Source organism: Gouania willdenowi, chromosome 22 (genome assembly GCF_900634775.1).
Source record: "Gouania willdenowi chromosome 22, fGouWil2.1, whole genome shotgun sequence".
Classification (NCBI taxonomy): Eukaryota; Metazoa; Chordata; class Actinopteri; order Blenniiformes; family Gobiesocidae; genus Gouania; species Gouania willdenowi.
The window spans coordinates 29,445,475-29,499,718 of record NC_041065.1 but is presented as its reverse complement, the minus strand read 5'-3'; the positions used below and the strand labels follow the sequence as shown (position 1 = coordinate 29,499,718).

The 54,244-nt window shown below is 36.3% G+C and overlaps 1 protein-coding gene across 1 annotated transcript; it reads left to right on the top strand.

The window, feature by feature from the left end:
- The first annotated feature begins 17,246 nt into the window (after window positions 1-17,246).
- On the top strand, window positions 17,247-53,754 carry impg1b (interphotoreceptor matrix proteoglycan 1b). The gene is given in 18 exon segments (XM_028437186.1): window positions 17,247-17,449; window positions 26,715-26,930; window positions 28,329-28,495; window positions 28,645-28,673; window positions 29,827-29,867; window positions 29,942-29,988; window positions 30,108-30,257; window positions 30,666-30,724; window positions 30,884-31,065; window positions 31,143-31,556; window positions 35,417-36,075; window positions 36,794-36,883; window positions 44,029-44,248; window positions 46,369-46,579; window positions 47,889-48,074; window positions 48,172-48,358; window positions 49,827-49,910; window positions 53,737-53,754. Coding segments are annotated over 18 exon segments (3,027 nt in total). The 5' UTR covers window positions 17,247-17,382.
- The last annotated feature ends 490 nt before the right edge of the window (window positions 53,755-54,244 follow it).

Here is a 54,244-nt window from a genome sequence, read left to right as displayed (position 1 = left end):
TATATCATGATAGTTCATAGTTTATATACTCGAGAAATGTAATGATGTCCTTTATTTATAATTATATTTTACAGAAATATAATTATACACTTGTATATGCAGCAGGTAATTTTTAAAATACTTTAGTATTTAGCTGATATTTTAGCAGTTAGTTAAAAACAACTTTTTTGGTTTGATTGCAATTAAAAAAAAAAAAAAAAAAAAAAATGCGTGAGAGCCCAGAACTGAGCCCTGGGGTATGCCCTTTGGCAAACAGAATAAAGTGATAAATTGATGATACATAATACATACACTATCTGTATGGTCGGAATAGGTTATACCAGTGCTTCTCAAAGTGTGTGGCACACCCTCCCTAGTGGGGAATGGAGGTATGACAGGTGGGCTGTGACAAATAGGACATTTTCAATTTCATGCCAATTTTATAAAAAATCTTTCATTTGAGATCATCGTCACTAAACAAAACACCTACACACAAAAAAAGTAATAATGAGAAGCCTGAAAATGAAAGAGCCATTAATAAGACTTGCATTAAATATGCAACCGGGAACAAAATGTAACTTGTAACTAAAAACATGTGAAGTGGAGTAGAACAATAAACAAAATGACTGACTTAAGAAATAATTTCCTTTTTTGTTTTCTTAAGCTTATTGTCAAGGATTGCAAACAATGTTCTCATTACTTCCTGTATTTTTGACTACTGCACTATTACATTAGTGACTTATGCAGGAGATTCAATGAATTTAGTTTTTGATTTTTTGTGTAATATGGTGTGTACGTGTTTCCTGTTAGATCAATATATTTCAAAATGTGTTATTTGTCAGGATTATTTGAGGGGCAATGGGCGCAGGTGAGGCTTGAAAATTGAATTTAACTTTATTTATATAGCACAAATTACAACAATAGTCATCTCGAAGCGCTATCAAAATATAAAATTCTTCAGAAAAAAGAAAAAACCAACAAATCCACATGGATATGCAGTTGATCTTCATTCAAAGTGGGAAATACCCCAAATAGTTTGAGAACCACTGGGCTGTACGTAAAATAAAGAAATGAATTAACTGAACTTCACGTGTTTTCATGTTTAACTGTATTTTTTTTTTTAGTTGAAAGCAGGACTAAGTTGGCTTGTATTGGAGGAGAAAGCACATTTTCTGGAGCTTGATGGGTTAAACCATTACCCAGTCATTGATAAGATGGTGTAAACACCGCAACAACTACAGACACCATAAGTCGTTTTGCTTCCCTTTGGGGGTTTTACGTGCACTGTACCTCAATTACATTTCCATTTTCGTGTGCTCACAAAATGTGTTTTTTCTCCCGTATCTGCTTCTCGATGAACTGATTGACTTTCTTATCTGTGCTGAATAAAAATAATCACATCAAAAAGCTTTGCAGGATAAAAAGTGAGGGATTTCCAGCGTATTTCGGCAGTGATTTACATATTCTCTATTAACCTTTTGATATTTAGCAGTAGAAGGTGAAATGAGATGAAAACTGAATGGCCGTGTTTGTAATTGACCACATTCACATGAAATATCACTATAGGCATTAGCAATAAATCTGCTTGACATGAGCTCAATCAGACGTTTTCTTGCCCTCTTCTACAAACCCTCCAGCTTCCTGTTACTTCAATAAACAACGCTGTCATCCCACGAAACCCATCCAGATCATTTCAGGCCACTTAAGACAGCTTTGGTATTTAAATAGTGAATTAGGAGTTCTAGAATTAACCTCAAATATCATCTGCCACATGTGGAGAGTTTTGTTTTGTTGTTTTGGCCCTTGTCAAAGGCCAGTCTGGGACACTAAAGCTGCTCTTCAGATGAAGCTGCACACTAATGGATTGTAGAAGAAGAGGGACATTTAATGACCTGTGAGAAGTCAATAGGAAAGGATAACAGAACAACCTTTAGTTTAGTGTTTTTCCTCCTGTTATTCTTAGAACAGACATGGGCAACGGTCCGCTAGGGGGCCACATGTGGCCCTTGGTCTAATTTTGCGTGGAGTGAGTAAGCAAAACAAAATGACTAAAAAAAAATTCAAAACAAATAACTTCACAAAGACATTCACAAAAGAACAAAAAGCTCTGAAAATATGATAAACAACAAGAAAAATATACAAAACGACAACAGGAATACACAAAATTAACCAAATAACAGATAGGATGACTACAAATACACAAAAATAGTAGACATTGACAAAATGACAAAATAAATATACAAAATGACTCAAATAAACATTTTCAATGTTAAAGTTGCGCAAGACGGCAAAATAACCCAAAACTAAAATAAGGAAGACGACTACAAAAATAACAAAATATATAAAACCGGAACACAAATGCACAAAAATGGATTTATCATTAATCTAAATGCTGATATGATGCTGATGTTAATGTGGCCCTTTGATCATCAAACTAATTTTTGTGGCCCCCATCGAGTCACATTGCTTTTATTCTCACATTTATTTTATTCTTATATATATATATATATATATATATATATAATCATTTAAAAATAGATAAATAAATGTTTAAATTACATTTATTTATTTATTTTTCTCTTCTTGGGAATAGGGCAAATGTGACTACGGGCACTGTTAGCATAATTATCACTTGCAATATCTGGGTTTGCTACCGAAACCTTTTTAAATGCATTTAAGTCCAGTTAATTTCAAATTAGGGTTTTATTTGGTTTTCTTAAGCTAGACGTAAACCTACTGAATATTTAAAACAATGATAATAATAATGCTTTTAATAGACAATAAGCATATTGATTTGTTGGCTTGAACTCTGTGAATCAATTAGGAAAAACAATACAAAGACTGAAAAAGATGGCACATTTTTTGGTTAGTTTTTCCTGCACTTTCATGCTAATTCACTTCGATGCATTGGACTATGTCATATGAATTATGTTTAACTGGATTCCTCCACCTATGCCACTAATTGACTCTTGGGGAATCATTGCACGAAGCATAAAATATGCGTGTCCTCCTACTATGGAAAGTACTGGATCTTTTGGAGCAGGTGCACACATGAAATGTTTTGGCCTGTGGCTTTGACCCGCCTCCCTCCTCTTATCGAGCCAATGGCTGAGCGCTTCTACTCCACGCTTCAGAGAAATGATGAATGCCATATTCATGTCTGTAGACACCAAGAAAAGCAAAGCATCTTCAGATTTAACAAGAGCTCTGGGTTCATAATAAAGCTCTTCAGGAATAATTGAAAATGTCTCCTCTACCTAATCTCTTTGACGACACAAACTCAAGCAGAAAAAGGCAGAATGGGAGAGGATAGAAGTTGTGTGTTCAGGAGTTGGGTGTAATCAAAGGCCACAACGCTGCCTGTGAGGAGATGTAAACTGGCCTTTGACAGCTGTGACTGGTTTGTATTCCGTAGTGGTTTCATGCTGCCTTTGCCATGTTGCAAGGATGTGGATTAATATGGGCCGACAGAAATTAATCTGTGATGGGCTGTCATTGTATCCTCCGGCACACAGTTTTCCAAGCCATCTCCAATCTTTACTCCCATCACACTTCCCCTTCATCACATCCTTTAGCTTCTCCTCTTCCTCCCATTTATCCCACATTGCTTCATCCCATCTGCCCATCTACACGTTCCATCATCTTTGTGTTGCTCCCTGCCTATTATATAGAATGAAACCTGTCCACTGGGAATATGATAAACGTTCACTGGTTTCCTTGATCCCTGCTGTCACATTTCCATACCTTTTTATTTATTTATTTTTGCACACATGGAAACACAGCGTTTGAACTTTTGTTAAAATTCAACAGCTGATGGAAAACATCCTGGCATTTTGGTCCAAAGACCTGAAAGGTTATTAATCATCAGCCAGTCAGATTTGACTCATATAGCTCCTTGCATACAGATAGCAGGGCACAAAGATGATTAAAGGTAAGAGCGGCACAAAGAGCAAAATACAATAACACAATTACAATTAAATTGTATTGCATATCGTCACACTGTTAGAATAATCACCTGTCATTTTTTTTTGGTCAAAATTAGTTTTTTTTTTACCTAAATCTTCTCCTCATGACGCCGGCCATCAATGGTAAAGTTGCCTACATCCTCAGTTGATCAGATCATGTGATTTTACCCCTTTAAGATAATGGCCTTTGTTAAGTGTGTGACTTCAGCAGATTTATTATGCCTAAGTCAAAATAAAATGTGACTTAGGCAATTTTATTAGTTTTTTCAAGATGGAGCCTACCTTTGCACAAGTAATTTCCATGCTTCAGAGCGTGCCCCCAATCGGTAAGTGATGACATTTTTAGCTATAATATATACTTACTTCTTATTAATAAAGGCTAGACTATGAATATTGCAAAGTTGTTTAGTCTTATTATTGAGTTTTTTAGTCTGCGTTTTAGTCAGTCCCTAAAGCTAGCATTAGCAAGGTATTTTTAGCTATAATACACATTTACGTCTTATTAATAAAGGCTAGGCTATGAATATTGCGAAGTTGTTTAGTCTTATTATTGAGTTTTATTGAGTTTTTTAGTCTGCGTTTTAGTCAGTCCATAAAGCTAGCATTAGCAAGGTATTTTTTAGCTATAATACACATTTACGTCTTATTAATAAAGGCTAGGCTATGAATATTGCAAAGTTGTTTAGTCTTATTATTGAGGTTATTTTAGTCAGCTAAGTCCTTAAAGCTAGCATTAACAAGATATAGAAATGCGCTACGATTTGTGGCTATTTTCTGTCTTTTCAATCATTTCTGCCACTTTGAAAATCCATGTAGCTTAATTCAACTGATCTCATTGTGACCATACACAAAGTGCTGAAAAGTTTTCTTTTTTCCTTTTTTGTAGATGATGCCAATAGCCACCCTTTGTTACATCCTGTTTGAGTGAAATGATCAATAAATGTCGTATGTTACACTTTTGAAGTTTTTTGTGTTTCCAGAAAAAAAGAATCGGGCGATTATTTTAACAGTGGATCTCTTCTCATGGCTCTGTAAATGAGCTTTATAAATACGGGAGCGTGACGCCAGACTTTAGCCAATCAGAGATCTTTCTACCAGCAGGGCGAGTCCATGAGCTGTTTTAAGCATTACTATTGGCTGATTGAGCTGCTAGTAAAAAGTTAATCCGCGTTCCCGTTCTGAGAGTAGGGACAGTTCCATGGCTCTTTATTCAAGCTGAAGTCTCTAACGTGGCTTTGGTCACAGCGGTTCCACGGCAAATCAAGAGGAAAAAGGAAGACAGAGGTGGAGAAGCAACAGAATAAAGATGTTCAGGAGGAACAGAGTCCGCCGTGGTTCCTCTGACTCGGTTATCGGCCGACTGCGCGTGATCTGCTTTCAGTCCGTGCGCTGTCTGCCCCGAGTCAGAAAGAGATAGTGATAACGACGAGATAAATAGCTTGTAAAACAAAGAACATAAGGTGGAGACAGAACAGACTTATTTAATTTGCAGTGTGGAGTGTCTGCTCTAATCAGCTGAGATCAGGCGGCGGAGGAATGGCTGTGTCAAGTGATATGTTCATGTCTCTAAATCATCAGACAACTCTCGAATAACAAGATAAAGTCCCGACATTTGTCACTAGTTTCTATGAAGAAAACAGTTGCAAAGAGTTCCACAGTTGTGCGCGTGTGTTGCACACGCAAGAGTATGGAGCGCTTCACGATTATACATATTGCAGCTTTAATGTTGGTTGAACTCTTTTCCTTTTGACTGGATTGTCTCAGATTGAAAATGGGGGAGCAGCCACTTCTCTTTGAGCTCCTCCTGAATAGCTAATAACCTCTTAATATTGGCCATGGTTGATATTAAGAAGATGGGTCTTCTCAACATAACGGAGGGTAAACCATACTGACGCACTGACCAATAATCGGGTCGATAGAGCACATTTGAGAAAAACCATGTCAGGGCCTGATACTTTCTTCTTAATGAAGCCAAAAAAATCCCAGCTTTCTGCACTTTTCCTTTCCACTCTGTTATCATCAACCGTATCCATGGAAACCCGAAAACAACTTTTCGATATCAATTTTTCAACAAGGACATTAGGTATTACAACAGGAACCATTGAGTTGTGGCTGAGTGTGTGATGGCTGTGACCAACTTTCATGTTTTCCATTCCACTCCGTTACCACAAAAAAGGTGGTAACGGAGTGGAAAGACCTTCATCATTCAACCCCATATTAAACACAAATATGGAAAAATTCCGCACTGCTGCTATGATGGTCATACAGTACAGCTAACATGGAAAATGAAGTACTGCAACCTTTATATTCCATGATTTTAAACGTCCCAAATGTGCCTCTAATGAAAATTTCACCAATATATCAATAGCTAGCGTTTTTTGCAAAATAGCAGCAATATTTCTAAAAATTTAACTTGTTTCCATTGAAGATTGTTTTGGGCAGGAGCCTCGTAACTCTCGTGAAATCTCATCCCGCAAGACTTTGCAGCAGGAAGATGGATGATCAAAACTTCCTTACATTCCTTTGTTGTTTACGGTCTAATTTGGCAATAATATTTATTTCAAGTATAATGCAAAAAACATCTGTCTCCTTGTCCACATGTAACGCGCCATGTTTTCTTGGAGAGAAGTGATCATGTGACCAGGTACGTCACGTCCTATGAGGTGTAGTTGCGGAAAAAGTGTTTCCGTTGCACTTTTTGCGATACAGTTCAATACTGAAAAACTTCATGAAAGCGAAAAATCTTGAGCGATATTTGAGTGTTTTTTTTTTTTTTTTTTGTTATTATTCAGGCGTTACCTTTACCAGTTTTTATTGAGGTGTTTAGATTTTGCACATTTCTGAGGGTAATGGACAGTGATGTGCCGTCAAGGTAGGCAAGGTAGGCAGTGCCTACCCAGGGGTGAATTGATATTTTGATTTGTTTTAATTGTAATATAATTATAAATTGTTTATTTTTCCATTTCCAATAGCCTATAAGTTTGAAAGTGTCCGCATTTTGTGTGTTTCATAGCTCAAATTACTAAACAGTGCTATTTCCTGGAATGGCTGCCGTCTCACTCTGCTGTAAGGCAGGAGGAGGCCACGCCCCCTCCCAAAAGCACACTGCTCCACTGCCTCTGTTCCCATAGCGTGTTTTTGTGTTTACACATGTACAGTCAGTTCCCCAAGATGACAACCATTTACTTCCAAAGGCAGTTCTCTACGCTGCCTTTGGACGTAACCGCACTATGCTAAATGCTATACCTAAGTTCACAGTGCATTAGTGAATTGATCACTGCTGCTACGTTCTCTAGCTAGTGGGCGGGATAACACTACAGGCAGGATGACAGTGCTAGAGACGATGGAGAAACTTTTTTTGAGGAAAAACGACAGCTTTTAAAAGATGGAGACCAACACCTGAGTTACCAGACCTTCAGCAAAGGTAAGGTCAGAAAATGTTTCATACTTTCCACAGTAAATGGAACAAAAGGAAGGATTGGCTTTGTGGATGCTCCTCACTGAGGCTGTTCCGAGTTGCTGCTGTTGTCATTTTCTCCGTGTTTCTGTGTTTCCAACACAAACAGATGTGCTGCCATGTCATGAGATATATCTTGTTGGGAGAGTATGGAGGCTATATGAAATAATTGTTTGTTTCTTTAATGGTGTTTATGATGTTGATTTTGTTAGATGGCTAAACACTTGTTCATGTGGATCTTGTTGGGTTTTTTCTTTCTTATTATGAATTTTATATTTTGATAAGCGCATTGAGATGACTTTGTTGGAAATTGCTTTATAAAAATGAAGTTGATTTGAATTGAATTTACACTTGCCAGCAGAAACGTATGAAATTGTCATTGGTGGTCTCGATTTGCAACGTGCCTACCCAACCCTAGTGGTCACGACACGTCACTGGTAATGGAAATACAGCTATTGTAAAAAACAAACAAAAAACTGTAAACGCATCTCAAGAAAACATGTGAAATACCCCCAAAATCATCTTAAATAAAAGTCATAATCTATTCCTCACTTAAATATGACAAAATTATTATTGATCGAGTCTCTTTGAATTTTGGAGAAAATGTCTTTTTCCTGTAGATTCTGTGCTGCCTTTGTATTCAAATTAGGTCAAACACGTCATCTCAAGGCACTCATCACAAAGTTCTGTTTTAATGAAGAAACCCAACATTTCCACATGAACTGCATCAGCGACGATGGAGAGGAAAAGCACAATCTTAACAGCGATAAACCTCAAGCAAAACCAGAATCTGAGGAGGCAGCCTATGCCAGACTAGTGAACAGACGGAGGAAAACAAAACTGAACCGTGAACATCGTCAGAACTCATCAGCTCCAACTCCACAACACCGAGAGAGAGAGAAGGATGAAAAGAGGAAAAGGAAGAGAGAGAATCATGTTACAGCAACAACATTTACGGTATATACCATCAGTATGAAGCCCTTTCTCATCTGTTTTTCCTCTGCCAGATAATTAAAATATGGAATCATTATTCTAAAGTGGAGAGAAAGAAGGAGAGGACCTAAGGAGTGAGAGGCTGATGAGGTGTGATGACTGCATCAGACACAACAACTCACTGGGCTAGACGTCCCACATGATCCACATTATTATTGTTTGTGAATACTATGAAATCACAAAAATAAGTCTAGAAGAAGATAATAATGTAATACTTTGACAGCCATTATCTACAATCAGCTCAGTATCCTGCACATTTAAAAAAAATCCATACCAAAAACGTTGAAGTGGAAGTACGATTTTTTTGCTTAAAAGTGAGTTTGTCTTTTTTTTTTTTTTGCTTGGGTTTGCATGTTTTTTTTTTTTTTCCACTTTAAAAGTATTTTGAATCCCTGCTGAAATATACGATTGTGTTGATCTGTCTGTGATGGTAAGGCCTGTTTTACAACTACTACTGTTAACTATACTTAAATATACAGTTTTTAGCTTACAGAAAAGACTGAACAGCATTGACAACTCTTGCTTCAGTTTACAAGGACATGCCGCAAAGACAAATTGGATTAGATGATACCCAGAAGGAAAGATTACCAAAAAAAAAGCACTGGAAATGAATTATTAGTTTACATTATAGATTTATTTCAGGGTATTTAAAAGGAACAAAGCCCTTTTTTTCACCTGAGGCAAAAAAAAGTGAATAACAGCCAACTTGGAAAGAACTTACCTTGTTGTGATGATTATTTTATGTGGAGAAGTTTGTCGTTATTGCAATGTTTAAAAGTGAGTTTAATGAGTTGTAGGATTTCGATTTGTCATTAGATTAATGGTCCTTTGCAGAAATCTTTTTTCGTTGGCACTTTTTCTGAGCCTCTTTATTACATTTTATATCAAATACACCTTGTGGGCTACACCTATTCTTTTTTATTTTTAAGTTAGAGAATAGGATAAATGATGAGATGCTTATATTTACACCTGCAGCTTCTTTATCATTGAAGTAAACCATTTATGAGCTGTTTTTATAAGCCTCACAAAATCATTTCAGTTAGAATTTCCATTATTTTCATGCAGCAAAAGATGATTTTGTCACTTCACATGAAATATGTTCTTTATCCTGAGAGATTTACGCAAAGTTATTGTGGGACGTGAGAGGTTCATGCCTGAGGGAATTTAGTGAGAATCTTAATCTTCTTAATCTTTAGATTTTTCTGTCTTTAGGACAACCTCAAATTGATGAAATTGTCGCTTTCTGCTGGGGCTGTCACACATGCTGCCCTCTATTGGTGTTTCTCTTAACTGGGACAAACTGGTTTCATGATTAAAGTCATATGGTCTGTGCAGTGAGGGTTGTAGAGAAATAATCAGTCAGTGTGGGAAAGGTGAAGTACAACGTCACAGGGATCACGATGCAAAGCCCCTCAAAGGCAGCTTCAACTCAAACAGGAAGCTAACACTTTAAGCTAATGTTTGGCTACGGTATAGTTTATAGATGTAAGATGCAGCAGGGGGAGCATTGCCCCCCCATTGGTCTAAAGTTTTAATTGGTTTTCTCAAATTAATTTGAAAAAAATAGTTAATATAATGTACACAATGTACAAATATTTTAAGTACCATAAAACACAGTGAATGTACTATATAGACACAGTATATATTCATGTTCTTTTAAAAAATACTAGTATGAGTTTTCAGTGAAACGGTCCCAAACTTTTGAAACTTTAGGTTGGTTCTTCTGTTTTGCAATTCTTCTTGAACTTGAAACAACAGTATGCTCTGGCCAATTTAAAAAGTATGTGTATTTCCATTTTTGGGTTGGTTTTGTGGAACGATCTTGATGAACGATTAAACAAAATATGAATATAATACAGTTTACATACAATTTACAAAAGACATGTCTTTAAAATTTACGGAAAGTAGTTTTTTTTTGGTTTTTTTTGTTCCGTTTAGCTAGATTGGAGTATTTGTATTTGGAAGAATTAGGGCAGGACTTGACGAGCCTTCTATCATGAGTCAAATGTGTGTTATATTGAAATTGGCTTTTTATTTTATTTTATAGAGATTTCTGATTAGATTTGTTTTATAATTTTCATCTTTTTTGTTTGTTCGTTCGCTTGAAATAAATAAAATGTTGTGAACATCCACTTTTTGAATGTGAATAATGTAATTTAAAGAAACCATTGCCAATAAATGGTAAACGTTTCTAAAAAATCTAACAACTTGGGTTGCATGTCAAAATTAGAACATAAGGCTCTATAACGTGATATTGTACACTGATTTCGTGACATCTTTCTTCACAAACCTGTATTTTTTATTTATTATTATTACTTTATTTTATTTATTTCAGAACTTTGCGTATATAATGAACCTGTTTTTTAGATCAGACCAAAGCAGCACAAAAACACAATGACACTACTGCGATGAAAAGATAATCAGTGACATGCACTTCCCCTTTAGGAGGAAAAAAGCATTAAAACTCTCAACAATGCCATTGAGTGCTTTTCATTAACTCAGTATTCACAACTCGTTTCCTCCTCAAGGATAAATAAAGTGCATAGCTTAAGCATTGTTAGATGTTCTCATGTCAAGTGGACTTAATCAAGTTTTGGTACTTGATTTTGAAGGTTACTGATTGGTTATATTGTTGAACCTGTGAACTCATTTATCTCAAGAGTTGAAGTTTGGAATCGTGATGTTTTTTCTTTCTTAATCGTTAGTTGTTGAAAGTAAAGAAGTAAAAAGAAAAACTTTTATTTTAAAACTCAAAAATGTGACAGCAGGTGATGTTTGTTCTACTTATTGATTATATCGAGGATAAAGTTGTTTGTGAGGTGTTTGCTTTCAGTCCGTGTCCATGTGTAGGTCTTTATTAACTCTTTGTGTGCTCCTCCTGTTTGGCACTCAGGTGTTCTGCATTTCCTGATCGGCGTCCCGCAGGGCAGGGGTGTACTGGGACAAAAATTCAGCCCTGGCATTTTCTGTCCAGACCAGCCCACTACATTATCAGCATTATCTCCCCAGAAAAGGTTAAAAGGGGGACACTTTTTAACCCCTTTTTACCTGTTTCCTTTGTCCATTTTGCAACTTCCTTTATCCCATTTCAGCCCCTTTTCAAAAAGTTCTGACACTTTTTTTCTGACTTTAGCTACCTTTTGCCAACAAATATCCCTTTTTTCTACTTTTTGTCCTTTTATAAAAGTTTTTTTTGACACTTTTAATCCAAATAAGCTACCTTTGGCCCAATAAATACCACTTGTTTCTTTTCTCCCCTACATTTTGCCTCTTTAGGTCCATGTTTACCCTTTTTCACTATTGTTTGCCACATTTTTCCCATTTAAGTTGCCTTTTGTCATTACCTACCACCTGGTTCCGCTTTATTTGTCCATTTTTTTGGCCCATTTTAGTCACTTTTTACTCTTTTGGACCACTTTTTGGCCAACTGTTACCTTCTTTGCCTCTACTCGCTCGTAAAGAAAAAACAGGTAGAGAACGGACCGGCCCTCTTCGGGTCGACGGCCTACCGGGACGAAATAGAGTCCGAATTGTCCGTCCTATCTCCTTTCCTATCCACTTTTCCTTAACCCCCGAAGTGTTTAAGTGGCGGTCATGATAAGGAGCGTTCCAGTTAAGGAAAGGAGGCTCAATGCTTCCTTTATAACCTCCTTTAGCCTAGGAAACACTGATGCATCCTTTACCAAAGGAGACCAGATAATGCTGTCCCACAATTCCTTGCGGCGACTACATTTAAAGAGACACGCTCATCTGAGTGTTCACGGAAACTCACAAAGAATTAAAGTGACGCATATCATGTAAGTTACCAATGCAATAATATGCTTTGAACAAGAAAAAGGTATCAGACATTTTTAGCCACATTGTTTTATTCATTATATTTAATTCACCTAGGAATGATTTGTGCAGTTGTTACATTTATGCAAGATATAGGCCTACATAACGTTGTAGGCATACAAATGTACAATTTTATAAAATCATACTTATTTTGGATTAATGTTGATTTCTGAGTGGAAGGTTAGTGTGAGGAACCATTTTCAATGTGGCTACGAGCAATGTTGAACCTACGTATGTGTCGTTTTTGAAAAAAAAAAATTCTTTTTTTGGCAAATCATTAATTTTATATTTACGTACATTCTGACCTGTGAACCCCAGCACCAGGTCACATAGTTAATGTTGGCACTTTCACCACTGCAGTTCCAGTAGATTGGATCAAAGCGATAATCAGCCCAGAGTGGATTGTCCCAAAGAGGAGCATTAAGACAAACATGACTCTAATATTAGACTGCCAGTCCTGAGACAATCATCTTCTCTGCTCACCGGTACCTCGGTGTGAAGAATACCTCCAGGTTTTGTGGGACTTTCAAATCAAATAAAAAGTTCAACCAAAGCTGAGAAACTGAGGTAGTTGGCTTCAAAAGCAATTTCCCCCTGGGATTAATAAAGGAATTCTGATTCTGATTTGATATCTTCAATTTATTTCAGCACAGACAGTTTGATAATTGCAAAATAGGAATTTACAAAGATAAATCATAACTTTTTTTGTTTTTTTTTTTTGCGTATTTTCCTCTTGTTACAATCATAGTCTCTGATTTCTCGCTATATATAATTTAAAAATCACTTTTTTGACAGTTTGAAAAATCTCAAGCTTAATTGGACCATGTTTTATATGAGATTTATTTTTTGTTGTTTTGCCCAAATACACTTTTTTTCTTTAGAAATGATTGATTTAGCAACAAGCTATGCTGAAAAAAAAAAAAACCAGAGATCTATATTTAAACTTACTTGCACAGGTGAAAGTAATGGATTACAAGTATTCACTTTACTATAATTTAGTTGCTTTAATGGGTACTTCAGTTTCTTTCTAAATCAGTCATTTTACTTGTACGTTTTAAAAGAAGTAAAGTAATTCATTACATTTCTACACCCAACCGTTACTGGGTATATTTTTGTTTTTTTGTTCTAAAATGATCAATGGAAAATTGTAAAAAAAATTAAATGACCAGACAACAAGCAAATGCATCACGTCATGGCCGACCAATCAGATTAGAAGAAATGCACAACGCCAAAACAGCATTGAATGCTGGTTATTTTCTGTTTTCTTAGAGTTTATAAATGTAACCATACTTGAAGCCTGATAGTTTTTTTTATTATTTTTGAAATAAATTAATTGGTGGTGAGTTATTTAAAGCAAAAATAATTGCACATTTTGACAAACCTTTTATTTTATACAGATGATATTGTGCAAGATTTAGTCTCTACCTTTTTAAGTTTATACATGAGATGTTTACTGTATGCAAGGGAATCGTGGAAAGATTTATTACCAAAGTAACTAGTAACTTTTATTGAGTATTTAATTGAGCTACTTTGTACTCGTACTTGAGTCTTTTATGTATGATTTACTTGTACTTGTGTACAATTTCAATAAAACTTGAGTAGGATATATTGGTACTCTACACTTTTGTTTATACTCGTAATACATTTATTTTCCTTTTTGCTCTTTATGAACTGGCAACGTGTCTTGGGTGTTGCCTGTTTTGTAAAAGTAGTAAACTGGAATGGGTGATGTATGTATTTGTTTAAATGTGACCTTTAAAAATCATCATTACAGGCATGTAGAAATGGTTGGTTATTAAAAAAAAATCCTAATCATCAGAAACAAAATAGAATTTTCAGCCTAATTAAATGTCCAGTCATCCATTCAAGCCATACTCAGTATCTCGGTTTACAAAAGAAATATAAAAATCTAAAATGCACATTATGTGTACTTAACTGAATAAGTAGTGCATAAATACGCCACCAACAATAGAAAGGATGGCTCATAAACCACCATGATGCCAACGTGATGACAGCAGCACATCATCCACATACACATGGAATGGTCAGAGCTGGTTTTTGCCGTGCCTGGTTCTGCCGACATTGACACCCTCACTCCGTCCCTAATGAAATAACCCTCTCTGGCAGATGGCAAGCACCACTTTCCCTTTGCTGCATAATTCAAACTGACCTCTCTAATTGGACAATGATTCAAGTCATCAGCCAATGCGAGAAGGTCAAAGCTTGCCTGATCAAACCCCGGTAGAGGCCAACATAGTTTTGTTTATATTGGGTAATAATGTAAAAAAAAAAATTCAATAATTATCAAGTGAGGGGAAAAAGGGAAGACATGGTCATGTACCAGCCCTGCTCACCTTGTTTGTCCAATCCCATAAATGTTATTTACCTTTGCACTTTTATCTGACTTGTTTCCTTTTATGATCTGACACACTAACATTTCTGGCAAACTTGACTCAGTTCCAATTTGTTGATCTGATTATAATTGTTCAGGAGTTGGATCAGGGAGGGGCGTCCTGGGTTGCTGTGGGCTTATCAGTGTTTGGAGTAGTTTTCTACTGTAGTCTTAAACCCTATTTGCATGGGACTAGTTTTACCCAGGAACCACATTTGATTTGTAATAATAGCGGACAATGTCTTTGATGTTAATCCCGTGCGAATCGGCCATGTCAGTAATTTGTAAAGTAAAAATTCCCCCGCAAATTACCTGCTATATCTTGCTGAACTTCGAGGTCCTGTGATAATACTAATCCAATGCGAATAGGCATTTCTGTGGTTTGGACAGAAATGCGTGTTGTTTTGTTTCCGGGATGCGTGTTTATTTACTTTTGGCAAATGAAAAACTTTCTTCTCGCATCCAGTGCCTACTTTTCTTCTTAGTGCCGCCATGCTGAAAACAATGTGAGCAAATATTACGCAATACACAGCGCGTTGACATCATATCCAGTAGATGTTCGTAGATTTCAGCATAATCTCAGGCTTTGGTTATCCTGTGCGAATACGCCACATACAAAGCAGACGTTTAGGGGTCATTTATTTAATACATGGAGTCCCCAGATAATACTTATCCCGTGCGAAAGGGGCTTAAATCAGTAGCGGCTGGCCAATACAGGGCGCTAGGGCACCGCCCCACCACTCACCGTTAAGTTTGAGTAAGACATAAGAAAAGACATTAAAAATACTACAAAACAAATGTGTATCTGTATTTAGAGAATCAGAATAAATGTTATACAGATAATGATGATGAGTAAAGTTGTTTCGTTTTCTGTGTCTGAGTGGTTACGTGTTTCCACCTTAGGGCGCACTAATCTTTAACCATCATCTCTCATTAAAAGTTGTACATGCGCAGTAACTCCTCTTCAATACAAGTCTATTTTGCTTCATGCCGCGCTTTTGGTTGATTTATGCACGGTGGGCGTGTCAGTAGCCTGGACCGGAGAATACGCACAGAAGAGAAGCACGTAACTGCAGGCTTGTAAAAAAGTGCTTGTTTTGAAATGAACCTGAAGTTTGGTCAGTAGCACAATGGCAGGTCTTCGAAACGTGAGTTTTATGGATCAAACAACCACATGTTCATATTCTACTTGGTCACTTTCTGGCTTAAAATGCTTCCAGAACTTTTAAAGGTGGAGAATGAACAGAGATATTGTGGAATTTTGAAATGCAGCTTGGGAAACTTGGAAGCATACTTCAGTGGGAACTATTGGTTGTCATCATCCTAATCATACTACATACATAGTATATAGTAGACAGTTTGTGTGCCATTTTGAACACAAAACCAAGACTTCCTGAGACCTGAATGCACCGAGACCAAGACAAGACCATGACTTTTTGAAATAAAGACCGGTACACACAGGCAGGTCTAGAGCCTCAGAATAGCTTACGTTGGGACATAATGTAGAAATGTTTGATTCCAAAAAAGAATAGCTCTGTCACTCTTGTCAGCACACATTCACTCCCTCTCTTCACAATCTAGTTTATATATATGTCACTTTGACATGGCGATTTTTGTTGTTGAATTTTTAGGGTCCACACATCTATATACATTATTGGTTATTATTGTTATTGTCCTATCCTAATTTAAAATGTCTATCCCACACACATCTGCATTATTCTAAATAAGCGGACACTGAACTTGCATTAATGCAGCCCCAAAAAGAGGTCAACCAAAAAGTTTGTCAGTACTTTTTAAAGAAATATCTAGTCATAAAATAAAATAACAATGACGCAAAAGGTGATTCATTCTTTAATTGGTGCAGGTGGAAGAATTAAGCAACAAGTCTCTGTTGGACTTTCCAAGTTCACAATGAGGATCCAAAAACTGCCAAGTTGCTGTGCTGTCACTAGCCTATATATTCAGAGCTAGAAGTCTACAGAGTTTTGTCCTAAAGGTAAATAAAGTGGTTTTAAATGCAGACGATTGGTGCGAGACAAAAGCACATTGCTTGACTAATAGCTCTGTGCACTGCAGGGAGGAAAAACCTCTCTTCACACCCGAGATTATTGACTTCAGATGCAAGGATTTAATACAACACCTAGAAGTAAGAAGCAGTGAAGTGGCTGAGTGAGAAAAGACGAAGTATTGAATAGTCTACACACACACACAGAGGCTGTGTGTCATTGACTTCACCAAAGTGACAATAAGAAGTGCAGTTATCTGGTGTGAGCTGCCCAACTTTGTTCAGCTGACAGATGAAGGTCCAGAAGGTGACTAACAGGATGAAGCCACGTGGCCGCTGGGGGATTACAAGCTGCAAGAAGAAGGTAAAGAGATTAAATTGAAAACAGAGCCTGCTTTTTTAACCTCGTCACTGTTGTTACACTGACAGTGTAGAAATGATGCTCTGCAGCCAAAATTCTCTCCCCCTCGCCTCCCTCCCATCGCTCACCCATTCATGTGGACAAATCTGATGTCGCCGCAGGATCCAAAAACAACCCGGAGCCCTGCAAAAGCCCTGCTGGGAAAAACTGGAGATCAAAAGTAGTAGAAAAGTGTGTCACCTCTCTTCTGGGAGTGTTTCTAGGAGCTGATGAAGAAGATCTGTCTGCAGTCTGCTGATGGACTTTAGATAAACATTCTGGATTTGGATTATTGTCAGCAAGAGGCTCTCTACAAATGTTCCATTTATTCTTAAAAATCACATAAAGTTAAACATCATGATTTTGAAGTTGGGACTATATTTCACTTTGTGTTTGTTTACCCTCCAAGCAAGTCAAATCAAAGGTAAGAATAATGTTCTTTGTTTTTTCAGCATTTTGTATTATTACCATTGGTCCATATTCCAGTAGAATAGTCTTTGTAAGCTGATCAACGTGCACTAATGCAATCAGCTAAACTATGTTACACAGAAACGATCAATACAAGGTTTGTTCATTTCTGAATTGTTCGTTAGTACTGATATTTTCTTTCAAAAACTACAAAATGTCAGTTTATCTTACTTTTATGCGCATCAGAAATGACCAAATCACAGTCAAGAATATTCATTGTGATTTTAGGAGCAAAGACATTTTAAAGATGTTTCCCACAAAATAAATGCTTTACTGGTGCTAGCTAACTTTTGCATCGGCACTACTTGGCTCGTTCAATGCGATATGCCTGGGTGAGCTCATTATCTTGATGGAAACAAAAGCCATTCTGTTCCCCGTGAGGCGGGACGCTAATCTTTTCTGGCTTGTAGCTGTGTTCCGAGGCCTTTCTGCTGCCGCGGCGGGCATTAGAGCCGGATGCATTGCTACCTTCCCCTCCTCTTTGCACAGTCTTGCATGTCTGTGCATGTGCAAGTCAGGCTTCAAGCTCAGGGATCTCATAAATCCCCCGCCTGTGTTTTGGTGCGACACCTGACAGTAACGTTCATGTTTTGATTGAAAATCCAGCCACCCATGGGCCAACTGGGATAGCTGAAAGGCGGTGGTTTAAATGTCTCATTTCCTGAAAGTCTGTGAAAAGGACTTGTTTGCTGGAAAATGCTGTAAAGCAACACTGTGTGAATGCCCGTGTGTGTTTTTAAGATCTGTGGGAAGTGATTGAGTCAGTATTTAATACTAATGGAGCTTCTATTGGGGCAGTGAGTGCCAACCAGGGGTTGTGGGAGAACATTAAACAAGGTAAATAATGGCATCATTGAACAGGCTTAGCTTTATAATTTACATAGATGGTAATTTCCCCCCAAAACAGCAGATTTCTGCCGATTTTATTTCAAATTGATCATTTCTAAGAATTGTCTAAATCCGTTAAGAAATTTTTCGGTGGCGCATTAAGTACTATCAAAATTATCTTATGTCAAATCAATCTTGCATCATCTTTCTTGCGAACACTAGGAAACTTAATGGGTCTGTTAACAGATCTTTTGGATCAGTGGGCGTGCATTGTAGCTGTTTCCACTCATTGTTCTTGAAGCCAAAATACGGAGCTTAGGGATGCTTCCATCTTGCAAATTTGACGTCATTTGGAGCCAGAGTCTGCGCAGTAGTGTCCGGCGGGAGGGGGGGGGAACATGCCCCGCCCATTTAGCGTACTACCCAGATGACTTACACAAGCCCAGCTACGCAGGTGTTAGTTCTACCTCAGGTGAGTAGTTTAAGTTTTCAGTGAAACGGCCCCAAATTTTTGAGACTTTACGTTGGTTCTTCTTCTGTTGAGCAATTCTTCTTCACAATATAAATGTGAAGCATGTGTGGTATTACAGCAAAAATTACTCATTAAATAACACATCAACGCAAATTTTTGTAGTCAACATTATCAAATGTGTTACTAATTATTTTTGCAGTATTGTATATGTTACACACATTGTGGTTGGCGCGAATCTTGAGATGATCTATATATTGAATTCTGTTTTTTCTTTCACCCCCCCGGCAAGAATGCATAAAAGTAAAAACCGGGTAAAGACAATTTCACAATTGGATTAGACAATTTCTAAAGAAATAAAATGTGGCTGGGAAAGCTTTTTGTGAATACTGTAGTGTGGATGAGCCGTGAAATAAGGATTGCTGAAGTCTTGTCAGAAGTCGCTTTTAATTGCTGGTTATAGAGCAGGACAATCGTACAGTGTTGTTACACACACCATCCACACTGTCAGACATGAACTAACTTCTCCTCCCGCCAACACTTATCTAAATCTCGTTCTACTCCCGCCCGCCACGAACTCACGCGAGAGTGAGGACACAACAAAAGGAAACGTCACAATCACATACTTCAACCCAGGACGGCAAACACACACGGGAAACACACACGGGAAACCCAGACATGGCAACACAGAACAACACCAAGGCTGGATTCACCGGCATCACAATATTTTAATGACTTGATTCCTGTTCTTCCTGTGGATGTTTGACAAACACAAGAAGGAATTAAAGAGGAAGGCAGAACAGAAGTTGACAGAACTTGTTGAAAAGAGGAAGATGCTTTAAACATAGTACAAACTGTAAATAGTGCAGATTATGAGAATCCGTGTATAGCATTGAATAAGAAAACAGCAGCCAAAGATAATTAAAAAAATAGCAAATTCACTTTCAATTGAATATTTTTGGCTTATTTTAAGTCAATGTCTTTTGTTTTTCTGATCCAATAATATCACTCTAAATAGGTTGTAAATCACTGAAAAGCTCTCAGCCCCCATCAACCCCATTCTTCAATACAACCACACACATTATAGCTAACAATAGATTTTCCTGTTGCCATCCCTGGAATTTTTGTTTCAATTAAAAGAGAAAATGGATCAGGGATGATGCTGACATAAATAATGTCAAAAACGATAGGAAGGCATGATTCTTATGGTACGAGGAAGGAATATGCAAGATACATAGGAAAAACTGCTGATTAGCTACACAGAAAATAAAGTTTGGTCATAAATAGTTTAATTCCCTTGATACAGATGTCCCCAAATGTGAGTTCGGATCTGCACCAGTGTTTTTTGCTGTCAAGTATTATTAATTATTTAAGTCCAAGTTGCTAAAAACAAAGACAAAACAAACTTGGCCACATCAAACTGTTGCAGCCTTTAACAAAATATGATAATTTTCACACAGCCATCAGCTACTTTCAGTCACACTGCATATAAAACGAATATGTGAAACTGTAAAAAAAATTAAATCAATTAAATTAAATCAGTTTTCAGTGACAAAACAGTGCCGCGGGAACAAAGCTGGGATTTGTAAAACAGTGAAGCAAAACCGCCAACGCTGCTCGCTTTCCTTCAAGCAATGCAACAATTCATTCATCTTTAGTACCAGCTTTTTTTTCCCACGGGGTAGCGAGGGCCTGCTGGTGCACAGGCAACCATTCACTCACCTATTTACGACTACAGACAGGGTTGGGGTCAGTTATGATTGCAATCACGTGATTAATAATTACAAATATGACATAATTGAAAAAATCTGTTGCTGTTGTAATCGTAATTGAATTGTGACTGAGTTGAGCTAATTGGCTTTGTAATTGGCATAAAAACTCCATAGAAACTGTCAATTACATTTTCATTAAACAAACCTGGAGAACCATGTTACAATTGAAATCTAGGGGTATACAGACAGAAAAAAGGCTCAGACGCCCATGTCAGAAATATTGATACCAATATTTTCATTGATTAGGAAGCCTAACAAGGTAACCAAGAGATGAGAAACAAATTGGATGATGGATAATATTTTTTAGTGTATTATCCAGTTGATTTAAGACCTGGGTCAAAACTGACCAATTATCATAAGAGATGCTAACAGAAAGCTAACACAAGAGGAAGGTGATGTGGTTATTTAAAAAAAAAAAAAAAAAAAGGCAAAGTAATTATTGATTAATTCAATTCAAACCTTAGTAATTGAGAAGGTAATTGACTTTCAGAGTGAAAATAATAATTGCATTTTTCATCGTATTTGGAAAACAATCCGGTCACCAAAATCATAATTGAGGTGTAATTGAACATTGATAATTGAAAACAGAATTGTAATTGAAAAATGTAATTGACCCCAACTCTGACTACAGGCGACTTGGAGACTGAGGAGAACATGCAAACTCTAAGAAAGGTTACAGGCTTTCCCCACCACCAGGAATTCAAAAAACTTTTAAGAACTACTTTTTGTGAGACAGATGCGTTTTTCTCTACAATGAACTATTGATCAGTAGGTACGCAGAAAGGCCTTTAATAAAACCTTGCCTCTCAATAGAAACTATTTCAATGAAAATCCAAAAAAAAAACAATCTAAATGTGATATTCAGAGTGTAACTTTGGGCGAAGCAAAAATAAAAAGATAAACTCTGAAACCTGGCTTAAAACACTATATCCACTGAAGTAGGGAGAACAACATAAACCGATAGATGATTACCCCCATTCAGCCTCAGCTGCTCGCTATTGAATTCCTTGAAATCAGTTGATTCGAATGAAGCAGGAGGTTGTTCTGAAGTAGCAGACAGAGAATCTTAAAAACCACATTTTCACCCAAGCACTCAAAACTCTGATGCGACAGACGACAGCGGAAAGAGGAAAAAGTAGAGTGCGCCACGCAAAGAATTCAAAGAACTGTCGGGGTGTAGAAGTAAGCATTAACTAAACCAAATGCACATATCTAAACAATATTATTCAGATATGTATGTACAGTATGCATGGACTTGGATAAAGAGACTCAGAAATAAAGGTGTGAAATAAATACCTTGATGGCTGATTGTAGAGAGAATTTTTAAGATGCTCCAACATTACATGTATGTTACATGCTAACGAAGTTAGCATGTAACGTCCTGACTCTGTTTTAACTTTTATTGTTGGAGTATTTGAAATTGGCCTTGAAAACATTTGGTTTTGGTTTTGTCTCAGACTCAAAAGAGTTTTTGCTCGGCCTTGTCTCAGTCTCGGTTTGTCTTGGTCTTGGTCTTGACTCGAAAAACTCTTCGTCTTGTCTTAAACTCGGCGCATTCTGGTCTCGGGCAAATTATGGGTTGTGTTTGAAATGACACACTAATGCACTATACACTTAAGACTTAAGGAGTATATACTGTCTAATATACTGTATGTATGATTAGGGTGATGACCGTTCCCACTGAAGTATACTTCCAAGTTTCTGACAAAAACTTGAAGCACAGTGAGGTTAAATATCTCTGATTCTCCATCGTTGAAAATTCTGAGAGCATTTTGGTTGAGAAAGTGACCAAGTAGAATATCAACACTCATTTGATCCATAAAACTCATAAAGGGAAGACAGGAAGATGCTTTTGTTTTGAAAAGGGGGTGTTTGATTTTTAGCTTGAATCTGGTCCCAGGACGTTTTTACATTCCACTCGCAATGCATCATGGGGCCGTTGAGTAATAATAATAATGGCTTCGATTTGTAAAGCGCTTTCTTCGACGAGACTCAGAGCGTGTTACAGAAACCATTATTCATTCACGCCAGTCACACCAGTGGTAAGCTACAATGTAGCCAGAGGCGTGGCTGCCATTTCGCCACTACGGCCCCTCTGACCACCACCAACATACATGTCACAATTCATACTCACTCATACAAGGCAATGTGGGTAAAGTGCCTTGCCCAAGGACACAATGACAATGACTCGGTTAGAGCGGGATTTGAACCCCCAACCCTTCGGTCACTGGATTAACATAATTCTTATCACTCCTTGTCCCCCTACAGTCTTGAGCACAATGCTATCGTACCAATACCTGATGCCATTGGTTCCACCACAGAAATACAAGTAAATACTGATGAAACTTACAAAACATCTCTTTAAACAATTCTCCATCAACTTGACTTCACAAATTGTATTTTTAACCTCTATTCACTTTGCATTTTAAATTTTATGTCAACCATTTTTAAACTGCACTTACAGTATCCTGCATATTTGCTATGTTAGCCTGCTCTCACACACACATGCCTGAATGACATTATCCAGCTCTGCTGAGGGACTGATAAGGAGACTCTCTATAAAAGCTGATGTATTGAAGCAGGGAGACCTTACCTTACCCCTGCAGGCAATGCTAATGCACTTGTTTACATCTGACAGCATGCCCGCGCTTCACACTCTCCAAGCTGTTTATGTATATCAGGCTGTGAAACACTTATAGCAACATTGTAGGCTGTCGCCCAATTTCCCAACAGTGAACTATCCTGTTATGTCTGCTTTATCAATAATAATAATAATGCATTGGATTTTATATAGCGCTTTATCATAGACACTCAAAGCGCTTTACAGAATTAAGGTATTATTCTTTCACTCCACACTTAGTGGTGGTAAGCTACTATTGTAGCCACAGCTGCCATGGGGGAAGACTGACGGAAGTGAGGCTGCCATAGTACGCCGTCGGTCCCTCCGACCACCACCAACACTCACTCACACACTACATTCATACTAGGCATTGTGGGCGAAGTGCCTTGCCCAAGGACACCATGACAGACACCACTGAGGTGACTGTCCCCCACTGTGCCACCTGGAATTCTCAGTGGTCTCCATCCAGCTACTAACCAGGCTCAGACCTGCTTTGCTTCTGAGATCTAACGGGATCGGGCAATGACAGACTGGTATGGCCACAATAGCTGTCCTCACATTATTTGGGCCTGTTTGTATCTGTTGTTTTGCTGTAAATTATTAATCCTGAGGAGACACAGTTTGCTACTTATGTCCAGTTTTGGGGATCATCAATCCAGGCTTATAGTCTTAAAGAATGCCCCCGAGGTTTGCCACCTGCCATCACAGATTTCTCAACATTAAAGCTTGTTCCTTGCAGGGTTGTGGTCAGTTATAATTGGAATTGGGTAATTGATAATTGATAACAATTATGGGGTAATTGTAATTGAGTTCAGATAATTTACTTTGTAATAGTAATTGCCATGAAATATCTGTACAAACTGTGGATTATAATTTAACGCAAAACTGGGGAACTTTGTTACAGTTCTACAAAAATATTAAAACCTATATTTTCATTGATTAGGAAGCCAACAAGTTAATCAATAGATTAGATGGTATATATTTGTTTTATTGTATTTTAAAGCTGTTTTAGGACCCGTTATAAGAGATGCTAACTTTTATCAGGTTATTTATTTCAGGCTCAGTAACTGTGATTAATTGCTAATGAACTTTGAGAATGTAATTGACTTTCAGAGGATAAAACACAATTATGATTGGAAAAAATGCCAGTCAACGTAATTGAATTGTAATTGAACATAGATAAATGAAGATGTAATTGTAACTGAAAAATGTAATTGACCCCAACCCTGGTTCCTTGTGGTTGTAGATGATTAGCTGATGTCATTCATACATTCCTCACCAGCGCAGCATTTCTAAACAATCCTGAATTGTTCAATCTGCACCTCTTTGATGTAATCATTGGAAATGAACAACACGGTGTTGCTGCTTGAGTGTTTTCATGTTTTAATCGCTTTAGTTTGGTGTACACGCACTTCCTAATTCAGCAGTAATCTGCATACCATGCCTTTCTGTGATGCCCAGTGCAAATTTACCAGCTCTACTTCCACTGTTGGCAATACTAAGTGGCGTCCAAAGACAAATTGGCAGCGGTCCCTGTAATCAGCTAAAGTTTTGTTGAATGATTTTGCTGGCACACAGTCCCCAAATGTGTTTCTTTTCCATTCATAAGTGTCATTAACAGTTGCAAAACAAACACCTGTTAAGCAGCAGGGCTGATGCACCTTGGCAGATTAAGGATCTGTCTAATTAAATGCTCTCTAATGGTAGTTTGCTGCGTGATTCCTAAGTAGAGTGGCTAATGGCATTACAGAGGCGGGTGCCCTGGTAATTTAGGGTTACTTCTGCAGAAATGTAAGGATGCAGCAGGAGATGCAGTGTGTGCATTGGAATTCATGGCTGGGATGTGTTGTTGGCATCTTGGAGTGACAATGATAGAAACATTGGATAATTTGTGAGATTTCAAACGGTAATCTTCCGGCAGGTGCATCAAGCGAGTTCCAAGATGTAAAAAAGACCTGCTTGAAGGCAGAAAGAAAAATTAGAATTAAATATAAAGGTTGTGTCGAAATTTGCACCAACCACAATGTGTGTAACATATACAATAATTGTTAGAAACACAGTTGATAATTGTGACTCCAAAAATTTGCATCGATGCGTCGTTTAATGTAGTAAATGAATGATAAAATCAGCTTCAGTTTTGCTGTAGTACCATAACATCAACTGCTGGGCGCAGTGTCACCACCATTTATATTGTGAAGAAGAATTGAGCAACAGAAAAAGAACCAACCTAAAGCCTTAAAAGTTTGGGACCATTTCACTGAAAACTTACTATACTATATACTATACTTATACTGAACAGGAACTTATGCTATGCTGTAGTTGATAATAAAGCCAGCACATGGATAGACAAGTTGAGGGGTCACCAACAAGAACTAAACCCCATAACTCTGCACTGGAATCACCGATATGTTTCTTAGGAGTCCAAGAGTCTTTAATCATAAAGATTCACTGCATGAGAGACATTTTATGATGACCTCGTGATAATCCTATCATAAATTATCAATGGGGGGGTCACTCTGTGGCACACTGGTGTGCATCGCTGCCTCCCAGTGCAGGGATTATGGGTTTAGGTCCCACTGGTGGGGCCCAACTTGTCTCTGTCAAGAGCTGCGATAGATCCTTTCCAGAGGGGTTTGTGGGCACATTTTTCATTTGGGGCACATTTGGGATGTTGAAAGGTTGCAGTACCTCACTTAATTTTCCATGTTAGCTGTGCTTTATGAATAGCATAGCAGCAGTGCTGAATTCCTCCTAATTTTTGTTTAACATGGGGTTGAATGATGAAGGTCTTTCCACTCCGTTACCTCTTTTGTGGTAACAATGTAATGTCCTTTATTGGCTTTTTGTCGGTTGATGATAACGGAGTGGAAAGGAAAAGGAAAAGTGCTGAAAATCGTCAGTCGAACCTGCATTGCAGAAAAACTAGCAGAACTAGAAAGCATGCAGTGTTCACCTGTGAGCTACAATCTTTGAAGCTGGAATGTTCCATGTTAACCATAGTTAGCCAAGTACTTAACGCTGGAACATTTTTTTTTTCTATCTTAACACGGATGCAAAAAGAGTTTGATCCGACTTATATTATTAGTTTTCTCTCAAAATGGACAATACGTCCTTTTTAATTTAGATAGTTGTATTTCTGCTCATTGTAAAACAAAAGCAAAACAATCAATGTTTATTTTTGCAATAACAAAACATGCATAATTGTCGCAGAAGGATTGCACTATATATATATTAACCTTTGTCGACATGCAAACATGGCAAAAATTTTTTTTTTTTTTTTTTATTGAGTACGAATGCTACAAACATACATAATGAGTGATAATTGCAATTATAACTTTTAGGTTTTTTGGACTATGTGTGTTTTTCCTTTTTCTTACGGTTCTTATAGAATAATACCTTGCGTAGATTTTTTTTTTTTCATATAGTAGTAAACATGTTTAATCTTTAGATGTTTAACCGTTCAGGGTAATTAGTTGTAATAAAGGTTCAATACTGTCTTCAAAGTTTTTTTTTTGTGTGACCCTTTTTACAGATTTTCACGACCACGGCCTGCCAGGACTCAGGGATGTAAAGTACCGACACTTTCTAGAAGCTTCTCGAATCATCAGACACGCAACTAATTACAGAGGAGAGCTGGACCGGCCACGGACGAAGAGGTCAGCGTTGCTTTCCTCCGGGGTCAAAGTGTGTCCTCAGGAGACGGTGAAGGCGGTTATCAGCAGCCATCGAGTCTATTATAAACTCAGAGGTAAAGGATAGAAGACGTTCCACTTTAGCTTCCAATGTGCATGAGTAGGACATCATTTATTTCTATGTGTTTGTTAGGAATATCCTTAGCTATTGAATAGGTAATTTACACCTCCCCCACAAAAATAGGTATAATATAATAAACGTGAAACACACCCTTTACCATCACTTCTCTTCATTAAATATTAACATAAAAAATCTGTAATTATACCTGCTGATCTTTCTGCAAATATTTATGCATATTTATTTTTATTTTTACTCTTGTTCTATTCTATATAATTCTACTCTGTTGTTTGCACATTGTGTTCTTTGTTGGTTTTCAGAATTTTGTTACTGACTAGTAAAACCAAACGGGAAAGTAGAAATTTCCTTGCACTGAAACTTTTATATTTTATTTTAACTTTTATTTGCACTGTTTTGCATTGCTTTTGGATTTTGCACCATTGTTGTTGTTTCCTCAGAACATGTGCACTATACCTGTAGGTGTTATATTGTATTATGGTGTATTATTCAAATTTTTAAAATGGTTTGTATTTTTTTTTTCAATTGTTGTCGCAGAATTGCATTGGTTTGTCTTGATATTTAAAATAAATTACACTGTGTATAGACAAAACATCGTCAACTTTGTCTTCTAAAATTATTTGTAAATTATACAAAAATTAGCTATTTTTTTTAATTTCAAACCAAGTAAAATGATTTGTAAAAAAAAAAAAAAAAAACATGAAAATGTTAAGTTCCTTTGAAGTTTTTTTTTTTGTTTTTAAAGCAAACTTTCACATTCAAAGGCTGCACGTTCACAGACCACAGAGAGATAGAACCTCATAATTGATTTGAAAACATCTTTGATTGGGGAAAAAAAAGAATGAAAATAAATGGTTTATGTGAGTTTTGGGATGCTGAGATTGCTCGCATCTGACTGCTGCCATTAGTTTGTGAAACATATTGTTTAGAAAACAGCTGCTGCAGTGCAAGATTTCCAAATGAGCCAGAATGATTTAGTGTACTCGAGGTAATCACAACACTCCAAAAATGACTTTGTCAGGCAACAAATTTCCCATCGGCTTCAAGCATTTCGACAACGTGGCATTTATTTCACTCTGAGGCAGATAAAGCACGCAGCAACCGGCCCTCTGTGATCATAATTTTATCATTGAGAAAAAAATATAACGCTCAGCTGCTTTTTCGGTTTTCTGACAGAACGCATTATAAAGTAAAGGTTATAGTCAACTATTCTTTTTCACTTTTTGATTAGTTTTTTGCTCTTTTGTCTCTTCTTTTCTGGATATTGTTTGCCAAGCTGCAACATGTTTAAGCTGTTGTTGAACTGCTTAATTTTTTCTGTTCTCGTCTCAGATTTTCACTTATTTGTATGCTGTTTTTGATGCAATTTCATCTTCAGTTTGTCAAGAAGCTATCTGGGAAGCATTTCGGATCTTCTTCGATAGAGTCCCAAATGCAGAAGAGTATGGAGCCTGGGTTTACATCTGCCAAAATCAAAACCTTTGTATGGACGATCTGGCCAAGAACTTCAGCAGCTCCCAGGAGCATCTGGACATGGTGGCCAAAGTGAGTGTAGCACAATTATTTTAATTTAATTCATCAGAGTGTGGTGGTGGTGGTGTGTGTTTTCATTCCCTCTAAAATTTCATGATTATTTTTTGGACTAGTACGGTCTGTAATTTTGAAACATTTCTCTTGTTTTTTTTTTTTTGTAGAGAGTTGCTGAGCAAGCTGAAATAGAAGGGTAGGTACAAAAAATATGACTCAAATTTGTATTCAAATGAAGATGTTTGTGTTTGGTTCTTCTAAGAAAGGATGATGATTGCAGGCTGCACAGCAAAGTGAAGTAATTTTGGTTTGAAGAGAAAACAACATGAAAAAAAAAAAGCAGGAGAATAAACCCTGAGACAGGGTAAACAAAAAGCTTGAATGCAGTAGAAAGAATAATTACAAAACAAGAGCACTCAGAGAACACAAACCTCTACCTCTTCTTTGCCAGATATTGACTGTTATCTGGATCAATGATACTGGTCATAGTACCATGATCATTCAGGCTTGGAAGAAATGTATATCCCCTTTAGTAATCATACAGTAGGTCCAAATGTATGGGCACGTTAATTTTTTCCAAAAAACACAATCCAGATCAGATCCATTATTGAGGAACCAACCCGACGAATTGCAAAAAGATCGGCCAATTACCAACAGAGATATGAAGTAGGTCCAAATGTATGGGCACCCCCGTTTAAAAACAAATCAATAAAAATTGCAATGAAATATCTAGAATATTAAGATTAAACTGCTTGGGCTAATAGAGAAACCAACCTGACATAACCGAGTCAAATTTCAGAAAGATGGGTCAATTACAAAACTGAGATATTCATTTTTGAAATTTCGTCAATGATGAGAGATGGTGATTTTTTGATTTTTCAAACTGATCCAGAATCAGTATCTTAATCCTGATTCCCTCCAAAATGTAAAGGAATCTTCCATGGCCTACAGCAGTGTTTCCCAAACAGGGGTATAGCAACACTTTGCATGGGGTACTCGAAAAGATTTAATTAATTTAATAATAAATCGGGAAATTAAAAAAAAAAAAAAAAAATCAAAATTCCACTCATTGTTTTGAATTTGTTGATTAAACCTTAGGGAACAAATGTTAGGGGTTTAGGAGAGTCCGCTGTTCCACAAATGAAAAAAGCATATGAAATTTTGGAGAGGGTACTCTCTAATATGAAGAGGGGGTACACATGATTTGACAAAAATGCAAAGGGGGTATACGGGACATAAAAGACTGGAAAGCTGGTCTATTTTTGAGTAAAACTCACCATGAATTTACTGTATAATAATACCTACATAATATCAAGGAATACCTTTTTCCATGTTGTTCCTATTTTCAGAATATCCACTGTAACCCCAGAGCCAGAGCCAGGCCTTGATTGTAAGTGTAAGTGTATTTAAAGTTTTTTTTTTTTTAGAAACAAATATTTCAATTCAGTTCCTTTTTCATCTCAGGCATTTGGACGGCGTCCGTTATTTCACTACCGACACAGGCTGATGTGGTAAGTTACCACTAACCACCACCACATGTAGTAAAACAACTGTATCATCAAAGTAATGTTTAGCTCCTGAGCTTTGAACATGATCTTATTGCCACTTCCACTAATTCTTTGTTTGTTAGATCAAAGAAGATCCCAACATGATCAAAGAGAACTACGAGGAGTACATTGTTGAATTCCGAGTCAGCATCGTGGATCCGACGTTTGGCGAACTGATCAGAGGTTCTGGGACTCAACAATATGAAGATATCACACAAGAGCTCACAGAGAAGGTTGGCCACACATACTTCAGACATATTTACCGAAACAGAAAGCCCCTATAGTAATTATTATTTGTATATTTTGGAAACAACCTTGCTGAGAACCATTTATCCCTGACTTTCTACAACTTATTCTGTTGTCATTTCTTCTCAAACTAATCCTCTTTTGACTTTTTATTGAATTACTCATTTTGGCTGTGCTCCATAATTCTTGGTATTATTGCATATTCCATTGTTGGCTATAACACTCACTCTGTTTGTTTTAACACCTTTGAAGTCACACCTAATGGAATTACCATAAGACTTGTAAATGACTCTTAGCCTGGAATAGTAAGATCCAATCACATAGATGATCTCTGGCCACGAGGACATGGTTTATATATATATTTGTATTTCCTGTCTGTGCTTTTCTTTCTTTAGATGCTTCATGTCTTCAAAAAAGTTCCAGGATTCAAAGAAATTCGCATTCTGGGATTCCGGTGGGTTGGAATATTCTGTTCAAAGTTTAACATGTTTTTTTTTTTTTTTTTTAGCTCTGTAATTGTCTTTTAAAAGCAAATCACTTGACAGTTTGGACATTTCCTCCTTGACGCCTGCATTAACAATTGTTTCTCACGTGATTTTTTAATGTTGACCAGAACCGAAGACGTGTCCGTGCGCTATGCTGTGGTCTTTAACGGACAAACGGAGCTCAATGATGACCCTGAGGGCTCGGAGGTGGCGGACACACACGCACCCAAACTGAAGCACATCATCAAAACAGCTCTAAAACAGGAGCCATCTCTACCGCTGGATATTCAGAGTCTCAGCTTTGACGCTAGTGAGAAAAACACAATTACGACCATGACACAAAAGCCCAAAAGTAATAAATTCAACTCTTTTTTTGCTTTTTCTCAGTCAATACTGTTTATCCAGTTGCCGCACTTGGCATATATCCTACCGAACCTGGGCTGTCGGGAGACGACGTCCCACTGCCAAATGCAGAATACATCCCAGCAACTGATAGCTTTAATCCCACTTTGGCAGTGGTGGAAAACTCTGCAGTGGCATCTACCCTCGAACCAGAAACACACACCTTTGTGCCTTTCATTCCTACTGTCCAGCCTGAAACGGCCATTTTAATGGAACCGGTAGAGGAACAACCCATAGACGTTGCTGCTGAGGAGCAAAGTGACTTCAAAACATCAGTGGATAAGAAACTGGATTTGATCACAGTGCACGAAGATGAAGCAGAACCAGAAGTGGAGGATATACCAGATACTGAGCCTGGTGATGGGGACGAAGCAGAATCTGGGGAACAGGTCAAACACGGTAAGGCCACGTTTTCATTACTACTGCATTAGACTATAGGACTGATTCTCAAAAAGGTGAACGTTAGGAGCATTTGGGGGTAAAAGTGGGGAACCAAGCTTCTTTGGTCCATTTGGGTATACTGATTCACGATATCAATGTTCCTAAGGTGCAACTTGCACTTTGAGATGACTATTGTTGTACTTTTGTGCTATATAAGTTGAATTGAATTAACTTGAGCCCTTAACGTCTTAAATTGAAAATTAAAATTGCTGCCAAAATTGCAGATTTTGGCCAATCTTTAGCTTTTTACAAACAGGTGATATTCAGAGTGTGATAATGTCGGTTTATTTGGGGAAATTTTAGTCAAATCAATTTGGGATGTTCTTAAAATCCGTTACATTACATTACAAAAAAAATTCTACAGAGCACGTAACCCCCCAATGCAATGTATTGTGCAAAGATAATAAGGTAGAATTGAGTGTCATTGGCGTAAGTGAAATTCGAGTCCATGGCAGCGAATGATGTTTCCAAGGGGTAGGATGTAAAGAATAAAGAGGTGACCAAGCACAGAGCCTTGAGGGACTCCATGGGTTTCTGGGAGGGTGTGGGTTGTGCATTTGTTCATGGAGATATATTGGAAATGATTGGTGAGGTAGGAAGTGAACCTGTAGTGCTGATGTCCTTAAGGTCTGTTACATTACACAACAGTCAAAACATACTCCCGTAATGCAACATATTGTACAAAGATAATGGTTGATGATAGTAGCAATACTTGTGAATGAAAGCATTCATTTGTGTTCATGCAGACAAGTTGTTCACTTGTATCACTCACCATAGTGCTGTACATTGTTGCTGAGTTTTCCGACATTTGCATTGCAAGGTTCTGCACAGATGTTGGGCACAAGCATAAAATCATCTCTAAGCTAACCATGTCCATAAGCAGTTTTAAACTGTGAATTTGAGCATGAAGGACTTGAAATTCAGTTTGGGAACATAGATATTCTGAATCAGCACATCAACATTGTCTAAAACCAACATGTTTCCTGCTTTTACCCCAATTTGCGACTGAACGCTAGTTCCAGCAATTCTTTTTGAGAATCGGACCAAGTCGACAAAGTGTTTAAAATGAAGTTTATTCAAAACTCTTGATAATTATCATCTTTACATTAACCAGTAGTATTACTGGAGAAGGAAAACACTTTGACTGAGAAATACACACCTTGATGTTGCTGACTTGAGAAAGTTGTAGTCCACGTGAAGTCTATAGGAGTTGGAGACAACTTCAAGGTGTGTCCAGATTTTAAAAAAGGTGTTTCAAGCAGTTGTGGTGGTGACTGGTTGCCCTCCTACTTGTTTAGGGAAAGTTTTAATACTTATACTGTATAGACGTTAGGGTTGTACATTGCCATGAATCTGACGATACAATACAACTCATGGTTTGCATCTCACGGTACGACATACATCATGATACTAAACAAAACGATATACATCGCGATATATCACAACATCAATAATTAGAAATTTCAAGTACAAAATGGTCAGTTTATTAAAAAAAAACTTGAAACGTGAAAACAAGTAAATGGTAACTAACTGTAATTCAGGCTTAAATATCAAAAACAAGTGGTATGTTTATCAAACTGTCAAATTCCATTTTTCAAAAAAGTTTATCTTTTGCTCAGATTCTGATTCCGTTAAGTTTGTAAATTCTCTCAAGTATCTTCCAAGCTAAAAAATGCATTGAGGAGTGACGTAGGTCAGATGTGGTTCACTGACACCTAGTGACCGGGTGTTTACATGCTATGCATATTTCAGGTTAAAAAAAAATCAATTTGGACGTTTTTTGACTCAATAAGATAATCGCATAGTGAATAATTGTGATATGTAATGCTGAATCAAGTTTTTCTTACACCCTTAATGGACATTAAGGAGGCAGCTCAATGAAAACCGCTTTTCAAATAATAAAAAAAATTACAAAAAGTCCTTGGATTCAAATCTCTGTCTTTCTGCAAAGAGAGATATTTGGTTAAATTGTGATTTAATAGGTTGGTTTTTTTATTGCATAATAAGTGTATTTTGACATGCAGATATAAAACTTCCCACTATGACAAAGCAATAAACCGTCCCAGAACACAGTGCTGATAATGAAGTGGGTTTTTACAAAGCTTGTATCCGTCATAGAAATTGAAGTGGCCATATTAGACATTTGGTAAATTGGTGTGCACATATTAGGGATTCCTGCTGACACGACACACCGCTTTAGAAATAATTTACTGGCATAAACCTGTCGGTGGTCGAGTCATTACAATCTCACGCTGTGCAGAAAAAAGATTAGAACTTTCTTCAACCAGCAGAACTTCACTCACTGTTTTTGAAAATATGAATGTCAGATGTGCACAGGCTTTGGTAGAAAAGTGATGGAAAAAAGACACTATATGTAAGTAACTATAATATTTATTTTCATTTTAATGTATTTGACCTATCTAATACAAATTCGATAATTTGGCTGTCTGAGGTAGGACAAATAAATACATAAATGATAAGGGGGGGAAAAAAAAATATTTTTAACTTTGTCTTAATGTAAATTGCTCCACAGCTAGAGATTGATAAGCTAATTATTGTGAGCAAATCAGATAAAACTTAAATGTTTAGCTAGGAGTTAGCCTTGCTATTTGCCAAAACCCATACACAACTTGTTAGCCTTTATGGCTAGCATTGTTTAAAAAAAAAGTGAATCAATCCCTCTTAAAATGATAATGACATTATGCTTTAAAAATGTGATTAGCATAAGATGATACAACAGAAGTGACTCTGGCTAATTGGTAACAGGATCCAAAAGTGGTTCTAATCACTTTGTTATGGAGGTAGCAGACAAAGCTATGCTAATGCTACTAAACAGAGTGTTTGTCAACTAAGACACAAAGAATAAACTGTCAAGTCAGTGGCTGTGTTCGAAATGTCACACTCCGCACTACAAACTCAATGAGTGTATACTGATTACTATACACTATTAGTATGGTTAAGAGGATTAGGATGATGAGCGTTCCCAGTGAAGTGTACTTCCAAGTTTCCCAAGAGGCATTTCAAACCTACAACAACAAAAAACCTGAATCACACTGAGACTAAATATCTCCGTTAGTTCTCCAAGTGAGAAAGTGACAAAGTATAATATCAACATGTGCTCATTTCATCCATAAACTTCCACAAACGCATTTCATGCCGACATTTTTGAGATTTTCGGAAACCCTCTATTGTGCTCCTGAGAAAACATCTGGTTAACTTCAAAACAAAAGCTCTATTTACAAAAGCATTTCAAACTAATGGAAGTCAAGAAGAGATGCTTTTGTTTTGAAAAGGTGATGTTTGATTTTTAGCTTGACGCCAGTCCCAGGACGATTTTACACTTTACTCGCAATGCATCATGGGACAGTTGAGTATGACTAGTGTGCCCACCGTGCATACTTCAAAAGTCCCCATATAGTATTCAGCTGGGTATTTTTCGCATACTCAATCTTTTCATGCTACCTAATGTGAATGTACTACACACTAATTTTGACATCAGAAGTACGAGTAGTCTGTTATGTCATTCCGAACACAGCCAGTGTCTGAATATACTATAATGTGACTTAGCCGTGACCTCCTCAATGCTAACTAGCTTTCTGCTTAAGTAGTTGGTTTAAATCACATTTGTGTGAGTTTGGGTATGTGTGGAATACTGTTATTTGTTATTTATTAATTTCTCTGGTCCATCTCTAATGCCCTTGTCCTTTGGCCTTCCTCTCCAAGTTGAATAGAGGAAAAATGAGGAGAATGTAATGTGTTTCATTGCTTGGAAGGCTGTTAAAAAAGTCCTTGAATTAAATACTATTTTATTTTTCAAGGTTCTGAACTTGGTGACGGGGACATTGTGGAGCATCTACAGTCAGACAATGAAGACCTTTCTGTGGTACCCACTTCTCCCCCAGGAGAGGAAGTGTTGGCCGTTTCTCCAGTCGAAGCTGACCTCGACCCACCGACATCTACAGACCTTTCAGTTCCAGAAATATCTATGACAGAAGTAGCGTCCACAGATTCCACGACATCTCCGAAGTACACGCTTCAAGACATTGAGTCAGAACCTGACATGGAGCCCTTGCCTTCCCATGTGGAGAGCGGCGATACCCTTGAGGATCCGGATGACGTGAGCGGAGGACACAGTGGAGTGACCACGACCTCGTTGGATCTTTTTAATGAGAATTCAAACTTTGAAGATGGAGCAGACGTTGGTGGCAATGGAACGGAAGCAGAACTGACAAATTCCCTTGAAGAAGAAGAGGAAGAAGGAAGTGGTTTTGCCTCTGAGTCAGATGAACGTCCTTATGAATCCACGGCCGCGCCGTATCTGAGACAAGCCAATACGCCTCTGATGGCAGCAGTGGATAACCGCAAAGAGTTGGTGGTTTTCTTTAGCTTGAGAGTCACGAACATGATGTTTTCTGATGACCTGTTCAACAAGAGTTCCCCCGAGTATAAGTCATTGGAGAATACGTTTCTTGAGCTGGTAGGTACACAAGCCTTTGTGCTTGATATTATGCTTCTTCATGCTTTATTGTCATACTTGCTGTGTTAATTCAAACTTGGAATTCATTAGTTAACTTAACAATTGACAGGTTTTAGTGAGACTATAAACATATGAAACTAAAGCGTTGTAGAGGTGCCCCAAATTGGTGCTTGAAGTGAAACGTTTTGCTAGAAGTTAGCCTTGCAATTTGCCAAAACCTGTTCAAAACTTGTTAGCATTTATGGCTAACATTGTTAACAAAAGTGAATCAATCCCTTGTAAAATGACCGTTTATTACATACATTATTGTGCTTTGAAAATGTTCATTAGATGAAACAACAGAATTGACACTGGCTAATTGGTAACATGATCCAAAAGTGGTTCTTACCATCTTGCTATTGAGGAGCAGCGAAAGCTGTGCTAAATGCTACTTTTGGTGCTTGAATGATTCTGGACAACAAGATTACACCGTTGAATAAGCCTTACTTAAACAGCTTCATTAGTAAATCATTTTTTACTCTTCAATTTAGCTACTGAGAAATTATGTATTTTTTGAAGTAAAATTTTATTTTTTACTACATTTTTTTCAATGTGATCTTTTGGATGATGAGCTTTTCAAAAGTTCTTGTTAAAATATGCAGTAATCGAATGGTTTTATTTCACAGGAGTTATTGTGTTTTTAGAAAGAAAGGGGTATAAAATATTTTGTTCTACATAGACACAGCACTCTGGCTCCAGAAACTCTTCAAACCCTGGAGCTTCCAGTAAATCTGGGCCTGGGAGACAGACGACTCTAGCCTCCATTCCGGTATTTGTTTTTTCCATATTGGAAGTACATTTCCAATGCCTCAGAGAGCGCGTGATTAACCCTTTACTAAATGCAGTTTTTAACCTTTCTATAAAGCGACTAATGAATCTATCTGCTGTAGTTTGCAGCTTCTTGCTAACTAACTGTTACTTGTAACTTGTTTGAGCTACGCTTGTCTGTTGGTTCTTTTTAAAACTGTGAATGCTTCAAATATTGTCATGTTTGTCTTTGTGTGTGTCGCCTTAATGATTGGTTTAGGCTAGACATTTCACTTCTTTTGCTAATCACTCTCATGGATTGAGATTGTTATTGTATTTTTATGGTTATTTTAAGTCAAAATGGTGGGAATTAAACAGGACGAGTGAAATACAAGTGACTATTTTTGGATTAATTGAATGACTTAAAAGAACTTCAACTTCCTTGGTTTTCCTGTAAGTTGCACGTGAAGAAGAGCAAGACAAAACCAAAGCAGATTGTGTGCAGTCTACAAAAGATACACTTGCCATTTTACCTTATATAACTGCAACTGCCACTTAGTAATTATGAATACCAAGTTCTTTGTGATAGATAAAATACCAAAAATGTTATAATTTATAGTAATATTAATGATCTTAATTTTAACAGTCAAATCAGTCATTATTACGATACATGCAGCCAAATTCTTGCTTCTGCAATGAGCTTTTCACAAGAAGAGCCCTGGATACAATTTATTCACTTGTAAGCAACAGATTTATTTGAATTAAAGTTAGATTTAAATTGATAAAAGACCGATTTAATGGATTGGCCTTTCAGACTGTTGATTAATCATCTATAACTGACTTTATTTTGCTTTGCTGAAACTGTGATATTAAGTTAGTTTTTTTCCTTTCTGTGCATGGGTTTGCATACTATAGTGTTGTTCTGTCATACACCAAACATGCAAAAAACATCTTTGATGCTTTAAAGACAATCCTGCAGGTTGAGTGAACGGTGACTGAATGGTGAAATTGTCTCTGAATGATGTGATTAAAGGCTAAGTTATAATTGGACTTTCACAGGTTTATGCATTTGGTAAAAACAGCTTTAGTGTGTACGCTAGCACACTAGCTCAGGGTAGTCTGAATCATGGGACGTGGGTTTGCCTTAGTCATTGGTTTAAGGCTTTCGCTAAGGAGCTTTCAATAATTCTAAGTGGTTCCAGTACCACCACACATTGTGCTATTAATGGTCCAATCTGCTTAAGAGCAATGGTGAGATACAACAAGAGGACGGAATAATTAAACTATTGAATTTATTGTTCAAATAGACTAAATCATCAACAGGGGCCACAGAAATGTGATTGGCCACATTATCAACATTTGGCGTCCTTTCTTCATTTTGTGTATTTTTGTTGTCTCTAATTCTATATATTTGTTGCTTTGTTTGTTCTGAAATGTCTTGTTTTATGTTGCCAGTTTATGTATTTTTGTATGTTTTTGAGTAATTTTTGTGTTTTTTTTCTGTCATTTAGTGTGTTTTTGAAGTACATTTTGTTTTCTTGTACTTTTGCATGTTGTCAGTTTGTGTTTTTTGAGTAATTTTTGCGTATTTGTCGTACTTTTCTCATATTTTTTTGTGTTTTTAGTTATTTTGTGCATTATTGTTGTATTTCCATATTATTCCTTCATTTGGTGTGTTTTTAGTAATTTTTGTATGTTTTAGTCATATTTTTTCCTGTATTTTTGTGTACTTTTGTAGTTATTTTTGTGTACTTCTCCTGTCATTTGTTGTGTTATTGAACTCATTTTTGCTCCTTTTTGTTGTCTTTTAGCATATTATTCTATCATTTTGTGTTTTTAGAGTCATTTTGTACATTATTGTTGTCCTTACCATATTATTCTCTCATTTTGTGTTTTTTGAGTAATTTTTGTGTATTTGTCCAAATTTTTTGTATTTTGCTGTATTTTTGTGTGCTTTGTGTATTTTTCCCATCATTTGTTGTGTTATTGAAGTAATTTTTGTTCCTTTTTGTTGTCCTTTTGCATATTATTCTATCATTTTGAGTTTCTGAAGTTCTTTTGTGCATTAGTGTTGTCCTTTCATGTATTTTTCTATAACTTTATGTGTTTTTGGAGTCATTTTGTGCATTTACTTTTGGGTTTGCACAAAACTAGATGTACGAGAGCCACATGTGGCCCACGGATCACGAGTTGCTTATGTCTGGAGTAGATAATAAAGCAGGCAAATTCAATGTTTCTGGGATATTTTGGTGAAAGAAATGGACTCTTTGGAAATCAATCATGACATTACCATTAATGCCTTTTTTTTTATTTTTTTTATCATTTCCACTTATTGCAGAGCAATCAGTTAAAATCTTCTATCACTGCCATAAAAGAGATTACTTAATTTGTTTCAAGGCTTTTCTGCAGGTTGTTAAATCTCAGACATCTTTTGATTTCTGAAAAATTCATCAGTGCAAATCAGAGAGGGAGAGAATGCGAACTACTGGGACGGAAACATGACGGTTTGATTTTACTAGCCTTGGGTGTCGATCTGAATACAAAGCAATGTTTGGCATTCTGATTAGATGTTAATGTTGGGTGTTATGATGCATAATAAAGCAAAACAATGGACTTGTGTGCATGCATACAATACATTATATTTCAATTCTATTTTTGATATATAAATCTTACATATAAGAGATAAAATGCAGTAAATCTCCATCTCCAATATTTAATGGTTGCCCAAACCGTGGTTTCTGCAGTTCTTCTTGTTAATTGATGCATTTAGCTTCCTGGCAAAACTAATGTGCTCAGATGATTGAACTGGTAAGTGTTTTTTATACTGTACGCTGTCGACTGTCAGTAACCCATTAGAAAGTGTCGACATATTTCCTTTTAAATGGGCTTCAAACGGGGAGAAATAAACGTTAAAAGTAGATTTTTCGGCTGTTCAGTGATGGTTTACAAACACTAACAGAGCATTTAAAAACGCAGCCCATTTAAATGGATCTGATGTGACGCTATTCCCATTTGATGGTTTAATTAGTGTTACTGTAGCATCAGTGTCTCATTCGTATGTGAACATTGTTCACTCAGAGTAGCTTCGTTTCCTCCATTACTCCTGTACCTACTGGTTTGTAAAGCAACCACTAAAACTGGACATGGAGGTTGGACATTTATTTCTCACTTAGAGCAAACACCAAAAAAAAAAAAAAAACATATTTTATATCCTTTTTCATTATTTTATTTTATTTTTTTTACATCAATGAAGGGGTGTTTCACCTGGTTTTCTCAAACAAAAACCAGTAGATACATGCGTAACATCAAGAGGGGCGTTGTGATAGTGACGTATACGACTTTTGTCAAGTTTGTATAATATCTATGAAGGATTAGTGTTTTTATTTAAAACCAGGGAGTTAGGAGCAACAGATTAAACCAGTTTTATTTTTATTATGGGATCACCTGGAGTTTAAATGGGGTCGCCTGAGATGTCTAGTAATTGATAAAAAATTAAATAAATGATTGATTAAATCTTAATTTTTTTTAATTCTTATTATTATAAATTAAAACACACAAAAATAACTATATTTGGTAACACTTTATTTGATATTTTATACATAAGGATGACATTACGCTGTCATTATGTCCTGACACCTGTCAATAGCATGAATAAGGTGTCATTAAGTGTTGTTCGCTAAATTATGACACTATTGGAGCTATTTTGGCATAGCTAATTCACAATTAATAATAATGACAATGTAATAGTAAATATTACAATAGTAAATGGTCATGTTATTTATTATACCTGCAATTAATTAGGTTTCCAGCTCAAGTATTAATATTTCTTTATTATTTTATTTAATTTTTTGTCTGTGTTAATGAAATGTGTTGATACCCTCATAATGACGCTTGCACATGACCCTGCTTTCATGTTAAGTTTAAGTGTTTTGCATGGTTTTTATTTGAAAATAAAATAAAATTATAAATTATAGAAAAAAGTAAAAGAAAAAAAAATCCGAAAATTTTAGGAATAAGGATTTAATCAGTAATTTATTAGATTTTTTTTTATCAATTATGAGACAAATAAACTGTTATAAACCGCTATTCTATACTTTCACATTGTCAAATATAAATCTAGTTGATATTAATAATAATAATAATAATAATAATAATAATAATAATAAAATGCAGTATAGAATATCTGAGCTGGCACAACTCTGTATTTGTAACACGGTACAACAAAAAATGTCTTTAGGGTCGCTAGAAATTCTAGATATCAAAATGGGGTCATGATCCAAAAAAGGTCGGGAACCACTGATTAAAACTGTAGTTTGCTTTTGAAAGAACTTTGCTGGTAGTTGGGAGGGGATTGAGCTAATCTAATTTTAAAAACTAAACATGTATAACTCAATAATCTCATCCCTAAACGTTGTATTTAAAGGTTATCCAAGCATTGGGCCACTTGTTTTGGACACCTCAGTTCCTCCATTTTAATAGCAATAGAGAGGAAAGCTTCAGTCAATTGTCAGTGATATGTGGAGTAACCCGATCAGAGCAGAGCTCTTTAAGGCTTCTTATCTTAACCGCCAGGACGGCTAAAGCACTGTAATCTCTGCGTGTCTCACTGTAGTGGTTTGATGTTTGCCTCTGTTGTACTCAACCTTGATGCAGGTCCATTAGTTGAACCGTCTTTCCTCTCAAAGAGTACAGTCCGTTCCTCGTATTGTTTATTTGTATTCCTAAAGTTTGTATCTGTATGAATACATCATGGATTAAAATACAGTTGGTAGAAGTTTTTCAAAAGAAAAGCTGTAAAAAGGAGAAAAAAGTGTCGATGCGGCACTAAAAAAGTGTCGATGCGGCGCTAAAAAAGGGTCGATGCGGCGCTAAAAAAGGGTTGATACAGTGCTAACTTGTTCAAAAAAAAGGCTTGTTTGAAGACTTATTCTGGAAGAAAGCATGAACATTTGTACATGCGGGTTTTTGAGGATGCTGAATCCATTTTTTAAAGGTATCCACGCTGGTAAACCAATGGTTCCCACTCAAAATCAAGAAATCCAAGATGGCCGCCATCCATATTATCAATTTGGATATTTTGTCATAACTTTGGTTCTTTTTGACATAGAAGCATGATCTCAGTGGCAAGTTGTAGGTTTTCAGGGTCAAGGAATTCAATAATATTTCTTAAAATACTGTAACTTGTGCTCAGGGCAAGATCCAAGATGGCCGCCATCTGTATTGTGAATTTCAATCTTACCATTACTTTGGTTCTGTTAGACGTAGAAACAGGATCTTTGTGGCCAAATGTAGGTTTTTGGGGACAAGGATTGTCATGACATTGCTTAAAATACTGTAATTTCAATCCAGAGCAAGATATAAAATGGCCACCATAACGCTTTACACATGGAAAGGGTGAAATTGCAATTTCTTTCCAGCATCAACTGTGTATGACAATGGTGGCTTTTAAAGGGTGAACGATTTGATTTAAATACCCATCAAAACATGAATTAATATCTATTTTCATTGATTTCTCAGGAAGATTAGATCCATTGTGACCCTCCTGGTGCATGTACAGTATGGATAAGCATTAATCTGATTATGTTTATTTTGCAGTATTTGCCAACATGTACAATGATTAAACTCAAACTTCTGATGTAGATACTGTATCTGAGTTATGACAAAATATCCAAATGGCAATATGGATATTGACCAGGGTTGTGGTCATTTACAATTGATAATTATGATAAGATGAGATAAAACTTTATTGATCCTCCAATGGGGGAATTTAGATGTTGCAGCAGCTCCAAATATAACAGTATCAAACAATAATTAAATAAAGGAAGAAAAAAATACAATAGAATGAAATAATGCAAGGCATAAACAGTATGAACACTTTCGCTAGTGGATCACATGAACTAGACATAAACACAATTATGATGTAATTATATTTGTAATTGTAATTGAGAAAATATTTTGCTGTTGTAACCATTATTTTATTGTCATTAAGTTCAGATAATTGATTTTGTAATTGGCATGAACATTCATTTACAATTTAATGAAATTGTAAACGATAGTTTACAATTAGCTAACATGTTAATAAAATGTGTTCATGTTATGTTTTCCCACTATCTTTCAGTTCTATTGAGGATAATTATAATACTAAATGATAATAAACACCAAAAAATAGTACAGATATTTTAATGAATAAGGAAGCCTAACAAAGTAACCAAAAGATGGAAAAACAAGTTTAAAACATGAGTCAAACTGACCCGTTATAATAAGAGATGCTGGATTTAGCATATTAAAAACCCCCATGTGCATTTTTTTCATGCTTTCTTGCAGAGGTAAACATCCTTTTAACAAATCTGCCAGGCTTTTACGCAAATAAACTAAGATACGATACAATAGTGGAGAGCCAAGGCCTCCTTTGTACAGAGAAATCTGAAGATAATGGAAGAGTTCTTTAGAAAAGCAATGACTGGATCTTATGTGGCCTTAGAAAATGGAAGAAAAGAAAGGACTGAGATACATTTATCTTTTGTTCTTTTGCTCTGATTAACAGATATTGCTCTCCACAGTAGATCTATACAGATGGATGAGAGATTACAAATTAAAACCATGCAAGCACAACGTTTGCGTTGCAATAAATAACCGATACATTACAGAAGTTAACAACCAGTTCACCATAATTCCCAGTCTTTATGTATTCTTCTAAACTTGTTTTATTCTCCTCAGCCTCTGTGTGTTTCTCTCTTTCATGTTCTGCGGTTGAACTTCATTCCCTGTTCTTTAAACCGTTGCCTATGAATCCAACCCTGATTTAGTTCCTAATCTGATTATACAGGCAGTCAGTAATGGCACAATTTCATTCCTGCTTGGGAATTTAATTTGGAGTTATTCACAGCTTTCACACTCAAATGTGACCTCATTATTTTACAATCAAGCATGAAATGACAACCTCAGCTCAGCCACTATAGCACCAGGATGAAATAAACTCTCTCGCTTTGCAAGAAATCGTCTTGATTGTTCAACGTAATCGTTTCCTTCTCTTAATACTGAAGTCAATTTTTAATCCCTAATTTATTAACAACAAAAACGACTAATATTTAGGATAATTACGTTACTATTTATGTTCGCTTTGCACATTACTAATATATATATATATATTTTACTTTTCTTCCACAGCTTTTACCATATTTAGAGTCTAATTTGACAGGATTTAAGCAGCTGGAGATTCTCAACTTCAGAAATGGAAGTGTTGTGGTGAACAGCAAAATGAAGCTGAATAAGCCTGTTCCCTACAACGTGACGCAGGCCGTGCATTGTGTGCTGGAAGATTTCTGCAACGCAGCATCCAAGAGGCTCGATATCGAGATCGACAGTCGCTCCTTGGAAGTAGAACCAGGTTAGTAAAGAGTGCTGATACATCCAACTCAAGTAGAAGCATGGTTACTTGATTAAAATTGTACTCAAGTACACGTATGTCTTACATAAAATACTCACGTACAAGTAAAAAGAAGCTCAATTAAATGGTACTCAAAGTTAAAGTTACTCGTTTCTTTTACCCGCCATGTTTATTTGTTTGTTTTCTTGCCACGGTTGCTTTCCAAACATCTAATGTATAAACTTAAAAAGGAAGAGACCAAATGTTGTACAATTGGAACTTCATTTATTTTCCGCAAAGGCATCAGTATAAAACGTACAATCCTTTTTTTTTTTTTTTTTTTTTTTTTTTTTAATAAAATAACTATATAATAATATTAATTAAATTCAAATAAATAAAAAAAACCCTCAGGCTTTAAGTATAGCTACATTTATGAACTTTAAAACAGTGCCTTGTCGAGTGTTTTATGTGGGTAACAACATAATACATAGAAACCCCAACCTGAACCCAAAAAAGTGGCTTGGAAATGACACAACTAATAGACTAGGATTCTCAAAAAGGTGAATGTTGGGAGCATTTGGGGATAAAAGTGGAGAACCAAGCTTATTTGGTCAACTTGGGTATATATACTGATTCAGAATGTCAGTGTTCACAAGCTGTAACTTGAGCCCATTACCTCTTAAATTGAAAATCAAAATTGCTGCCAAATCAGCAGATTTTGGCCCATCTTTAGCATTTTACAAACAAACAGGTGGTATTCAGGGTTTGATAAGGTCAATTCATTTGGTTAACTTTTAGTCAATTCAGGATGTCCTTAAAGCCCAGTGCATTACATTACAGAAAAAACCCCTCAATGCATCATATTGTGCAAAGATGATCGTTAATGATTTTAGCAATACTTTGTGTTCATGCAGACTAAAACCAACATGTTCCCGGATTTTGCCCCAATTTGCCACTAACCGCAAGTTCCCGCGATATTTTTGAGAATCGCGCCAAGTCTATTAGTCCGTCCTGTGTGTAGAACAAACCGATCACGACATCTATCTATAAAGCAAGGAACGTCTGTCTGTCTGTCTGTGTGTTCCTCAAATATCTCTGCTCAGATTGACCTGAGACTTTCAACATGGCTGCTGCTTGGTTCAAAGGTGTGCAACGTCAGATTTGTTTGGACTGCAATAAGACCGTTAATGAATTATTTCATAAAATTATCCACTAGAGTCACGTGAGCGCCAGAGCCAATCGCTGCACGCCGTAGCCCCGTGTGCGGCAAAGCCAATCACTGGAGATCCCACCCCACCTTCTGGTTTTGAGCGGAGCAGCGATCCGCTGTGTGTGTCTACCGAGCGTTCACGCAGCGGGCCGGACTGAGGCTCTGTGTCGGGGTAGCAAAGCTGAGACGGGGGCTCGAGGAACGGTGCGTCCCGGCCAGCAGAGCGCCAACACTCTGCTGTGGCTTCACTTTTTACTTGCTTTGGGTGAACTGTGCGTGCGTGTGTGTGATTCAGAATTAAATTTGCATTTGAAATGAAGTGTTTACACGGTCAGTTTAAAGAGGATTTAACTTTCATTCTGACTTAAAGAGGAATTAAAGCTCTCATTTACTGTAAACGTGAGCGTCTCAAAGTGTTACTCCAGGCATAACTTCATGCTGGTGCGTTGCTTTTTCCCCAATTTATTCATTTAAATATATGAAAACACATAGTTATTACTCTACACATTTCACAACAAACCTAAATGTCCCTGACATCCCACCTTCAAACACAGCCTCATTTGGACAGCCATGAAAAAAGCTACTTAACCTCCCACTTTTCTATAGTAATACATAAAGTACTTCCTATGGGCACTGCACTAGTGCTGTAAATTTTATTTTATTTACTCGTATACACAGGGTGACTTTACGTGGTTGGCCTCTTAGGATTTGGAGAGAGCCTGCCACATAAATCTGGTGCATCCTTTTGGTTGGGCGAGTTCATGATTGCGTACGACCATAATATAAACCCACCATTCTTAGACTGTCAATCAAAATGTCCTTCAACTTCTCCTTTGAATGCATATCCTGGCTGCGTTAACGTCGATGAGCAATATTTCCTCTACCTTTTCATTTTCTTCCCGCGCTCTCTTTCTTTCTCTTCCTCTTTTAGCTGACCAAGCAGATCCGTGTAAGTTCCTGGCCTGTAACGAGTTCTCTCGATGTGCGGTGAACAGTTGGACGGGGGAGGCCGAGTGTGTGTGTGACCCAGGCTACAGCGCGGTCCACGGCCTCCCCTGTCAGAGCACCTGCGCTTTAGAACCAGACTACTGCCAAAATGGAGGTCTCTGTGAAATAATCCCTGGTCACGGAGCCACGTGCAGGTACCTGCACACTGACCACATGTTTCACAACAGTTTATCTTCTTTGCATGTGTTTAAATAAGATAAATCAGGTAAAAATCATCATAAAAACTGTTAAATAAATATATAAAAGAGCACTTATTTAGTTTTGTATTCAAGAGATGCAATGCAATTCCAGCAGGCATTCAAAAAAAAATGAACTTGTCAGATTTGTATGGGAGGTGGTCCGCTGTTATTGTGATCAGTTTGGCTGTGGAGTTGCATGCATATTAGTTTTGCAAATAAGAAACATACCAATCAAACAAATACAAGCATGTTTTACATATATAAAAACATTTTATTGTTTTTGTAATTAAAAATAATGTATTAATTTGATTGGTTTGTTTCTTATTTGCATTTGTTTGTGAATTATGTTTTGTATTCACAAACCACACAATTTATCAAGTGATAAATTGTAAAAACTGTAAAAAATTATTTCGTTTTCTACTAAAGATATGCAATGCAAATCCACCTGGCATTAAAAAAAATTATATTTGTATGGCAGATATTCTGCTGTTGTTGGAGTTACATGCATTTTAGTTTTGGAAATAAGAAACATACCAATCAAACAAATACAAGCATGTTTTACACACACAAAAAACATTTTATTCAATAACAAATAACTATCTTTTTAGTACTAAACAGGACATTTATTAGAAACATTACTGACAAGTGGACAACGTATGGCAAAAGTGACAGTTTTGTTGCTGCAGAATTGATTTTTTTTTTGTTGTATGTGAAGGCAATTTAGTACATGTTTCTTTGCATATGTATAATTATTATTAATTTTTAAGGTTATTAGTTAAATAATGTTTTTAGTTGCATCAATACATCCTACTTTATGAATAATTCTAATAACTCTCATTTGTAATTTTACTAATGTATTCATCATAGTTTTTCCTGATATCTGGCCATTCAAAGACAAGTCAACATAATATGCACAACTGTAACACCCCATTGCACTCTCACCTTAAAATAGTTGACTCTCCCTCACTACTTCTATTGTCCCACCCTGACTCACTCTTCCCTGTTCCCTTCCCCCGCACCTAGGTGTAACACTGCCCTCTCTTTTACTATTCTCCCTTTAATAGAGTTTTTCTTACCCTGACTTAGGGAGGGCTGGTGATGGTCACAATTATGCACAGTTAAGAAAAAAAATCCAAAAGAAACCCACCAAAAACCCAAAAGAAAGTAGTTTAAAATCGATAAATAAGTTTTTGTTTAGTTAATAAAATGACTAAAGGCTAAATCTGTGACCAGATGAAACTAATACTAATGATGTGTGTTTCAGGTGTGCGGTGGGTAAATACTGGCACTATCACGGCGAGCGTTGCAGCGAGCTGGTGTCCGTGCCCATGGATCCGTCCATGGTGGTCACCTGCCTGGTGGGAAGCCTCTGCCTGGTTTGTGCCGTCATCGGCGTTTTAATCTTCATCAACAAAAAATGCATCCAAAACAAAAAAGCTGTGACGTTGGTGTAAGTGTTTCATCCTTTGTTACATCTTTTTTTTTTATTTTAAAGTTTTCCTTTTTTATTCCCATGCAGGACAGTTTTTTTCTCCTTTATATTGTAGGCACACCCTCGCCCCTTATGCCTTTGAGAACACGTTGAGGGTCAATCCGGTATTTGAGAACGATGACGGTGTCTTAACACAAGTGTCCACTTTACAATACTCGTCCAGTTCTTCTTCTTCTTCCCAGTCCCAGCAGTCTGAGCCAGAACATTTTGCCTCTATTGAAAAAATACACCTGAGTATTAAGGTATATGCTGTATAATACGCTGTGCTGCTGGGAGCAAGCTAGCTAGCATATCGCTAACCTCAAATGCTGGCAGAATATTCACTGATCCACGCTTCATACTAACCTAACCATAGGCAGAGTTTGAGATTCTTGCTGGGGGTGGGGTACAAAAGAAAAGATAGAATTACGCTAAATACATAGACCGTCTCAAGATTCGCGCCAACCACAATCTGTGGAACTTATACAATGTTCCAAAATTATTTGTAACTTAATTGATAATGTTGACAACAAATATTTGCGTCAACGTGTCGTTTAATGTTGTAAATTCATGGTAAAATCAGGCCGGCGGCCGCTTTCTGCTTCATTTTTGCAGTGTCGCTTCACGAAGAATTGCGCACCAGAAGAAGAACCAACCTAAAGTCTCAAATGTTTGGGACCATTTCACTGAAAACTTAAACTACACACTTGAGGTTGAACTAACATCTGTGACATGAAACTAACAGTAGCTGCATTTCCGTTATCCTTGAAAATGCGCAAAATCTAAATAGCGCAATAAGAACTAGTCACGGAAAAAAAAACTCAAATCGCTAAAAAGTTTTCATGCTTTCATGAGGAGGAATTTCAGACGTTTCGATATTGAAAATTGTAGAAAGCGCAATGGAAACGCTTTTTTCGCAATTACACGTGATCAGGTCACATGACCACTTCTCTCCAAGAAAACATGGCGCGGTACGTGTAAACAGAAGAAAAGACCGAGACATTTCTTAGCGTTATACGTTCAAATTATTACTGCCACATTACTGTAAATGTGAAACAATAAAGGAATACAGAGTGTTATAATCAGATATGGAGCGTCCGTCTTCCTGCTGCGAAGTCTCGCGGGATGAGATTTCACGTGAGTTACAAAACTCCAAAACAACCTTCAATGGAAACACGTTCAAAGCGCAATTATACTTTGTTGTTAGAATTAAAGCAGCAGAAAACTACAGTATTTTATATCTCAATAACATTTCAACGTGGTTTGACTCAGGCTTTAAGACATACTTTTTAGTTTTGTTTCTAATGGAGTTTAGTGAAATTATTTATATTTTCAATTGATATTGATCAACTTTTATGACACTAGTGCCAAAAAATAAGTCGTATTTCTAAAACCAAAACAAATGAATTAATTTTGTACAGTCACTGTGTTTAATGGCACTTAAAATATTTGTGTATAGTATTACGTAGATGATATTAAGAATTGTATTTTTACGAATGAATTTGGGGAAAATATGAAAACTTTTGACCACTGCCCCCACAAACTCTGCGTATGAACCTAACCAAACTCTAACGCTGCTTTCTCTGCACTAACGTTCTCTCTCCTAGTGTCTCTGAGGTTCTCGGTTGAGTTCCTATCTTTTAATCCTCTGAATCACTAGAGCGTTGTCAAACGGGAGACTGAGCAGTGATTTTTAAAAGAAATACACAACCTGTCGTTGTATCTCAACAGATCCCCTGACATCTCTACACAACCAAATCAGAAAAGTTAGTCTCCGACATGATGGATTTTCATCACCACATACCACACAATGAGGTAAGACACAAATCCTAATATAATAATACAGCATGCCAAGACTTTTCTTTCAAAATAAGACGCAAGACACCATGCTGGGGATTTTTGTCATGTTTGTCTAATCGCAAGTACCCCTTAGTTCCTGTATTGTGCATTCTGTCCAATATTACCGTTGGATTTAAGCCTTTTTTTCATCTATTTCTGATGTTTTTTTCGCCGTTGTATATTTTCCATTTTACGTTGTGACGTATTTCAAAGAGTTGCCCAACAATTTGTTATTGATGGATGAGCAAAATGTAAACATTTGACTTACAATGTTAGAAAATGAAATAAAAAATGTTTCTGTGTACCCCCTGGGATGTGTTCAAGTACCCTTAAGGGTGCACGTACCCCTGGTTGGGAACCACTCTGCCTCGTTTCTTGTTTGGAAATCCTTTTTGTTCAAATGGTACATTTTTTTTCTTTTAAAAAATTATTTTTACCTCACATTTTTAGCACTCAAGGAACAAAGTTTTCCACATTTGGTCCAGTAACTACGTGCATAAAAACAAACAAACAAACAAACAAAAACAGGATCAGGGATGAACCAAAACAAAAGAAAACTAACAATAATAACAGTTTCGTTTATTCAGACAAAATTCATTAGTAATTCCAGCAAGATTGTTTTTGTCATGTTTTTTTTATAGTGTGTGAAGGTTTCATTTATTCAGACTACTGTTACTTAGGAAATCCACTTTATTTCCTTGACTTCTAAACATCAAAGGACACATCAAAGCGATCAGCAGACGCCTCTGACAAACACTGGCAGGAAGTGGATTTCCTAAGGAACAGTTTTCTGTATAAATGCAACCTTAACATATTATTCAAAATGAAGACAAAAGGAATCTTGCTGGAATTATTAACACGATTGTACAGTTGCGCATGCTAAAATAAACAGCAACTTTTTGCAACATTCAGCAACAAACCGCATGTAACAGAACATATGTGAAATTTTTGTTATGTTTCTTTTGACTAGATTTACTGCAATATTTGTCATATTTTCTTGTAAAAATAAGATGTCAATGTTAAATCTTAATCTAAATGTTAAGTATGAAATCTAAACCAGCCGGAAATTGGCACCGGCAGACCCCCGCGACCCTGTTAAACGGGAATAAGCGGGTATGAAAATGGATGGATGGATGGATGGAAATCTAAACCTAAATGTTTAATCTATGTGTAATCTAACTCTAAATGTTGAATATAAAATCTAAATGTTAAATATAAAATCTAAACGTTAAATATAAAATCTAAATGTTAAATATAAAATCTAAATGTTAAATATAAAATCTAAATGATGAATCTAAATGATAAATCTAAATGATAAATCTAAATGATAAATGCTAAATCCTAAATGTTAAATCTAAATCTAAATAATATATGTAAACGGTAAATGTTAGACCACAAATAACGCTCGATCGTATCAAAGATCTTTCATTTTGATACTTCTTGTGAATTTGCATGTTAGCCAAATATTTAGTTTCACCCGTGACATTTAGATTTCACATTTAAGATTTAATTTAACATTTAGATTCAGATTTAACATTTAGATTTCACATTTAATATTTAGATTTCACATTTAATATTTACATTTAACATGTATATTTAGATTAAACATTTAAATTAAACATTTAGATTTAGAATTTCACATTTAGATTTAGAATTTCACATTTAGCATTAGATTTAGATTTAACATTAGATTTTGAAATAATATTTAACATTTAGCATTAAAGATGTAATATTTAGATTTAACATTGACATTATATTTTTAATTATATTTTAGAAAAGTAAATATCACAAATTCCACAGTATTGCTGTAAATCTGGTCAAAAGTAACATAAAAAAATCAAATATGTTTTTTTTTATACGCAGTTTGTAGCTAAATGTTGTGAAAAGTTGCGTTTATTTTAGCATGCACAACTTTACAGTCTGCACCCCATATGCGAGAAGGAGCATTTCTTGTGTAAACCCTTGGCAAAGGTTGTTTTTTCCTCATAATGAGGGCTTTATTATGCAACAAACCGACACACGTTGGTGTTTTAGAGTTAAAATGTTTGTTGCTGTGGATCTTCATGCCATTCTTCACTGTTAAGTCCCAAAAAGATCATGAATGTATGAATGACTGTGATAGAAATGTGCTGCTGTGCTGTATCTACATCAGGCTAATCTTTACATTGATTTTACAGAATCATGCAACTATTGAGAACCGTCTACTACTACTGCTTCTTCTTTTTTTGTATTACTCATTTTCCATTTAAAATGAAAGAATAAAAATGTTATTCCAACAAGAAAAAAAACATTCTTCTGGTGGATTTTTTGACTGCTGTGCAATCACTGTCGCACTTCTCAGTCCAAGGAAACTGTTTGGTTCATTGTGTCATTGTAATGTAAAAAAACAGCTTCAGAAAAACACAATAATCCAAATTTACAATGCTGTTTTTTTTTTAAATCAATGCTTAAAAAATAAGAAAAGGGGAAAAAAAAGCATTTTTTAAAAAGACGTAACAACCGCGCTGTGAAAGATGCAGATGTAAAAGCTCAATCAATTGTTTCATAACCGACATATTTTGAACATTTAGCTAATTTTTGTAAATGTAAAATGTAAAACAGCATGTTCTATATCATGTAGATTTAAATTTAACATTTTAACCTTTAGATTTACATTTCACATTTAGATGTAACTTTTACATTTAGATTTAACGTTTATATTTAACTTTTACATTTAGATTTAACATTTGTATTTAACTTTTACATTTACATGTGGATTTAACATTTATATTTAACTTTTACGTTTAGATTTAAATTAACATTTCACATTTAGATTTAACATTTGTATTTAACTTTTACATTTACATCTAGATTTAACTTTTATATTTTACATTTAGATTTAACATTTACATTTAGATTTATTTTTCACGTTTACATACATAGAACATGCTGTTTTACATACATTTCTGTCTCAAATAAAAGAAAAAATAGCTAAATGTGAGGAAAGTGAGCTAAAATGTTACTACTTTTTACATTCCCATACTCCGATGGTTTATATCTCATCAGATGGAATTATATTAGTGAGGCTGCTCATTTAATTAAGGTTGCACTTTCTCACCTTATGCAAATATATTTTAACGTTTTCATTCTGTTGACTGATTAATCAACAATTAAAGCCACTGGGCTTCATCATATTCTTTTTACGGTTGCTGTTTGATCAATTACTGTTATGCATTAAATGCTTTTTATTTGTTTTTTAACTGAAATTAAGTATAGGCTTAATGATCCTAAAAAAACAGGGTATAAAATCTTGTCATGTTTAATCCAGCTGTAGGAATAAATGTGTGATTTTGATCGTTGGCGTTCTTATTATCTCAGCGTTGGGACTAATAACCAGTTCAGGTTCAAATCTCAACAGTCGTCTGAACAAAGCTCTACTGAATTAATATAGCGGAAGATGGAAGGATGGTTGAATGGGTTGTGTTGACCCTGCCAGAATGCATTAAATCAATAGATCGTTGACGTAATGTGACGTCGGCTTTCTCAACTTTCAAATTAACGGCCAGTTGGACATGTTGGAGTAACATCGTGTGAGTTTGAATTGTTATCAAAATTAAAGACGCATCGTTGTCTGCAACTTTACTTTCCAAGTTAAATAAAGGAAAAACTATAGAAATGACACAATAATATGACAACATTTTGCTCAGAATATGATGAAGAAACAACTATATAGCATAATGATGAAGTGATAACACACATTTTAAATATAAACTTTGTAAATAAGAAATTAAAGTGTTTAGTGCTTCCTGTCGTCTCCCTCCAGATGTGGGACCAAGACTGACCCTTGTCTTTTTAGTTATGTTCTAATAAAGATCATTTCTGTCATTATTTTGTGTCATTTTGTTGTTGTTTGTCTGTTCTTTTTTAATTCATTATAGTTTTCTGTTATTGTGTGTTTGTATTATCCCCCGCCACAAAAATAAGTTTGAACTCCGGTGTGTGGCTTCAGGGTATCTATACCTTGATGGAGTTCGAAAATGAGAAGTGTGCAATTAATTCTTCCGGAGTTATTGCCCTTGTTGCGTTTTTGGACTTTGAGGCATCTTCAAAGGGGACAGCTTTTCTTAGAAAACGTTTAAAATAGGATAACCAAATTCGGTGTGTGGCTTCAGGGTATCAATACCTTGATGGAATTCGAAAATGAAAAGCGCGCAATTATTTTTTTTTGAGTTATTACCATAGTCCCGTTTTTTTTTTTTAACTCTGTTCGAGGTATCTTCAAAGGGACAGCTTTTCCTTGAAACTGTTTAAGATAGGATAACCAAATTTGG